Raw genomic sequence first — 72,089 nt, 5'->3', positions numbered from 1 at the left:
GGAATTGGAAATAAGGGATGTCATTTTTAAAGGAGGCGAGTAGAAGGAGGTGTAGTACAGGTAGCTGTGGGAATTGGTGGGTTTGTAGTAGATGTCTGTGGTTAGTCGGTCGCCAGAAATGGAGATGGCGAGGTCCAGAGATGAGCCGTTTTCCTCCAGGTGTCGGGTGGTTAGGGTTTGGCAATGGAGGAGGCCCAGGACCTACATGTCCTAGGTGGAGTTGGGAGGGGAGTGGAGTTAAATTGTTCAGCCATGGGGCGGTGGAGTTGGTTGGTGCAACTTGACCTGTCCATTCTCCTTCCCATCTATCTGCTCCACCCTTCTCTCCTACCTATCACCTCCTCCCTCACCTTCATCTACCCTGCATTCTCACCTTCCTTCCCATTAAATGCTAGAATGAACTTAAGGTTTACTCTTGTTCCTTGATTTTGAAAGGTGAAAATGTTTTCTCATATTGTCCAGTATATATTTATCTCCCAACCACCATCAGAAAGTTACATTACCTGACCATTAATACGTAGTTGGTTGTGAGAGCTTGCTAAGTACAACTTGGCTACTGTTCCTACATCACAACAGTGACTATACTTCAAAAGTAATGCATTTGATGATTGGGATGACCCATGATCATGAATGTTTCTATACAAATGTAAATATTATTGAAATTCTAGATGAAAATACGCATTGAAAAAATGTTTTCAAAATTCTTAGTTTCATAACTTAAATTACATATTTGGATCAGTCCCCTTTTCACCAAGCACTAAGTTTTGGTTACCTGATTTATAACATAATTGAGTAACAAACTATTCACGTCTTAAGTGATTATGTAATCTGTTGAAAATACAATGGAAGCAATAGCACTCACAATAGTCTCTTCAGATAACTATTATAAAGTGAATATGCTCAACTTGGGGCAGCACTGTGGCTCAGTGGTTAGCACTGCTGCCTCACTACGCCAGGGACACAGGTTCCATTCTCTGCCCTGGGCAACTGCTTGTGTGGAGTTTGCACATTCTCCCCATGTCTGCATGGGTTTCCTCTGGGTAGCTCGGGTTTTCTCCCACACTCCAAAGATGTGCAGGCCAGTTGAATTGGCTATGCTAAATTGCTCATAGTGTTAGGTGCATCAGTCAGAGGTAAATATAGGGTAGGGGAATGGGTCTGGGTGGGTTACTCTTCAGAGGGTTGGTGTGGACATGATAGGCCAAAGAGCCTGTTTCCATACTGTAGGGAATCTTAAAAAAGGTACAAACCCGTGTGACCACTTATTCTTTTCCCATTTATGTAATTTTTATAAGCTCCAGTCCCTTTGTTGCCACTCACCTTTGGTACTCTACTGAATAATTAACATTGCCTTTGTGGTAGATTACTGGGCTCCACTGAAGCAGATTTTTAAAATTGATGGTATGCATTTTCACATTCTGTGGTGCAGGTAGCTTTCCAAAAACTGTATTGATGATAAAAGAAAAGTTATATATATTTGTATACAATATATATTTGCAAAAAGGACTATTGTTTTGGATTGCATTTCCACCAAATTCTTCTATTGGTATGCTTCAGATCAACTGGCATGAAGTCATACATAATCATTATTTTAACCAAAGCAAGTATTTTCCTCAGTTTTTATTAACCCCACTCCATTGAGATGGAAATTAAGTTGAACTCTGGAAATAGCAGTTCGGAGGCACACACACACAAGTGTCATGTGTTTATAATTCCTCCCATGAGGAATTTCTTTGCTCCCACTCATTACCTTCTTGAGGATGGCTGGGATCAAATACACTGTGATTAATATTAAACCATTGATTAAGGTGAATGCACACTATGGGCATTTGATATTATTTCATATCTACCATCAATCTACACTTTAAAAGGCAAAATAATGTTGCCCTTTCCTCTGAACTGTTCAATTAGACTATGTCCTGAAGAGGATTTTTGAAATTTAACCTCCTGTACCATTAGTGGAAGGGATCATTGAGAGAAAGTGGCCAGTATTGGTTTTTCCCATAAAAATGAAAGCCCATATTTGATCTTCATTCATGTGATATGATATGTGATATGGAGGTTATGGTAAGTGTTTTCTGTTATTGTCTTTGGTACAAAGGATTGCCAAAAGTGTGGAAAGCAAAATTTTACATGAAGTGTACAATAATGGGTTAATAGTCTGATGGTAATGAGATTGTGATATGTATCATGTTATAGCAGGGACACTGGCAATCATGTGCAAGAGTCAGAGAAGAAAGATGCAATTGCTTCTACACGAGAGAGATTTGATTACCTAGAGTGTATAATGTACTATTATGTAAAGATAAGAGTTTTGAAGAAGGATGTCAGGATTTAATCTGAATCACTTAAATGTTGAGATAAAATTTCCAATCCAGAAGAGTCATATATTTTTCCGAAGAAAGATCCAAATATTATTCAAATTGGAACCAAACCAGAAACAGCTGCAAGCTCATACAGATCCTTTTTGGTATTTTACACACATTTAGACAAATGGATCTGCCATGATCTGTTTGAATGACACAGCAGACTCTATGGGTTTAATGACCTATGTCTGCTCTTACATCTTATGATCTTATGATGGAAAATCAGGTGAATCCAATTCAGGACATGCAATTCACCCCTGACTACAAACCTCTTCTCTTTTGTGGTATTCTTTAACCCAGAAACAGGTGTCCAGCTGCATTTCATGCTGAATTAATCCAAAGACATTCCAATTTTTGGAGCAGCTCACAATTAAAAGTGAGATGACTCAATGATATGAAACAGTCCACAAACCACCTCCTTGTTTTCTGGTTTAGGCAATAAGCTGTTTTACAACACACTTTATTTCTGTAGTTAGTGGTTGCAGATTTACCTTCAGGCCAATTTGATAGTTGCTGCAATGCAGACATTCGCTATATCAGCCTGCTCAGAGAGACTGTTACGCATACCTAGAGCAGTTGGATCCGAGAATCCAGGCTTCCTGGCTCAGGGGTAGGGACACTACCACTGGACTACAAGTTAGTCTAATGCTAAATTACAAAACTGAGTTACTGGAATTGGTGTGAAAGTGTCTTAAGAAAGTCTGCCCTTACTACTTCGACTTTACTCCAAAAATAACTTTAAGAAGAGAAAAGTAATGTTTGAAAGCTTTCTGGACTGTGTTTCAATTTTTTAACGATCCTTCAGATTTTCATTTTAAAAAGCATGGCTCTTGAAGTTATGGTGAAACTTACATAAAATTTCATTCTTTAATTTTGAGATTGACAAATATGTTTGCTTGAATCGTAAATCATCATGAGGACTAAGACAGCAGCTAATTAAACATGCAAACAGCTCAGTCACAAAGGCAATGGCAATCTCTGCTTCAGACTTATAAAGAGTCATTACTCTCAGGCGGAAAAGATCTAGCGAGGATAAGAGACCAGAGGGAGGGGTGACGTAGAGCAGGAATCCTGAAGGCAGGTGCTGTGCAGGGAGGAGTGGGACAGGGCCCAGACCACTGACCAAAGAAGTGGAGAAGACGAGGAGTTCTTATTGTGCTTGTCTCAAAATTCACGTGTTGGTTATGTAAGGAAAGGATACTGCAGATTGATTGGCCAGACAGGAGAAGGTATAAGGGGATAGTGAAAACAATGTTTCTGATATGTTTTCCTTTCCTCTTGACCAGGAATCTACCTCCACCCAAGCCCTCAACCATGCCCAATCTATTTCCCACATCTCTGCTCTAACCTCTACCCCTCCCTCCCAGAAGCATAAGAACATTCCCTTGTCCTCATCTTCTATTCCACTATCCTCTACATTCAATAGGTCATTCTCCACTTCCTCTACACTCGACCACTCCTCAGCAATCTCCAACTCTCATCTCCTGTACCAAGGCGCTTTCCCTGGTAAGCTGAGAAGATACATCACCTGTCATTTTGCTTCCCTGCTTCTCACATACAGAACCCCGCAGTTAAACAGTAATTTACTTGTACTTATTGCAATTTAACATTCTGTACCTGCTACACATGATACGGCCTCCTCTATGTTGAGGAACGCAAACACAAATGTGGGTAATTGTCTTGTGGAGCACCTTTGTTTTCTACACAAGCACAACTTTGAGTTTCCATTTCAATTCTCCATTACACTTCCACTCTGACTCCTCTGTTCTCCCACATTGTTTCACTTAATCTCTGCACAAACTCAATAGGCAACACCTCATCTATCAAATTGGCAATTTCACTGCCTTCAAGGCTTAACATACAGTTCAAAAATTGCACATCACATCTCTGCCCCTACATTTCAGACAGGAAGTCAGAGAGAAGTACAACATAGAAACAGGCCCTTTGGTCCAACTCGTCCATGCAGACCAGATATCCTAACTTAATCTAATCCCATTTGCCAGCACTTGGCCCATATCCCTCTAAATACATCCTATTCATATACCCATCCAGATGCCCCTTTTAATTGTTGCAATTGTACCAGCCTCCACCACTTCCTCTGGCAATTCATTCCATACAAGCACCACCCTCTGCATGAAAACGTTGCTCCTTAGGTCCCTTTTCTATCTTTCCTCTCTCACCCAAACCTATGTCCTCTAGTTCTGGACTCTCCTACCCCAGGGAAAATATTTTGTCTATTTATCCTATCCATGTCCCTCATGATTTTATAAACCTCTATAAGGTCACCCCTCAGCCTCTGACACTCCAAGGAAATAGACCCAGCCTGTTCAGCCTCTCCTTGTAGCTCAAATCCTCCAACCCTGGCAACATCCTTGTAAATCTTTTCTGAATCTTTTCACGTTTCGCAACATCTTTCTGATAGGAAGGAGACCAGAATTGCATGCAATATTCCAAAGTGACCATTGCTTTTCCTCTATTACAATGTACACCTCCTGTAAACCCATCTTTGTTCCCCAATTATCTCCTTTTTTAGCAGTAGGAAGTTTTTAATTTGTCAAATATTATACTATTAAATTATTACTGTACTTTCTTGGTTCTGATTAATACTATATTTGCAGATAAATTCAAAATATTAACCTTTGAATTAGTGTGCTGTTCTGACATTGAATTGAATTTACTGAATTGAATTTATTGTCACGTGTACCGAGGCACAGTGAAAAGCTTTGTCTTGCGAGCAACACAGGCAGATCACAGAGTTAAGTAGCATAGATAGTAAATAATAGGTAAACAGCAGCAAAAACAAAAACACAGATACAGGCAAATGTTAAGAGTTTGTGAGTCCATTCAATATTCTAACAACAGTCGGGTAGAAACTGTTACAAAACCTGCTGGTGCATGTGTTCAGGCCTCTGTACCTTCTCCCCGATGGTAGAGGTTGTAGAAAAACATTGCCAGGGTGGGATGGATCTTTAAGAATGCTGGCGGCCTTTTCTTGACAGCGGCCTGGTAGGATGGATTCTATCAATGGGATGTTGGCCTTTGTGATTGTCTGGGCCGAGTTCACCACGCTCTGTAACCGTCTTCTATATTGACTGGTACAGTTGCCATACCAGGTAGTGATACAGATAGAATGCTCTCGATGGCGCATCTATAAAAGTTGGCAAGGATATTCGCCATCATGCCAAATTTCCTCAACTGCCTGAGGAAGAAGAGATGTTGTTGGGCCTTTGTAACCAGTGCATCCACGTGAAGTGTCCAAGAAAGCTTGTTGTGGATGACCACTCCCAAGAGCTTGACACTCTGCACTCATTCCACCTCTGTGCTGTTAATGTGTAGGGGGGCATGAGTCAATAATGAGTTCCTTGGTTTTGCTGGCATTGAGAGCTAGGTTGTTCTCAGTGCATCATTTTCCAGGACTTCCATCTCCATTTGTGGTCTGGGTTATCGCCATCTGGGATTCGACTGATTATGGTGGTGTCATCAGTGAACTTGTAAATGGCATTAGTCTAGTATTTTGTGACGCAGTTATGGGTATATAATGAGTACAGTAGGGGGCTGAGTATGCACCCTTGGGGGGCTCCAGTGTTGAGTGTTAGTGACGATGGAATATTGTTCCCAATCTTCACTGATTGTGGCCTGTGGGTCAGGAAACTGAGGATGCATTTGCAGAGAGTGGGGCTTATTCCAAGATCACTACGTTTAGTAATCAGTCTCAAGGAGATAATCGTGTTGAAGGCTGAACTGTAGTCAGTGACTAGGATTCTTACATAGCTGTTCTTGGTGTCAAGATGTTCTACGAAGGAGTGAAGGGCAAGTGATATGGCAGCGGGCCTGGATCTGTTGATCCGATAGGCAAATTGGAGTGGGTCAAGAGTAGTGGGAAGGCTGGAGTTGATTAATGCCATGACCAGCCTTTCAAAGCACTTCATGACAACCGAAGTTAGGGCCACTGGGCAGTAGTCATTGAGACATGCTGCATGAGCCTTCTTAGGCATAGGGATGATGTTAGAACATAGGACATAGAACTAGAACAATACAGCACAGAACAGGCCCTTCGGCCCACGATGTTGTGCCGAACATCTATCCTAGATTAAGCACCCATCCATGTACCTATCCAATTGCCGCTTAAAGGTCGCCAATGATTCTGACTCTACCACTCCCACGGGCAGCGCATTCCATGCCCCCACCACTCTCTGGGTAAAGAACCCTCCCCTGACATCTCCCCTATACCTTCCACCCTTCACCTTAAATTTATGTCCCCTTGTAACACTCTGTTGTACCCGGGGAAAAAGTTTCTGACTGTCTACTCTATCTATTCCCCGATCATCTTATAAACCTCTATCAAGTCACCCCTCATCCTTCGCCGTTCCAACGAGAAAAGGCTGAGAACTCTCAACCTATCCTCGTACGACCTATTCTCCATTCCAGGCAACATCCTGGTAAATCTTCTCTGCACCCTCTCCAAAGCTTCCACATCTTTCCTAAAGTGAGGCGACCAGAACTGCACACAGTACTCCAAATGTGGCCTAACCAAAGTCCTGTACAGCTGCAACATCACTTCACGACTCTTGAATTCAATCCCTCTGCTAATGAACGCTAATACACCATAGGCCTTCTTACAAGCTCTATCCACCTGAGTGGCAACTTTCAAAGATCTATGTACATAGACCCCAAGATCCCTCTGTTCCTCCACCTGACTAAGAACCCTACCGTTAACCCTGTATTCCGCATTCTTATTTGTTCTTCCAAAATGGACAACCTCACACTTGGCAGGGTTGAACTCCATCTGCCACTCCTCAGCCCAGCTCTGCATCATATCTAAGTCCCTTTGCAGCCGACAACAGCCCTCCTCACTGTCCACAACTCCACCAACCTTCATATCATCTGCAAATTTACTGACCCACCCTTCAACTCCCTCATCCAAGTCATTAATAAAAATTACAAACAGCAGAGGACCCAGAACTGATCCCTGCGGAACTCCACTTGTAACTGGGCTCCAGGCTGAATATTTACCATCTACTACCACTCTCTGACTTCGACCGGTTAGCCAGTTTTCTATCCAATTGGCCAAATTTCCCTCTATCCCATGCCTCCTGACTTTCCGCGTAAGCCTACCATGGGGAACCTTATCAAATGCCTTACTAAAATCCATGTACACTACATCCACTGCTCTACCCTCATCCACATGCTTGGTCACCTCCTCAAAGAATTCAATAAGACTTGTAAGGCAAGACCTACCCTTCACAAATCCGTGCTGGCTGTCCCTAATCAAGCAGTGTCTTTCCAGATACTCATAAATCTTATCCCTCAGTACCCTTTCCATTACTTTGCCTACCACAGAGATAAGACTAACTGGCCTGTAATTCCCGGGGTTATCCCTATTCCCTTTTTTGAACAGGGGCACAACATTCGCTACTCTCCAGTCCCCTGGTACCACCCTCGTTGACAGTGAAGACGAAAAGATCATTGCCAACGGTACTGCAATTTCCTCTCTTGCTTCCCACATAATCCTAGGATATATGCCGTCAGGCCCGGGGGACTTGTCTTTCCTCAAGTTGTTCAAAATTTCCAACACATCTTCCTTCCTATCAAGTATCTCTTCTAGCTTACCAGTCCGTTTCACACGCTCCTCTTCAACAATACGGTCCCTCTCATTCGTAAATACAGAAGAAAAGTACTCATTCAAGACCTCTCCTATCTCTTCCGACTCAATACACAATCTCCCACTACTGTCCTTGATCGGACCTACCCTCGTTCTCGTCATCTCATGTTTCTCACATATGCATAAAATGCCTTGGGGTTATCCTTGATCCTATCCTCCAAGGATTTTTCATGCCCTCTCTTAGCTCTCCTAATCCCTTTCTTCAGGTCCCTTCTGGCTATCCTGTATCCCTCCACTGCCCTGTCTGAACCCTGTTTCCTCAACCTTATGTAAGCCTCCTTCTTCCTCTTTACTAGACATTCAACCTCCCTCGTCAACCAAGGCTCCCTCACATGACCATTTCTTTCCTGCCTGACAGGTACATACATATCTTGTTGGCCCTCTTGAAACAGGCAGGGACAGTGGCTTGCAGTAGGGAGAGGTTGAAGATATCCGAGAAGACTTCTGCCAGTTGATCTGCACATGCTGTGAGTGCACAGCCTGGTACTCCATCTGGTTCCATCACTTTCTTTGGACTTGCATGAAGGAAAACTGATCTGACCTCTGGTGCAGTAACTGTTGGGATAGGTTTGTCAGGACTTGTCGGAAAAGGTGTTACCTCTCCACCGAAATTCTGCTTAAAGCGAGCACAGAAGGCGTTGAGACAATCTGGGAGGGATATGTCATCGTCTGCTATCTTGCACTGTTTCTTTTTAGAACCTGTGATGTTATTCAGTCTTTTTAGTCGCCGGGTGTCTATTTGGGTCTCTAGTTTGGATCGATATTGGTCCTTGGCTGTCTTAATGGCTCTGAGAAGGTCATACATGGATTCCTTATATTTGAGTGGGTCTCCTGATCTGAAGGCCTCACACCTCGTTTTTAGCAGGTTCTGTATGTCCTGATTCATCCACGGTTTCCTGTTGGGGAACACCTGGATTGACTTCCTTGGTATGCAGTCCTCCACACACGCTGATAAATCTGCCAATTCCAGTCAGCACCAGAGTTCATCCTCTGCCTCCTCCGACCAGCACTGAACCTGTATCCGTGAGGGGGTCTCCTGCTGGCGCTTTTGCCTGTAAGCCAGGAGAAGAAGCATGGCATTGTGGTCAGAGTTCTGGAAATGAGGATGGGGGGTGGAGTGGTAGGCATCCTTCACAGTGGTGCAGCAGTGGTCTAAAATGTTCGGGCCCCTGGTGGGGGAGGTAATGTTCTGGTGGTACTTGGGCAACACCTTCTTACAATAGGCTTGATTGAAGTTGCCAGTCACAGCAAACAGGGCCTCAGTGTGTTCCGTCTCCAGGGTGTTACTGGTGGAGAACAGCATTATCCAGAGCTTCCTCAACCATTGCTTGTGGTGATATGTACACAGCAGTTAGTATAGCAGTGGTAAATTCCCATGGGAGATAGAAGGGGTGGCATTTGATGGTGAGGAGTTCAAGGTTTGGGGAGCAATGGCTGCCCAAGGTTGCAATGTCCATGCACCATAAGTTGTTGATTAAAAATAAACCCGTCCACCCTTTGTCTTACCCGAGAATGCTGTGCAATTCATATGATGGATTGAAAAACCATCAGCCTGAAGTGCAGTCGGGAATGGATGGGTTGAGCCAGGTTGCCGTGAAGCAGAGTGCGCAGCAGTCCATCAGTTCACGCTGGAAGCTGAGCGTGATCTGAGTGCGTCCATCTTGTTCTCCAGAGATTGTACATTTATTCGGAATAAACAACGAAGTCGGGGGGAGGGGGGGTTCTTGAAACCACGTAGCCTCAGTCTTATTAGCAGGCCGGCACGCTTACCTCGCTTCCTCACAGGTTTCTTACATTTCTGTGGTCCAGTGGCCTGGTGGAGTGGATTCTAAATGCTTCCAGTTAAGTGATCTTTCCTTGGACCCTGTGGAGCAGGTAGGCTGCAATTTGGTGTATTTTTGCAGAGGGTCTGCTTCGGACCCAGTGTAGCAGGTAATTTCCTGTGTGGTTTTTTTTACATTTTCTGGTGAGCATACCATGTGTGTTGAAGCATGATAAAGAGGTATTATTTGGACATATGTCATAAGGTTTTGAGGCTTAGGAGATTCAATTTTATACAAATGATCTTTTCATTGAGAAGGTAATTAAGAACATTGTGAAGAAATTTAAAATGTAACTGTGAAAGAGTAACACGATTAAAACTTAAAATAATTCATTATTCAGACTGCAATGTTCTGGTTATGTTTAAAAAGAAAGAGAAGTGAGAAAAGGGAAGAAAGGAGAATGACAATTAGAAAGAACAAGAGATAATTATTTTTATTCATTCATTGGATTTAGGTGTTATTGACTGGAAAAACATTTATTTCCCATGCTAGGCCATTTTAAAGGGCAGTTATAAGGAAGATCAAGTAAGCATGGCAGACTTTACCCTTTAAAGGACATGAGTGAACCAGATGAGTTTTACAATTGACAATGGTTATATGATGATAAAAGTTTTTTTTTATTTAGTGCTTATGTTGTATTTAGGATTAAATAATGGGTTAACATTGATGTGAGTGCAGTAGTGTTGGTAATAAACACCATTTAAGAATATTAATCGCCACCTGTTACCATGAAAGTCCAGCCTCTCTCCTGAGCCTCTGCCTGATGCATGATGACTGTCAGATTGAACTCACTACCCAGCAACAGTGTGAAAATACTGATATTGTTCCAAGACAGAACAGGGTGTGCATTGGTGAGGGATTTTCTGAGGCCCATGCCAAGGTCATGAGCAGGGAAGATTAGCTCAAGCCAGTGGAGAGTTTTCTTCCTGATCCCTACTGCTCCCAGTTTTATTTAGGTTCCTTAATGCCACACTTGGTCAAATGGTCACCCTCACCTCACCTCTTGAGTCTAGCTCTTTATTCTATGTTTTGGCCAAAGTTGTAATCAGGTTCCATAGTTATGTGGTTGTGGTGGAATTCAGAATGAGTATCAGTGAGCAGGACATTGCTGAATAAGTGCCACTTAACAGCAAATATCAATGACCCTCTGTGTCACTTTGCTGATGATCAAGAGGAGGCTGATGGGGTGATACAACAGAGGGGGCTTCATCTTCACAAGGACACCACTGCCATTACTTTAATGTACATGTGGGATATGGTAAATTAATGTTACTTCTGCAATTCTCAATTATAATTTCTGATACAAGGTGAATGAACTCACATCAGTGTGTAATTGTTTCAGCCAGGAGCTGAGTCAACAAGAATGGGAACTATGTGGAGGAAATACATAATTTTTTTTGTATGAGCTAAAAATGTATGCAAGAAAGAAATAGGACTGTAAGACAATGGTTAAAAAAATATAGGCTCAGTGGTAAGATGCTGTGAAGACAGGCCTGTATAAACAGTAGGTATAAACATTTGTTTCCCACTTTTACAGAAACAGAGGAACAAATCCCAATTAAAAGGGCTTAGTGATAAGATGCTGTGAAGAGCAGCACAGACGGAGGGAGTAAATAATGGTAAGGCAAGGATGTGCCCACAGCAGGATGAGGTCAAATGGCCTTGAGAACAGGAATGAGCATTTTTTTCACAGACAAGACCGGATAAGACACGAGATAAACAGGAGTAATGGGTCTTAGGGAAGTGGAGGATGTAAACTTGGAGGGGGGGGGGGGGGGGAACAATGAAATAAGAAAAAAAATGTAGGAACCAAATTATATAAATATCGAGTATTTGTTGAATTCAGTGTGTTTTGTCCCTGCCTTGTGGACATCACACCCACTTACAAGTGTGAAATAAAGGGCACTACTGAGTCAGATCTTGTCTCGGACTGAAATTATTGCAGTGAGTGAGCTTTGTTTCTCACATACAGATGCATCTACCACATGTAGATTGATAAGGACAAGGTCCAGTAGCTTTTCTCCACCAACCTCTCCCCTCTCACTCCCACTTCTGCCTGCCACTAGCCCAGGATAATCTGGGCCGTCACCTTAAATTCCTCTTTTAACCCAAATAGGTTGGTGAAGCACTTCTCTGAAGCAGTAACTCCACTTGTAAATCCGACGGGCGCCTCCCCTTCCCATGTAAAATTATACTCTCTATCCTGCAATGATCACTGATGCAATAATGGTTATGGGGAATCTGATGGTTTTATCCTTTGTACATCAGATCAGAGGCTGATCTGTAACCACAGGGTCAGAACAAAACTGGCCTTGCCCTGTTCCACCACAGTACATTTGTGTGCTGGTCTCTCTTACAGTGCTGCTCTCTTCAAGGAAGATCTTTCTGTAAGTTTTCCCAACATTTTTACAAACCATTTAGTCAGGTTCGTTGTGGATCCGATTACAAGACAGAAGGGGAAATAAACCATATGAACAGGTCACAACGTTGAATTTATGGATTTAACGCCTCCCATAGCTCCAAGAACAAAAATACATCCAACTTGGATCAAGGACAGCGATTACAAACTGAAACCATAATTCCTCGACTCTATAATTTTCCTGAATATCGACACTCACGGTTCTATCGTGAAGCCGACATAACCACGCTGTTAAAAATGTTTTAAACGATACTTTTGGTTACTAACCTGTAAATATGAAAGCTGCTGTGAGGCCGCAACGAATCAAGTTTGTGTCCACTGCCATGTCTCCCTTGAGTCACTGTGTCTCAGATTACTGGACTACTGACATCAGTGTTTCCTCATTCTTCCAATGCAGGTGCTAAAAACTGGAACAAGGGTTACAATGTTGGGCGGAGAGTTCCTGAAACAGTCACCAATGACACATCCCACAAATATGCAATCAGTGTTCACCCTTGGACCAACGTAATTGTTTACAAATTACTGGTACACGGAAAATGCAGGTATATTAACACAGAAACAGCTACGGATACACTGTGGGCGCATTATCTCCTGAACGTTCATAGCCAGAACTGATACTATTTTTCATTGAATAACGTTCTGCAGGAGGTACCACCACCTGCAGAGAAATGAGAAGGGGCCATTAATACTGGCCTCATCAACACCACCTACACCCTGTGAGCAATTTTAAAAAAATTATTTACCTGGTCCCATCATCCAGTCACTGTGCACATCCATATGCCATGGTGAAGGCCTCCAAGCCCTCAGTTCCTTCCTCTCCCACTGACCCAACCAGTACCCCTCCACCAACACACTCATTTGATTGGTGGAACTGGTCCACACCCTCGACAACTTCTCCTTCGAATCCTCTCACTTCCTCCCGGCCAAAGGGGTAGCCAGGGCACCCACATGGGCCCCAGCTATGCCAGCTTCTTCATCGGATATGTGGAACATTCCATCTTCCGCAATTACACCGGCATCACTCCTCACCTGTTCCTCTGCTACATTGATGACTGTACCGGCGCCACCTTGTGCTCCCATAAGGAGGTTAAACAGTTCATCAACTTCACTAACACCTTCCACTCTGACCATAAGTTCACCTGGACCATCTCGGACACCTCCCTCCCCTTTCTGGACCTCTCTGTATCCATCTCCTGTGACCGACTCAACACGGACATCTATTTCAAAGCCACCAACTCCCACAGCTACCTGGACTATACCTCCTCCCACTACACCACGTCCCACCACACCCCCCCCACCCCTGCAAAAATGCTATCCCTTACTCCCAATACCTCCACCTCCACCATATCTGCTCCCAAGAGGAGCAATTCCACTCCAGGACATTCCAGATGGCCTCCAATTTCAAAGACCACAACTTCTCCTCCCACATGATCAACAATGCCGTCCAGAGCACCTGCCCATGAATTCTATCCCTCCAACCACAAAAAGGATAGAACCCCCCCTCCCAGCCCAGGTCCTCACCTTCTACCCCATGAACATCTGAATACAGCACATTATCCTCTGCTATTTCCACCACTTACAATCAGACCCCACCACCAGAGATATATTTCCCTCCCACACCATCTGCGCGTCGCAGAGGCCATTCCCTCCATGACTCCCTCATTTGGTCCTCAGTGATCCTATCCAATATGTGCTCATAAGACAACCACCATTGCAGGTATTTCTCTAGTAAGCCATCTTTGAACTGTTTGCCTCACATTTACCTATTTCCTTGTTTAAGGAGACCAAAATGGTACAATGCCCTTCAGATGTTGTCTCAGTAATGGCCTGTCCAGCTGAAGCATAACCTCCCTACTCATATAAAACAAAATAAGGCAGATGCTGGAAATTTGTAACCAGAGCAAGAATTGCTGGAGGAACTCAGCAAGTCTGGCAGCACCTGTGTAGAGAAGACCGAGTTAATGTTTCAAGTCCAGTGACACTTCTTCAGAACTGATAATAGCTAGGAAACGGTGGTATATACACTGAAGATAGAGGATGGGGGAGGAGGGGTGAGGAGATAGACATATATGGAACCCAGAGAGAGAAAGAGAAAACGGCAGTTAGATAGACAAAGGGGTGGATGAATGTATGCCAGGGAGAAAGAACAGCTCATCATGGGGACTATAGGTAGATGAAAATGGTTTGGATGTGTTGAAACTAGCCATGAGATGACAGGGCTTAGTGTGTGGGGGCTGGGGTAAGGTCATGAAAGCAGATGTTCAGGCTGTAAAATTATTGAGCTCTGTATCAAGATGCTGTTCTTCCAGCTTGAACTGAACTTTGCTGGAGCACTGCACAAGCCTGAGGCAGAAATGCTGGCCAGGGAACATGGTGGTGTGTTAAAGTGATGCGTAACCAGAAGCTCGGGGTCCGAATGAGAATAGGAATGGAATTTTTACAGGAAGCAGGGCATGAGAATGTATAGTTCAAGTAACTGCAGGAGTCAGTGGGTTTATAGTGGTTATCGGTTTTGCAGAGAAAATGTACAGGTCATTCTGCTATAATGCGTATTTCATTAGTGCAAATTGGCTATAACACGATTGACGAATTATGGACGTTGTTTGGACATCACAAACATTTATTGAACATGTACAGTGATTTTCTATTAGTGATTTTCCACAAAACGATTTTCTATAGCGCAAGATTGTAGAGGAACACAATTGTCACGTTATAGCAGAATAATGTGTAGGTTTTTCGCAAAGTGATCACCCAGTCAAACGAACCTCCTATGAACTGCCGCTAAAGCAGTTCCTGCAGTGATGTTTATTCACTGGGGAATGTCATTTGCCACAGTAACTATTGTTGCCAATTAATTTTGTTGGAGAATGATGGACCCCTGGAACTGATTGTCATTCTGTACAGCAGTTGCTGACATCACATTTTTAGGCATTTTTAGTGAAGTTGCAGGCTCTGTAGTTATAAAGTCATGGAGTTGTACAACATGAAAACAGACCCATCGATCCAACCCACCCATGCCAACCAGATATCCTAAATTAATCTAGTCCCACCTGCCAGCATTTGGCTCATATCTCTCTAAACCCTTCCTATTCATATACCCATCCAGATGCCTTTTAAATGTTGCAATTGTACTAGCCTTCACCACTTCCTCTGGTAGCTCATTCCATCCGTGTACCACACTCTAGATGAAAAGGTTGCCCCTTAGGTCCCTTTTAAATCTTTCTCCTCTCAACTTAAACCTATGCCCTTGGTCTTTGGACTCCCCTACCCTGGGAAAAAGACCTTGACTATTCACTCTATCCACGTCCCTTATGGTTTCATAAACTTCTATAAGTTACCCCCTCAGCCTCCAATGCTCCAGGGAAAATAGCCCCAGCCTACTCTGCCTCACCCTATAGCTCACAAGCTCCAACCCTAACAACATCCTTGTAAATCTTTTCTGAATTCTTTCAAGTTTCTAAAAGCAGGGAGACCAAAATTGAATGTAGTAATCCAAAGGTGGTCTAACCAATGACCTATATAGCCACAATATGCTATTCATAGAAAACTCCAAAAATAGCTTTGAGTTGACTTTTAAGAAAAAGTACATTGGGATTTGACATTCCTCAGAGTTTCGAACCAGTTGCAAAAAAATGGTACAGAAAATCTCTGTGTACGATTGAGGTGACAACTGCTGTACGCAGGTTCCATTTGCAAGGTGGGATGACTCTTGTTGGAGCGTTTAATGTTTGCAGTGCGACTGGCTCACCAATGCTCAGTTCTGGTAATGATTTGTCAAAACAATATTTGGCTTTCTGCCATTTCAGTTTGACCCTGTGAGGTGATTTCCTTAAATTCCAGGAGTTTCATATGCTACTGCATTGTTTTCGAACTTTGGAAAAAAAAGTCAAACAACAGCAGTTTTAAAAAGGGAGAGGTACAGATGAAGGAAGCAGATGGTAAGGTCAGTGCAGGAGAGAGAGAGAGAGAGAGAGAGAGAAAGAAAAACTGACACCACAGTGAACCTGCACTGCTACTGCCTTTGCTGTTTGAATTCGAAGGACTTTGGAGTGCATCTGGAAAAATCAACAAACAGTGAAATTCACAACTGACCTTGGAGGAACTTTTTAGCAAAGTCACAGCACAAAAACAGATAAGTGAATAGTTTTATCCTGGAACAGTGTTTTGTAAAGGAATAAGATGATGTTATTTTCTGGGTCTGTAGATTGTGAAGGAGCAAAAATGGCCTTCAGTAGAGGGATATGCTCTTCTTGTATGTGGGAGTTTAAGGAGAGTTTATGGGTTACTGTGGATTATATCTTCAATAAATGCTGTTGATTGCGAATCCTATCAGACCGAATGGATTGGTTGGAGAGACAGTTAGAGGCAATGAGGAATTTGCAACCGCAACGGTATGTGACGGATGGCAATTATAGAAAGGGGGGAAAGTTGCAGATACAGTTACACAGATGGGTTAAATCCAGGAAAGGTAAGAGAGGTAGGCAGCTAGTGCAGGAGTCTTCTGAGGCTATCCCCATTTCAAACAGGTATGCTGTTTTGGAAAATGTAGGGGCTGATGGATTCTCATGGGAATGTAGCACGAACGCCAAGTTTCTGGTATTGAGACTGGCTCTAATGCAACAAGGGGGTATGTCGGGTTCCAAGAGATCAATTGTGTTAGGGGATTCTGTAGTCCGAGGCACAGACAGACGTTTCTGTGGCCAGTAGCGGAAAATCAGAATGGTGTGTTGCTTCCCGATCAAGGATGTCTCTGAGAGGGTGCAGAATGTTCTCAAGGGGGAGACGGGCCAGCAGGAGGTCATTGTACACATTGGAACCAATGACATAGGAAGGGAAATGTTGAGATTCTGAAGAGTGATTACAGAGAGTTAGGCAAGAATTTAAAAAGAGGTCCTCGAGAGTAGTAATATCTGGATTACTTCTGGTGCTACTAGCTAGTGAGGGCAGGAATAGAAGGAAAGAGCAGACGACTGCATGGCTGAGGAGCTGGTGTGTGGGAGAAGAATTTTGGATCATTGGAATCTCTTTTGGGGTAGAAGTGACCTGTACAAGAAGGACGGATTGCACCTAAATTGGAAGGGGACTAATATACTGGCAGGGAAATTTGCTAGAGCTGCTCAGGAGGTTTAAACTAGTAAGGTGGGGGAGATGGGACCCAGGAGATAGTGAGAAAAGAGATCAATCAAAGACTGGTACAGTTGAGAACAAAGGTGAGTCAAACAGTTAGGGCAGACAGGGACAAGGTAGGACTAATAAATTAAACTGCATTTATTTCAATGCAAGGGGCCTAACAGGGAAGGCAGATGAACTCAGGGCATGGTTAGGAACATAGGATTGGGATATCATAGCAAATACAGAAACATGGCTCAGGGATGGGCAGGACTGGCAGCTTAATGTTCCAGGATACAAATGCTCCAGGAAGAATAGAAAGGGAGGCAAGAGAGGAGGGGGAGTAGTGTTTTTGATAAGGGATAGCATCACAGCTGTGTTGAGGGAGGATATTCCTGGAAATACATCCAGGGAAGTTACTTGGGTAGAACTGAGAAATAAGAAAGAGATGATAACCTTATTGGGATTGGATTAAAGACTCCCTAATAGTCAGAGGGAAATTAAGAAACAAACTTGTAAGGAGATCTCAGCTATCTGTAAGAGTAATAGGGTAGTTATGGTAGGGGATTTTAACTTTCCAAAACATAGACTGAGACTGCCATAGTGTTAAGGGTTTAGATGGAGAGGAATTTGTTAAGTGTGTACAAGAAAATTTTCTGATTTAGCATGTGGATATACCTACTAGAGAAGGTGCAAAACTTGACCTACTTTTGGGAAATAAGGCAGGGCATGTGACCGAGGTGTCAGTATGGGAGTACTTTGGGGCCAGCGACCATAATTCTATTAGATTTAAAATAGTGATGGATAAGGATAGACCAGATCTAAAAGTTGAAGTTCTAAATTGGAGCAAGGCCAATTTCTACGGTATTAGGCAAGAACTTTCAAAAGCTGACTAGGGACAAATGTTTCCAGGTAAAGGGATGGCTGGAAAATGGGAAGGCTTCAGAAATGAGATAACAAGAATCTAGAGAAAGTATATTCCTGTTAGGATGAAAGGAAAGGCTGGTAGGTATAGGGAATGCTGGATGACTAAAGAAATTGAGGGTTTGCTTAAGAAAAAGAAGGAAGCATATGTAGGGTATAGACAGTATAGATCGAGTGAATCCTTAGAAGAGTATAAAGGCAGTAGGAGTATTCTTAAGAGGGAAATCAGGAGGGCAAAAAGGGGACATGAGCTGGCTTTGGCAAATAGAATTAAGGAAAATCCAAAGGGTTTTTACAAATACATTAAGGACAAAAGGGTAACTAGGGAGACAATAGCACCCCTCAAAGATTAGCAAGGTGACCTTTGCGTGGAGCCGCAGAAAATGGGAAAGATACTAAACAAGTATTTTGCATAAGAACTTATGATGGAAAAGGACATAGAAGATATAGAATGTAAGGAAGTAGATGGTGACATCTTGAAAAATGTCCATATTACAGAGGAGGAAGTGCTGAATGTCTTGAAACGCATGAAGGTGGATAAATCCCCAGGACCTGATCAGGTGTACCTGAGAACACTATGGGAAGCTAGAGTAGTGATTGCTGGATCTCCTGCTGAGATATTTGTATCATCGATAGTCACAGGTGAGGTGCTGGAAGACTGGAGATTGGCTAACGTGGTGCCACTGTTTAAGAAGGACGGTAAAGACAAGCCAGGGAACTATAGACCAGTGAGCCTGACCTCGGTGGTGGGCAAATTGTTGGAGGGAATCCTGAGGGACAGGATGTACATGTATTTGGAAAGGCAAGGACTGATTAGGGATCATCAACATGGCTTTGTGTGTGGGAAATCTTGTCTCACAAACTTGATTGAGTTTTTTGAGTAAGTAACAAAGAGGATTGATGAGGACAGAGCAGTAGGTGTGATCTGTATGGACTTCAGTAAGGCGTTCAACAAGGTTCCCCATGGGAGACTGGTGAGCAAGATTAGATCTCACGGAACACAGGGAGAACTAACCATTTGGATATAGAACTGGCTCAAAGGCAGAACATAGAGAGTGGTGGTGGAGGAGTGTTTTTCAGACTGGAGGCCTGTGACCAGTGGAGTGCCACAAGGATCGATGTGGGGTCCTCTACTTTTCATCATTTATATAAATGATTTAAATATGAGCATAAGAGGTATAGTTAGTAAGTTTGCAGATGACACCAAAATTGGAGGTGTAGTGGACAGCGAAGAGGGTTACGTTAGATTACAACAGGATCTTGACCAGATGCGTCAATGGACTGAGAAGTGGCAGATGGAGTTTAATTCAGATAAATGTGAGGTGCTGCATTTTGGGAAAGCAAATCTTAGCATGGCTTATACACTTAATGGTTCTGGATTAGAGTGGTGCTGGAAAAGCACGGCAGTTCAGACAGCATCCGAGGAGCAGGAAACTCCTTGGATGCTGCCTGAACTGCTGTGCTTTTCCAGCACCACTCTAATCTAGAATCTGGTTTCCAGCATCTGCAGTCCTTGTTTTCACCTTATACACTTAATGGTAAGGTCCTAGGGAGTGTGATTGAACAAAGAGACCTTGGAGTGCAGGTTCATAGCTCCTTGAAAGTGGAGTTGCAGGTAGATAGGATAGTGAAGAAGACGTTTGGTATGCTTTCCTCTATTGGTCAGAGTATTGAGTACAGGGGTTGGGTGGTCATATTGCGGCTGTACAGGACATTGGTTAGACCACTGTTGGAATATTGTGTGCAATTCTGATCTCCTTCCTATTGCAAAGATGTTGTGAAACTTGATAGGGTTCTGAAAAGATTTTAAAGATTGTTGCCAGGGTTGGAGGATTTGAGTTAAAAGGAGAGTCTGAACAGGCTGGGGTTGTTTTCCCTGGTCCGTCAGAGGCGGAGGGGTGACCTTATAGAGGTTTACAAAATTGTGAGTGGCATGGATAGGATAAATAGACAAAGTCTTTTCCCTGGGTTGGGGGAGTCCAGAACTAGAGAGCATAAGTTTAGTGTGAGAGGGTCAAGATATAAAAGAGACCTAAGGGGTAACTTTTTCACACAGATGGTGGCATGTGTATGGAATGAGCTGCCAGAGGAAGTTATAGATGCTGGTCCAATTGCAACATTTAAAAGGCATTTGGATGGGTATATGAATAGGAACAGTTCGGAGGGATATGGGCTGGATGCTGGCAGGTGGGACTAGATTGGGTTGGGGCATCTGTTCGGCATAAACGGATTGGACCCAAGAGTCTGTTTCCATGTTGTACATCTCTATGACTCTAAGTCTCTATGACTCTATGACTTGCGTCTGTGGGTCTTGGCATTTATGCTACAGTTCTGAACAAGTGTCATGTTTAACTCAAATTACAATCTCTCTCTTTCCATAGTTACTTCCAGATAGGCTGAGGATATGCAGCACTTCCGGTTTTCACTTGAAGTTCTTGTGGCTTGCATGGGGGCTTGCATGCGTATACTTCAGGAATGAAGAAGGACTCATGCCCGAACCATCGATTCTCCTGCTCCTTGGATGCTGCCTGACCTGCTGAGCTTTTCCCGCAACACATTTTCAGCTTAGTGCTGCTGTGTAACTTGAAATGGCATTGAAAGGAACCTGTGTGTATCGTCAACCTGAATACCAATGTCATGGGTATGAGTGAAAACAATATTCTGCTCAGAGAGGATGAACAGTTGGAATTAAATTGAAAAGCAGAACCACAAAAGTAATAAACTCTGGATTATTATCTGAGCCACGAGCAAATTGGCACAGGAGAAATAGCAGTAACTTGTATGTGTGGCTCATAGTTTTGGATGGGAGAAATGTGTTTCAGTTCATGGGGCATCAGTACCAGGGAATGAGGGAGTTGTACCTTTGAATGACTGGCACTTGAATTGCTCAGGGAGTTGTGATCTGACATCACAAGGTTGTAGAAAGGACTTAAAACTAAATAATATGGGGTTGTGGAGGGTTCAAAAAAGAGAAGATTTAGAAAGCTAAAGGGAAAGATCAAAATAACAATGCAGAGTATTGTTATACATAATGATTATTAAAGTGTGACACAATAGGAGAGAGAACACAATCATGACTGCACCAGAAAATAGGGTCAGAGAAGGGAAATGGTAAGGATACAGAAATAATGGCTCTTTATCTGAAGGCATGCAGTATTCATAACAAATTGAAATTATTAATAACACAAATAAAAATGAATAGTATAATAGAAAAGCCTTTACAGAAATGTGATTGCAAAGTCATCAAAGCTGGGAACTGAGTCATCAAGGTATTTTGTGGATAAGAAGAAAAGGAGTTCGGGTAATCGTGTTAATAAAGGATGAGATTGATTCAGAGGTAGAATTAGAGTGGTTGGCAATAATCAAAATAAATCATTGCTGGGAGGAGTTTTTAGGCCACTTAACAGTACTTTATTTCTTGGACAGAGTATAAATCAAGACATATGAGGGCTTGTATGAAAGGTACTGTAGTAGTCATAGAAGTGATTGTAATCTTCATATACTCGGTCACATGGGTGAATGTACCCTAAATGATAAGTTCATAAAGTGTATTCATGGTAATTTCTTGCATAACTTGTTCTGCAGTCAAACAGAAATCAGGCTTTTCATGCATTGATAATGTGTAACAAGACAGGATTAACTAGTAATCTCATTTTAGGATCTTCTAGACAAGAATAGGCATGGAATTCAACGTGAGCAAATGCGAGATATGGAATTCAATGTGAGCAAATGCAAGGTCTTGCACTTTGGAAAAAATAATAAAAGCGTAGACTACTTCCTAATTGGTGAGAAAATTCGTAAAGCCGAAGTACAAAGGGATCTGGGAGTGCTAGTCGAGGATTCTCTAAAGGTAAACATGCAGGTTGAGTCCATGATTAAGAAAGCGAATGCAATGTTGTTATTTATCTCAAAAGGGTTGGAATATTAAAGCACCGTTGTGCTACTGAGACTTTATAAAGCTCTGGTTAGGCCCCATTTGGAGTATTGTGTCCAGTTTTGGTCCCCCACACCTCAGGAAGGACATACTGGCACTGGTGCGTGTCCAGCGGAGATTCACACAGATGATCCCTGGAATGGTAGGTCTAACATACGAGGAACGGCTGAGGATCCTGGGATTGTATTCATTGGAGTTTAGAAGATTAAGGGGAGATTTAATAGAAACTTACAAGATCATACATGGCTTGGAAAGGGTGGATGCTAGGAAACTGTTTCCGTTAGGCGAGGAGACTAGGACCCGTGGACACAGCCTTAGAATTAGAGGGGGTCAATTCAGAACAGAAATGCGGAGACATTTGTTCAGCCAGAGAGTGATGGGCCTGTGGAATTCATTGCCGCAGAGTGCAGTGGAGGCCGGGGCTCTAAATGTCTTCAAGGCAGAGATTGATAAATTCTTGATGTCACAAGGAATTAAGGGCTATGGGGAGAATGCTGGTAAGTGGAGTTGAAATGCCCATCAGCCATGATTGAATGGCGGAGTGGACTCGATGGGCCGAATGGCCTTAGTTCCACTCCTATATCTTATGGTCTTAAGAATAATCAAAATATAAATCCTCTAACTTTTAAATTTCTCCTCAACTTACAATTAGCACTTACTTTGTCTTTTATCGGAGCAACCTCAGCACCTGTTCAAACTGTAGTACTTTGCTCTCATGTCACCAAGTGAGGCAAATATGTTCTCACAGGAGCGTAGTCAAGGTAGCCTAATTGGAGAATGAATGTAAGAATCTTACTCATTGACTGCAGTTTAGCCTATTATCCCCTCGAGACCGATTACTAAACTTAGTGCTCGCAGACTAAGCCTCACTCTCTGCAACTGGATTCTCAGTTTCCTGACCACAGGTCACAATCAGTGAAGACTGGGGACAATATTTCATTCTCACTAACACTCAACACTGGACCCTCCCAAGGGTGCGTACTCAGCTCCCTACTGTATTCACTGTATGTCCATGACTGCATCGCCAAATACCAGACTAATGCCATTTACAAGTTCGCTGATGACACCACCATTGTTGGTCGAATCTCAGATGGCGACGAAACAGACTACAGATGGGAGGTGGAAGACCGAGAGAAATGGTGCACTAGCTCTCAATATTGGCAAAACCAAGGAACTCATTATTGGCTTTCGGTGGGATGTTACTCATGTCCCCCACAACAATTCAACAACACAGAGGTGGAACGAGTGGAGAATGTCAAGCTCATGGGAGTGGTCATCCACAACAAGCTTTCTTGGACTCTTCATGTGGATGTACTGGTTATAAAGGCCCAACAATGTCTCTTCTTCCTCAGGCAGCTGAGGAAACTTGGCATGACAGTGAATACCCTTGCCAACCTTTATAGTGCGCCATGAAGATTCATTCTGTCTGGATGTACCACTACCTGGTATGCCAACTGTACCATTCAAGATCGCAGACGGTTACAGAGAGTGGTGAACTCAGCCTGGACAATCACAAAGGCCAATCTCCCATCAATAGAATCCATCTACCAGGCTCGCTGTAAAGGAAAGGCCAACAGCATTCTCAAAGATCCATCCCACCCTGGCAATGCTTTTCTACAACCTCTACCATTGGGGAGAAGGTACAGAAGCCTGAACACATGCACCAGCAGTTTTGAAACAGTTTCTATTCTACTGTTGTTAAAAAACTGAATGGACTCACAAACACTTAACATTTGCCTGTACCCACGCTTTGGTTTTTGCTGCTGTTTATCTGTTATTTACTTATCTCTGCTGTTTAACTCTGTGATCTGCCTGTATTGCTCGCAAGACAAAGCTTTTCACTGTACCTCGGTACACATGACAATGAATTCAATTCAATAAACTATTTGCCAGAATCACTCGGCTATCAAGGACATGTGTTTATTGCTCCATTGTTCTGTTACAGCTGCACTGATAACCGATTTAGCAAAGGAAAACAAGTGATCTTCAAGGTTAAGACAAAAGTAGAGCCTTGAGTACAAGATGAAACATTAGTTGTATGTCTATCCTAGATTAGAGTGGTGCTGGAAAAGCACTACCTGCCAATTTTCCTTCCCACCTATCTGCTCCAACCTTCTCTCTGACCTATTACCTTCATTCCCACCTCCATCCACCTATTGTACTCTTGGCTACCTTCTCCCCAGCCCCACCCTCCTCCCATTTATCTCTCCACACCGAAGACTCCCTGCCTTCATTCCTGATGCTCCTCGGATGCTGCCTGACCTGCTGTGTTTTTCCAGCACCACTCTAATCTCCAGCATCTACAGTCCTCACTTTTGCCTGTATGTCTATCCTATTCATACCTCAGGGATCTATACCAGATAGCCCTTGGCAAAGATGCCATTTGTTTCTCTGACATCAGTGGAATTGTTATCCAGCATACCATCTATGCAGTTACTTTAGCCACCACAACCTTGATCCCTTGGATCCTCTCTTCCAAGTCCCCCCACTGCAGTGTGCTGCCTATTAGCTCTAAATCTTGCTACTTTAGTCTTTGTTTTCAAAATCATTTTAAAAACATTTTTTACACTTTACATCTGCAAAAAATGTTTACATTATTTTTGACCACTAGTGTATTTTTCTTTATCAGTCTCGTACCTTTCTCACTGTAAGAAAAAAATCTTAATCAGTTAAAGTCCATGGAGATGCCTTTTTTAAACCTGAAAACTATCATAAAATTGTAGGTTCTTATTCTTTCAAGCTCCTTTCAGAGCTGTTTTTAAATACATTCAAAATCCTTCCAAATAGGTTGCTTTAGCTTTGTAGACTTGCCACCCCAAAGATGAATTGTTATTAAAAAGAATACTGCAGATACTGGAAATCTGAAATAAAACCCAAAAATACTATAATGGCAGCATCTGGTCAAACAAATATGTAGCAACATATTTTTATGGATATACTTAACATCACAAGTTAATAGCATTGGAACAGATACCGCCAGAAGCAGAGGGCCTAAATCAAGTTAAATTCAGATCTATGACCTTTCATCAGAACTGGAAAGAGATGCGGTCAATTTAATTTGTGGGCGGCCCGGTGGCACAGTGGTTAGCACTGCTGTCTCACAGCGCCTGAGACCCGGGTTCAATTCCCGACTCAGGCGACTGACTGTGTGGAGTTTGCACGTTCTCCCCGTGTCTGCGTGGGTTTCGTCCGGGTGCTCCGGTTTCCTCCCACAGTCCAAAGATGTGCAGGTCAGGTGAATTGGCCATGCTAAATTGCCCATAGTGTTAGGTAAGGAGTAAATGTAGGGGTATGGGTGGGTTGCGCTTCGGCGGGTCGGTGTGGACTTGCTGGGCCGAAGGGCCTGTTTCCACACTGTAAGTAATCTAATCTAATTAGGGTGTTGATGGGATAAAAAAAAACATATTATCAACTAAAAGAAAACTATAATTCCAAAGAAGAGTCGTACCAGAAACACAAACTTTATTTCTCTTTCCACAGTTGCTGCCAGACCTGCTGACCTTTTCCAGCACTTTGTTTTTTATGTGTGTGTTGGTGTAGGACACAGAGAAGAACGACAAGTGCGGAAATCTTTATTTATATTCCACCACCAGGAAGACAGGAAAGAACACCTGAGTGGCCAGTGACAAGCAGTGCTGTTCTCAAAACAGGGAATGCTGAGTGATCAAGAAAAGTGAAAGGGCGGGCAGAGATTAAATCAAAGTAGAGTCAGGGGGGGAAATAAAGCACTCCACACCCTGTAGTGCCCACCTCTCTCTGAAAACCTCAAATGTTTTGGTGGACACCATGTGCTCCTTCTCCAAGGACACCCAGGCCCGGACATAACTACGGAAGAGGGGCAGGTAATCGGCCATAATGACCCCCTCATGGCCACACATTCTGATTTATTTTAATATGATTAGCATATCCATTTTAGGAGGAGAATAGGGATTCCATAAATTCCTATGCTGCCTGATAAGGAGTGGGAAGTCAATTAGTTGGCAGCTAGTTTGCAAAGTGGAGTGATGTCAGCAGAATGGGTTCAATTCCTGCACCATCTGAGGTTACTACAAAGGGACTTCCTTCTCAACCTCAACCCTTGTCCTTTGCCTGCGAAGTGATGGCCCTCAGTTTGAATTCATTACCAGTTATCTATGTCATGAGAGAGCAGCCCCATGATCCTCTGAGATTATGGCGAGTTTACTTTTATTTTTTGTTGAGTGCATTTGATTATGAAATAAATTGATTTGAATTAGCTTCATTGTCTCATAATGAGTTTAATCTGAGTTTAACTTTAGGTGGTGCAGGAATTGAACCCAGGCTGGAAATAGAAAACTGAAATGAATATGATTTGAACATATTTCTTAAAATAGTGTTCAGGCACAAACAAATTACGGTAAGTTCACAATAATCTTTGCATTTGGTGTTATTTTAGGTTCATTTAGGGGATTTTCAAAAATGTACCTAAATAAATGTTGGGAAGGGGAAGCTGAAATGATGGTGATATTAATAGTTTTTCATGTTAGGCATTTAATAATCAGAGATAACAGAATAAGCCGCTGTGAAATGTATCAAAATAAAATTTGATAGCCAATATTTTAAAGGTGGGTCTCAGGATTAATTTAGGAGACATAGGGGTACGTCTATAGCTCAAAAAGCATCGTCCCTGGTGGAAGTGTCCTAGCTCAACAAGTTATTATTCTACCCTTCCATCTTAAGAAATAACATATTGTTTCTGCTCAACCCTTTTGTACCATTTGTCTTAAACATTGTTGTTTACATTTTCACTCAAACCCCTTGCAAAAACTATGGCAAGATTATGGAGCCACAGGATACATTGACTCATGTTATTGCCCTCCCCATTGCCTCTTTTTTCTACATCTGCTTAGAATTTGTTACATCTAAAACATTATCCTGCTCCAGTGAAGGGCTGCTAGACTTGGTGTTAATGCCTTTCCAGAAACATCAACACAGGTTCCTTTGACAGCATCTTCCAAACCCATGACAACTACTACCTAGAAAGAGAAGTAATGCCTGAAGACACCAGCCCCTGTAGGTTCCCTTCCAAGCTGTTGTGTTACTGTACAAACTACAGACAATACAGGACTGTACCTTTAAGACACTTACATGGTGTTACAACATGTGACATTCTGGTATAAAGGTACCCTGCTCACCTGCACTCTCTCTTTGTAATGTAGTCAGATAGCTGTAACATTCAGTAGCATAAGTACGTACAAAACAGAGACTGTAAGTCTGTGATGTTGTTACTTTGTTAATATAGTTAGCGTTGTCAATAAACTTAGTGCACCTGTTTTACAAGCACCAGAATCTTTATGGTATATATTACATGGCTAACATATATAAAATGACAATTGGCATCATGGTGGTAGCAAACGGGTACTAAATGTTCTTTAAACCAGGAAGTCAGTGGCAGTAATCAGACAGTAAATGTTGGGAAGGTGATAGCAGAGTACGCAATTGTGATAAGGCTTTTTTCCTGACTAAGAGTAAGCATAGAACCCAGATGATGTGTGCGAGTCTGCAATATTGTGCAAACATGTTTCTTAAAATAGTCTTTTGATTATTATTTTATTATTGTAATTAGCTAGTAAATAAAATTCATGAAATCGGTCTTTCAAGAACCTGACATTTGTGGCATTTGTTACAGGGGCTACCATACGCAAAAACACAAATGGCTTCAGAAGCTACACACCATCCTGACCTGAAAGTATTTCACTTTTCCCTCATTGTCACTGGGTCAAAATCCTGGAAGTCGCTTCCTAACAGGGTACACCTACACCTCAAGAACTACAGCAGTTCAAAATGGCAGCTCATCACCGTCAATTCCAGGGCAATTGGGATACCCATAAACATTGAAAGAATGCAACAAGAATTCTGAGCTCATTAGTTTTATATCAGTGTCAACAAGGTATCAGGAGAAATCATTCAGGATACACTGTATCGATAGCTATAAGGTAATGAGAAACTAGCAATCTGGTTTCTTGAGAAGAAAGTAATATCTTGTTTTCTGTTTGATAGGCTTTTCACACAGATGAGCTGAAAATGTGCTGCTGGAAAAGCGCAGTAGGGCAGGCAGCATCCAAGGAGCAGGAGAGTCGACGTTTCAGGCATGAGCCCTTCTTCAGGCTCATGCCCGAAACACATTTGCAGCTCTGATCTCCAGCATCTGCAGTCCTCACTTTCTCCTTTTCACACAGCTGAGTAATATATGTCATTAACAGTACGATGCCAAGTATGTGGGCTGTGTATCCCGAAGCTGACACTTATCAAACAGCATATCCCTTAGGCTGTTCACCACAAGCACATTACTAATCATGTCTAATTCGTCTGTGTTTGCAAAACTTCTAAAGCAAAATCTAACATGAAATGTGATTCTGCAATTGGACATTTACTGGAAATCTTGGAAGTGTGAATAGTTATGCTGATGATCAACTTAGGATTGGTAGTGAGGACTGCAGAGATCAGAGTCGAGTGTGTGGTGCTGGAAAAGCACAGCAGGTCAGGCAGCATCCAGGGAGCAGTAAAATCGATGTTTTAGGCATAAGCCCTGCATCAGGAAGGGCTTATTCCTGATGAAGGGCTTTTGTCCGAAACATCGATTCTCCTGCTCCTCAGATGCTGTCTGATCTGCTGTGCTTTTCCAGCACCACATTTCAGACTCACTGCGTGGCACACTTATATGTACTGGAAGCTACATATATTCACATTTACAGCCCTGCTCTTTGCAGATAGAAAGAACACATACACACACTTTATTTGTTTCAAAGTCCTGGGCCTCCTTCACCACCAGACGCCTGGAGGAAGAACGCCTCATCTTCCGCCTCGGAACACTTCAACCCCAGGGCATCAATGAGGACTTCAACAGCTTCCTCATTTCCCCTTCCCCCACCTCATCCTAGTTTCAAACTTCCAGCTCAGCAGTGTCCCCATGACTTGTCCTACCTACCTAGCTCCTTTTCCACCTATCCACTCCACCCTCTCCTCCCTGACCTATCACCTTCATCCCCTCCCCCACTCCCTATTGTATTCTATGCTACTCTCTCCCCACCCCCACCCACCCCTAGCTTATCTCTCCATGCTTCAGGATCACTGCCTTTATTCCTGATGAAGGGCTTTTGCCCAAAACGTCGATTTCGCTGCTCGTCAGATGCTGCCTGAACTGCTGCACTCTTCCAGCACCACTAATCCAAAACAAGTAACTACCATTTGCTGGTTTACTTCACAGAGACAGCTTCCTTGGTTTAAAATTTAACAAATTTGGCTGTGAATTGTCAATCAATATGCATTCGCCATGGCAATGCCTCTACCAATCAGAGTCTACTTGCCAAACAATTAGCACTCTCCTCTCATGCGGTGTAAATGTTGGTGTTCCCCTTAACTTTATATACTTGTAAAACTGTTTGAAACACCAGTCGAATCACAGGTGGAGAATTGTGTATAGTTCTGTGCATGCGCTTAAGGGATTATGTCGATGAACCATAAACTAAAATAACTGACTTTATTAAATGACCTCAAATAAAGAAACTACCACCAAGATTTCACTTTTTGAATTTCTACTTTAACATTTGCACTTTGGAGTTTGACTGGTAAGATTATCACTAACAAGACATGCTTTTACAAACCCTGACTCCCCTCAGTCCAAGAAGGTCCTGTTGGTCGACCTCTCGAGAAGGCCTGTGCAGTCAAATAACCAAAACAGTCAATTCCTAGTCTGGTCTTCTAGAGACTCTTAGCTTGTTTGCAGTATTTGGACATTTTTTTCAAATTCAGTCTCTTTTAACGCACTCATACATGTGCTTCCCAAAAGCTTCTGGAATTCTATTTTCATTGTTGCTCCACACAGTAAGCTAATTATTTCATGGAACGTAAGCATCACATTGAACTTAAAATGTTAATCGTGTTGCTCTCTCCCCATATGCAACCAGACTGACTGAGTTTCTCCAGTTCGTACTCTTTCATAATACTTTGCTGGCTTCTCCTCACATAAAATGCAAAGTTAAATCCAGAATTTATCATTATATTGGCATCCATGTGTCTGTGTGCTGATCAGCTTCATCCTTCAGATATCTTACTTTATCTTTTACAACAGTAACTTCTTTGCTTATCTGACTCTGGTCATATGGCTTTTTGTATCTCAATTCCCTTCCAGTTGGTACAGCTTCAATGTCAAGGGTTGTCAAATCACACGGACCAATATTCTTATTATTTCATAAAGTTACAATTTTTTATTTTCCAATTACCACAAATTCTTAAAATTCTATTGTAAGTATTCTTTAAAAAATTCCATACATTTTAACAAAATTAGAATTTTTCTACAGTCCTGCTTCAATGTCAAATATCACCACTAACTGCAATATCTTACAGAACTATAGAGCTGTAACTCAAATGGAATCAAGTTGGTTGCCTTTTTTGCTAACATTAATATTTCCTAGATCTGTAAATTCTGTTTTGTTCTATGGAGAGTATCAGACGATTGAATATTACTGAGAAAAGTTGGATTTATAGTATTTGTTTTGAGAAGTTTAAGTGTTTTTTTAAACAAATGGAGAATGCAGTTTGATATATTCTTAGTGATATTCACAAATCATGAAGAGCTATGAAATTGAAAAATCTAGCTCACTGTACATGATGATCTGATATGATAAACAATCTCCCATTCTAATTTTAAAATTCTTGACTTCTAGTTTCCTCTGTACATCTACACAAAAATGCTTTCAGAGTTGTTAGGGTCTGGAATGAAATAAAATATTGGAAATCTGAAACAGAAATCCAGCAGGTCTGGTAGCAGTTGTGGGGAGAGAAACAGAGTTAATGCTTCGAATCCACAATGTCACTTTTTCTGATCTCTTGCCCTGAAACCCCAGTTCTGAAGTCACATTAACCCTGCTTTTCTGTTTGCAGATGGATGCAGGGAATGGCATGAAGTAAAGTGCTCCTGTGGAGAGCTGGCATAGACATCGTGTTAGGAGCCAAATGATCACCCTCTGAGCAGCATCAACTCTGATTTTTATTTTTCTATACTTTTCAATGCCTGTATAAGAAATTGCACAAATAATAGTGCAAATAATTCTTCATGAAGGAAGGCCCAAATAACTTCAAAGTGTTGGGGAACACAGGGTCTAGTGAGAGGGAGCAACTGAATTAAACCAGCATTAGTAGAGAAAAAGGTGTTGGGGAAATTGATGGGATTAATGACCGATAATTCCCAGGCCTTGATAATCTACATTTCAAAGTGATCAAGGAAGTGGCCCTAACGCATTGTTGGCCATCTTTCAAGATCCTATAGACTCTGGAACAGTTCTTACGGATTGGAAAGTAGCAAATGTAACTCCACTATAAAGGGGTAGACAAAATAAACATGGAGTTATAGGCCCATTAGCCTGATATTAGTAGTGTGGAAAATGCTAAAATCCATTACAAAAAGGTTTAATAACAGAGCACTTGGAAAACAGTGATAGAATTAGTCAGTCAGCATGGATTTACAGAAGGGGGAAAAAAAAAATCACATGACCAATCTACTGGAATTTGGAGAGAATGGAACTTGGAGAATTGGTAGGAGGATGGATGTAGCTTACTTGGACTTTCTGAAGGCTTCCAATGAGGGCTCAGATAAGAGAATAGCATATAAAATTAAAATGCATGGGATTGGGAGTAGAGTACTGACATGCTTAGATCAGGTTACCAGACAGATAACAATGAGTAGGAATAAAAGGTGCCTTTTTCTGAGTGGTAAGCAGTGACTAGTGGGGTACTGCAGGAATCAGTTCTTGCACCCCAGCTATTCACAACATATCAATTTACATGATGGAACTAAGTATGATATCTCCAAGTTTGCAGATGGCAAAGCTGGGTCAGAGGATGAGCTGTGAGGAGAATTCTCAACACCGACACAGCAGCATTGTCTTCTTTTGCTTTTCTCTGAAAGCTCAAAGTTTGAGTTGAGAACTCACTGAGATCTCAACACAAGAGAAGGGTTCTCCTTAAAATAGAACTTGCCAGTGTCTCTGGAAAAAGCCAATTCAGATAGCCACTACTGAAGCAGGAGGAAATCCCAGTGCCAACAACTGGTGTGGAAAGGCACTTCAGCAGACCAGCATTTCAATCAGAGTGTAACTCTTCTCTGAATTTAAAAGTTTAAAGTTTATTTGGGAAAAGTACATTTGACAAAGTATTTTGCAGTTTTATATTTCTTCGTAGGTTGGAAAATTGTATGCATTAAGAGGAACAATATACTTGCACCATTTAACTCTTGATAATTTTTACATCTTTGGAATAAATTGCAATAACAAGTTCATTATTTGTTACTTAAGGTGCATGGCTGACATGCATCACAGTAAACAATTCCAGAAACACAAATCCCTGTTTAAATTGAAACATTGATGTGATCAGTGGAGGAATGGGAAAGGTCATCCATTCACACCTTTTACCTGCTGCAGAACCTTTTCTTAATATAAAGTGTATGGATGACATTGGCATGGACAGAAGATTGACTTGCTAACAAGCAGAATAGAAACATGGGTCTGAGATTTGGGAAAAGATTTGTAGCTCAGGTTGTGGATCACATTGTAAAATTTGTTCACTGAACTGGTAGATTTGTTCTCAGACATTGTCACCATGCTTGGTTACATCATAGTGAGCCTTGGGTGAAGCACTAGTGTTCTAGATTAGATTAGATTAGACTTACAGTGTGGAAACAGGCCCTTCGGCCCAACAAGTCCACACCGACCCGCTGAAGCGAAACCCACCCATACTCCTACCTTTACCCCTTACCTAACACTACGGGCAATTTAGCATGGCCAATTCACCTGACCTGCACATCTTTGGACTGTGGGAGGAAACCGGAGCACCCGGAGGAAACCCACGCAGACACGGGGAGAACGTGCAAACTCCACACAGTCAATTGCCTGAGGCGGGAATTGAACCCAGGTCTCTGACGCTGTGAGGCAGTAGTGCTAACCACTGTGTCACCGTGCCGCCCACGGTTCATCTAACCGAAGCATAACTGCTTCTCTAACAAGCCCATAGATTGGACCCCCTTTACCAATTTTTCAGAAACAGAACCAGAATTTATATCACCCACCACAACAACCAAGACACACGTAGCACAGTGGTTAGCACTGCTGCCTCACAGCGCCTGAGACTCGGCGTTTTGTGGAACGACAGGTACCCAATAAAGCGTAGTCCACCGATTCCTGCACAAGTCAACACGACACACCCAGAGACTCTAGCCACCCTGCCGTACATCAATGACATCTCAGAGGTGACGACCAAACTACTTGGGCCCCTTGGCAACATGGTAGCCCACACATCTACCACCACACAAACAGCTCCTGATGAATTTAAAGGACCCCGTACCAACAATCAGCAGAACAAATGTCATATACAAAATATCTTGAGGACTGCAACAAACATTACATTGGACTGTTATGACATGAGGTAAACCCTCCTGCTCAATTTAAACCAGCAACACAAGATTTATCCTGTACAGTAATCTGAAAATTCAAGAGGCAAAGTAAAAACAACTTTCTTAAAGTATAACAGAATAATTAAGCAACAACTATTTACAACTCCTTCCTCTAACCTTTTACCTTCTCTTCTATAATACTTGCCCAATAAAGCTGATTAAAATTTATCAAAAAATTCAAATTTCAAAACCAGCCAACTGTCGAATCTGCTCTTTACAGATTTGCTCGCCAGGTTGGTGCTGAGTCTCTCTGTACAAACTCCTTCTCTAGTAAAGGTACCTCAGTTCTGACTAGCAGTCTACATCCATTGATCTAGTGGCAGTTCTCTTCCAAATGTTCAATTTTCTTTGGTCTTATACCCCAAAGCATTGGATTGTTCATTAGTTTTTTTAATGAGTCAATATATTAAATTCTACCTTGATTGGCAGTTGATATTTTGGGGTATAATTTAAACCGATTGGCCAAAATTTGAATTTGGTTTTGTCTCTAAGCAACCAGCTATACTAACTGCTGGATCACATGCTACACTATAACTTGTTAAGAGAACACTTGGTGCTGTCAGGTGGTTCTGCTAGCTTTTAAACTTTCTTAAAGATAAAGTACACCCACATCTTCATAGGACAAATAGGCAGGAAACTAGCCACCAGAATACATGAGCACCAACTAGCCACCAAAAAACATGACCAACCATCACTAGTATCCACACATACAGACAAAGGAGGATGACACCAGATCAAGTGGGACAGGCTAAACAAAGACAAAGACATGCATGGGAATTCCTGGAGGCCTGGCATTCAAACCAGAACTCTTAACAAACAATTGATTTGGAGCCATTTCCCAACCTCAAAACAGAATCAGAATCACCTACCACACAATGAGGCAAATAGCAAACAGGACAGAACACCAACACTTCACTGGAGGCCCACTGATGTTACCTAGCATGGTGACAAAATGAGAGATCAAGTTTACCAGCTCAGCAAGCAAATTTACAATCCAAGGAATATGGCTTTTTTTTTACATGTTTGCAAGGTGTCATAAGGTGCACCACAAGGATCACTGCTGGAGCGTCAACTCTATAATTTATATAAAGAATTTAGATGAAGGAAGACATTGAAAATATGGTAGCTAAATTTGCTGATGACACAAAGATAGATTGGAAAGTGAGTTGAGATGACAATGGGGCCTTTTAAAAAAAGGTATATAGATGGATTAAGTGAATTAGTAAAGATCTAGAAAGTGCAGTACCAACTGGGAAAGTGAGAAATTTATAATTTGGTGCATCAAAAAAGCACATCATCTGTGTTAAAAGGTTGCAGAGAGATCTAAATGCCCTAATAGAAATTTATTGTTCATTGCAGGGGGAAATTGAACTTATGAATAGGGAGGTAGTGATGTTTTAATTATATAGGACATTGGCAAGACTGCATTTGGAGTACTGTGTACCATACTGGCCACTGTAGTAGACAAATACCAGGAATGCATTACCTTATGGAGGAAAGGCTACATAGGTTAGGCCTTTACCCTCTAGTGTTTAGAAGAGTCAGGTAACTTAACTGAATCATGCAACATCCTGAGGGGACTGGACTACTGTTGAAAGGATGTTTCGTTTTGTGAAAGAATCGAGAACAAATGGATCATTGCTTAAATGGGTAATCCTTATTTTTAAAGCAAAGATAAGGATTTCTTTTTTCCCCCCTCCAGAGTTGACAATCTTCACAAGGCAGTATTGTAGAATCTTTAATTTTTTAAAGAGGGAAATAGGTTCAAGATTATCATGGGAATGAATGATGATCAGGAATGCACAGAAACGTAGAATAGAGATTAAATTGAAATCAGACTTGATCTTATTGAATGGTGAAGGAGGCTCAAAGGACTGCATGATGGTAATGTCATTGCATTTTTCAATCAGTATAGAGAGCTTAAGTATGTCATTTATTTTGCCATTTTCAGTTTGAGCACTTTCATGTTTCTCACATAATTATAATTATTCCCATAAAAACTGCAAATCAAAATTTGCAATGGGATTAAAGATTACAATTTCCACAGAATACCCTGCATGTCCTGATAGCACCTAGTGCCATGTCATCTGCATTCTTATAATATAAAACAGTGCCAGAAGTTTTTATCTTATTGGGATAACAGCCCAAATTTGTCAAAAGCTCTACATGTCTTGTACAGCATGGACAATCCAATATGCTTCAGCTAGCTTCTTAGCAAGATGCTTATTCATTTTTCATTTTATAGCTGTAGAACTGAATGAGGCGGCATCGGTTTCAGTCCAAATTTCAGTGACAAAAATGAAACTATTTGTATTGTGACAAGAGATTGCAGGCAGTTTGACTTGATGTATGGCTTAAAAAAAAACTTTCACCCTGCTCTCGGTCCAGCTATTGACTTATTAATTGATCTTGAAGGGGAGGGAAGATACATGACAATTTTGGGAGGCAGTGAAGACAATCACTTCTAAATCTCCACCTCAGCCTGCCAATGTACAGCACACAAAGGCAAATACCACCTGAATGCTCATTTCTGAACTACTTCCCCTCAGGGCATAAGGAATAAGAGTAGCCAATGCAGCCTCTTGTACCTCCACCATTCAAAAACCATAGATGATGTTCTATCAAAGAACTATTTCCTTTATATACTTTTTTCCCCTTGAAAGAGCAGAAAAAGAAAATCTCTAGTATGCTTAACTGTGGAACATCCATAACTTTCTGGGACAGACAAGTCCAAATATTCACCAGTTGAAGAAATGTCTCCTCTTTCTTGGTCCTAAGTGATTTAACTCTAACGAGTATGCCCTACTGCTAATTTCCCAGACTGGGGAAACAACCACTCTGACTACTGTCAAACTCCTTCAGAATGATTCCTGTTTCAAAGGCTCATCTTTTATTTTTCCTAAACGCCAATGTGCACAAGCCAATTTACATTTCAGAATAATCCTATCATCCCAGAACTGGATCTAGTGAACTTTCACCTTTTGCTTCTTTTGCAAGCATACCTATCCTTCGATCTGGAGTTCGATTCCTACAATTCTCCAGGAGTAATCTCACTAAAATACAAGTATAGCACAATTTCACTACTCTTGCACTCCAAATCCATTGTTTAAAAAAAGGCCAAACATCATATCATTTGCTTTCCTATCTGCCTACTTTGCACGAGTACACCCAAGACCTTAACATCAGCGTTAAAATTGTCTCCCCTTCTGAAACGTACTGTTTAATTCTATTCTTAGGAGCAATGTGAATGACTTCATGCTTATCCACATTATATATCTTGCTAACCACTCAATTAAACAGACTATTTGTAGACTTACCGACCTCCTCACAGCTTTACAGTCCCATCCAAATTTCTTGGTCTATTTACACCTTTCTGCTAAGGCTTCAGCATGGATTCTTCCAGCACTTGAACCACAGCCTACCAGCCTGAAGTAGTCCCTTTTCTCCCCAGTTGTTACCTTGTCCTACCCTTTCATCTGTGTTAACCATTGCTCCTAACTCAATAAGCCCTCATCTTCCAATTAAGCCTTTGTGTGGCACCTTATTGAAGGCCTTTTGGAAAGCCAAGAGGTCCCTAGTCACAATCTTGGAAATGTAAGAAATTTGTCAAATGTGATCTACCTTGCATAAAAACCACACTTTTATCATATTATGATTTCTAATGTGCATTAAGGCTTCCTGAATAGATTCCAGCACTTTTCAAGTGACCAATGTCAGGTTAACTGGATTTGAAGATTTTCCTCATGCTGAGAATGATTTGAACACAATAGTGGCCCTGAGGCAGGGAAGGGGTCCACCTTGGAGGTATTTTGTGCCCCTGCATATTCAATGGAATTCAAATTCAATTGAAAGCAGTTTACAAATTCTAAAAAGTAAAATTGCATAAGACTTTACATAAGCTGTTCTCTAAAAATAAGAGCACATAAAAAGTACAATAAACTTTGATATAACCACATACAAAGATTCAATCTTTAAGCCACACCACATCCATCTACCAACTGCAGTAAACAGTGAAGACTTGGTTATTTATAATAAAGGAGCCATTACTTGAGGTAATTAGAATGTAGCTACATTTTCAGCAGGAAACAAATGAACAGACAGCAAAAGCTCACTGACTTTTCCTTAGCCCACTATGGATATTGCCAGATTTTGTGATTAGATTACTTAGTGTGGAAACAGACCCTTCGGCCCAACAAGTCCACACTGACCCGCCACCCACCCATACCCCTACATTTACCCTTAACACTACGGACAATTTAGCACAGCCAATTCACCTAACCTGTACATCTTTGGACTGTGGGAGGAAACCAGAGCACTTGGAGGAAACCCACGCAGACACAGGGAGAACGTGCAAACTCCACACAGTCAGTCAGTCAGTCACCTGAGGTGGGAATTGAACTCGGGTCTCTGGCACTGTGAGGCAGCAGTGCTAACCACTGTGCCACCATGTCGCAAGCTTAGAAACATGCTTGGAGATGAAGATAAACTATGCTTAGCCAGTAATATTCCAAGATGGAATAGCCGGTACCAGTGTGAAGAAATTCGTGATTTTTAAAACCAACTTTCTGAAAAAGGATCATGCATCTTTGTATTTTGGGAGAAACAAGTCAAAGTGAAAACTTTTCAAAATGACCAAAAATGCAATTTAAAAATATTATGGATTACCACAAATAAAGACAAAATAGAGCAAGATAGGGGTGCGAAAGACCATTCAGCTCAATTACAATTGCATTTTCATGCATTGCAAGTGTCACTTTGTATCACTTGATTATTCTCATTTTAGGGAACACTCATTTCCTTTCCTCACCTTCACCAAGGTTTGTTTTTCATATTTCAGGATGACAATTGGTGAAGGGTATACCAATTTGTGGCAGCCAGCTCCATCGCACTCATTACGCCAGCTAGTACTGTTAATCATAAGAAATGGTCTTCTCTTGTATCCATCTCATCAATACTTTTCAGTACTTTGCAGCATTACTTACCTGAAGAATTTCTTTCCATGTCTAACAAGTTACTTATAACCTTTTCTCTCTGACCAAGTTTTAGCAGATTAACTGAAATCAGACAGCAGGATAAAATATGCTAGCAGCAAGCTGAAACTGAAATAGTAATCAAATATTCAATGGGGTTGCTGAAACAAACTCAATAATTGTTTGTTTCGCAAAGCTTAATTATATATTACAAATCCTTACAGCAGCTTATTGTGCTCCAGGCAGTTACATTAAGATCCAAAAGGGAAGTTCCATCAGCCGAACCTTTTCGGGTGAAGACATCGAAAATGCTAAGCAGCAATGTTAGTCATTCCAAGCTCAGGATATTCTAAACAGTTTTGCAAAATTAATCACATCTCACGCAAAAGTTTACATCAACGTTGCATATCAGCATGCAAAGCCCAGGGAAGTGATGAACTATTTGGTATAAAAAGAGACACTGGGTTTTTCATATTCATAAACTACAGTATTTTCAGAAACCTTAGGCAGCAAGTCATTTGAATCCTGTTGCATAATATCAAATTCATCTGGCTTCGGATCACACAAACTTTCTTTGGAGCAATCTTCAAAGCAGTCTAGGTCTTGAATATGGATAGACCACAATGGGACGTCAGAAATGTTATTGGTTGCAGAGGTTGAACTGTTCCTTCTGCTGTGCGTTGCTTGCATCATAGACTCAGCATGTGGGCATTCAGTTTGCATTGTAGCTGGTGTAGTCATTTGACACTCATCGAAATGAGAGAGAATATGTTCAGGTACTGAATCACACCATTGATCATCACATAATTTAGTGTCAGAGTCATCGGTTTCTAGTTTAGAAGACGCACTGGAATGCTGAGTACAGTGCAAAGGCATATTCAGTGCATTGCTTTCATAGCCAGCTTCCCCACTGTAATTCACTAGCTCGTCTTCACTGTCATCTTCAATGTTTTCAATTTTCTTCACATTAAAACATCCTTGTTCCAAAGTACTGAGCTTTTCTTGCACATTATCACAAGTGCAAACAGGATGGAGGTGCTTCAAATTATTCTAAGACAGACCAAATAAGACATTCAATTTTCATATTCAAATGACATTAAAATTCTTAGTTTTCAGTTACTTATCAAATCTGATCCAATCCTGTCTAACATACAAAAGTTTGCTGAAAATAAATACATTTGCACAGAAACTGGAATGTTAGATTCTTACTCTTAGTCCTAATATTACTCTAATTGATGTACCATTTGGCACATCAGGTCAAGTACAACACAAATGAGGAAAGGTCAATGTTGGTCCCCTTCTGCTTGTGATAACAGGGCACACCACTTGGTACATTTATCCACTAAAGGAAGTATTCCAAGATTATAAAGAGTGTGGCCTGGAGATATTGAACATCTACATTTAAGTTTGTGTCACCAGTCTTTTCAGACCATAAGTTTTAACAAATCATTAAACTAAACTACTGCCATTCTGGTGCAATCTAAAAATAGCATGAACAAAATAGGATATTTAAAGAGTCATGACATTCAACAGCTTTACCTCTATGCAAAGATCAATCCCATTTTGATATATAGCTTTATTCTCATTTGCTATGAACAACACACTTTTAGAACAAAGAACAGTACAGTACAGTACAGGCCCTTCAGCCGATGTGCTGGTTTTCTATCCTAAGATCAGACTAACCTACATATCCTTCATTATACTAACTTCCATGTCCTCAATGTATTGACCCTACCACCACTGCTGGCGGCAGAGCATTCCACACACCCACCACTCAGTAAAGAACCTACCTCTGACATCTCCCCATAACCTTCCTCCAATCATAATTATGCCTGCTCGTGACAGAATTCCACCATGGGAAAAAGTCTCTGGCTATCCACTCTACCTATACTAGATGTTGAGAGGCATACTTCTATCAAGTCACTGCTCATCCTTCTTCACTCCAAGCCCTAGCTCCCTCTATGTTTCTTCATAAGACATGCCCTCCAGTCCAGGCAGCATCCTGGTATATCTCCTCTGCACTCCTAAAGCTTCCACATCTTTCCTATAGTGAGGTGACCAGAACGGAGGACAATATTTCAAGTGTGGTCTAACTAGGGCTCTTGAACTGCAGCATAACCTTGCAGCTCTTAAACTTAATCACCTTGCTAGTGAAAGTCAACACCATACAGCTGCTTAAACACCTATCAACCTGGGTGGCAACTTCAAGGGATCTGTGGACAAGGACCCCAAGGTCTCTCGGTTCCTCCACACTGCCAAGAATCCTGCGTTTAACCCTACATTCAAATTCAACCTTCTAAAAGTGAATCACTTCATACTTTTCCACAGTGAACTCCACCTGCCACTCAGCACAGTTCTACACACTGTCAATGTCTCACTGTAACTTACAACAGTCCTCCACACTATCAACAACTCCACCAGTCTTTGCGTCATTGGCAAACTTACTAACCCCACCTTCCACTTCCTCATCCTAATCCAAGGCATTTATAAAAATCAGAGTAGAGGTCCCAGACCAGATCCCTGCGGAACAGCACATGGTCACCAAGCTCCAGGCTAAATATTTTCCATCCACCAACACCCTCTTGTGTTCTATGGGCTAGCTAATTCTGTATATACAGACAGGTTTCCCTGTATCCCATGCCTCCTTACTTTCTGAATGGGCCTACCATGGGGAACATTATTAAATGCCTTGCTAAAATCCATGTCCACCACATCCACTACTCTACCTTCAATGTGTTTTGTCACATCCTCAAAGAATTCAATAAGGTTTGTGAGGCATTACCTGCCTCAAAACCATGCTGACTGACTATCTCTAATCAAACTATGATTTTCAAAGTACTCAAATCCTATCTCTCAGAATCCTCTCCAATATGTCGCACACCACAGACATAAGACTGACTGGTCTGTAATCCCCATTATCCCCATTCCTTTTTTGATGAAGGAAATAACATTTCGCACCCTCCCATCTGACTACTCTAGTGGACAGCGAGGATGCATAGGTTATCGCCAAAGATGCAGCAATGTCTTCCCTTGCTTCCGAGAGTAATCGAGTGGACATGCCATCGGGCCCAGTGGGATCTCTGTCCTTACATTTTTCAAAATTTTCAGAATATACTCATTCCTAACAACCTGTTCTAGCATATCAGTCTGTTTAACGCTGTCCTCAGAAAACATGTCAGTATTGAAAACGGAAACAAATTTATTAAGGACCTCAACCACTTCCTCCAACTCCAGGTGCAAGCTCCCTCCACTATCCCTGATCGGCCCTAGCCTCATCTTGGCTGTCTTCTGTTGCTCACATAAATGAGGAACACCTTAGGGTTTTTCTTAATCCTATCCACTAAAATGTTGTCATGCCCCTTTCTAACTCTCGTAAGTCCATTCTTCAGTTCCTTCCTGGCTACTTTGTAATCTTCTAGAGCCCTGTCTGATCCTTGTCTCTTCAACCTTCAGTAAGCTTCCTTCTTCCTCTTGAAGAGATGTTCTACATCCCTTATCACCCAAGGGTCTGTCAACCTACCATCCCTTGGTGGGACAAATCTGTCCAGCACTGGAGGTTGTTTTAGGAAACATCTGTTACATTTCTGTCGTGCATTTCCTGGAGAACATCTGTTCCCAATTTAGGTGCCACTATTCCTGCTTAAAAGCATTGAAATTCACCCTCCCCCAATTAAGTACTTTCCCATACAGTCTCTCTCCATGAGTATAGTAAAAGTCATGGAGTAGTGATCACCATCACTAAAATGCTCGAGAGGTCTGATACCTGCCATGGTCCATTGCCAAGCACCGAATCTAACATGGCCTCCCCTCTAGTCAGCCAACCTACATATTGCATCAGGAACGCTTCCTGGATATACCTGACAAAAACTGCTCCATCCAAACTATTCAAATTAAGTAGGGTCCAGTCAATATTAGGGAAGTTAAAGTCACCCATGACAACAATCCTGTTACTGCTACACATTTCCAAATCCTGCCTCCCAATCTGCTCCTCCATTTCTTTGTTGCTATGGGGGGGGGGGGGGGGGGGGGGGCTGCAGAAAACTCAATAACTTGACTGCCCCTTTCCTGTTTCTGACTTCCACCTATACTTACTCTAGACAAATCATCCTCAATGAGCTCCCTTTCTACAGCTGTAATACTATCCCTGATTAGCAATGCCATTCCTCCATTATTTCACATTCACCCCCATTCCTTTAGAAACATCTAAACCTTGGAATACCCAAATCATGCCTGCCCCAGTGATATCCAAGTCTCCATAATGGCCACATCACAGTTCCAAGCACTGATCTACACTGAGTTGTCACCCTTATTCCTGATACTTCTTGCATTAAAATAGACACTTCAACCCATCACACTGACTGCACCTTTCCCCTATGAAGGGCCTATCCTTCCTCTCAGGCTCTCTGCATACTGACTTCACTACCTATTCTATCATCTGATCTGTAGGTCAGGTTCCCAACTGGCTAACCAGACTGTAAATGGAGCCATAGATAAAGCATCTTTTGTAAGCTACATGATCTCTCGTTTTTAACCGGTCTCTCTCATGCACGGCATTACTTGCCATTTATTAGTGATTTCATAAATTTAGCTGGTATAACATCTGTAACTGTCGTCTTGTTTAACACACGTATCAATGAGAATTAGCGAGTGCATCAGGAAATAGAAACTAGGCATCTTGAAGACAAAGTTAAAAGTTTAAAATTATCCGTAGAAGAGAGGAATGCTACTCTTTCCAGGGCAAAGAGAAGGACCGAACTTCTGCTAAAACTGTACATTGCACACAACTTCTAAAGATGCTAACTTTAACAGAAAGATCTTGGAGATCCCATAACTTTAACTGAGCACTGAAAACAATAGTTTGATAATTTGAGTGAAAATTTACATACCAGAGCTTGTGGACCATATTTATTCAACAAACCAAGAAAACCTCCTCTGTATAGTACAATGCTGATAATGGCCAAGCCAAACACCAAGATGGTTATAAGTGCTATCAGAATCTGAGGTACTGCAAAAGAATAGGATACATCAGAAGCATTCCTGTGTGCCAGTTTGCCCCCCATTCTAGGGATTACCCAAATCAAATCAGTAAGAAGCCTCACTTCTAGATTTACACCCAGCAAAAATAATCTTTACTTAAGTTAAATTTAGTATGATTTCTTTCTAAAAATTTGTTTAGTCCACACTAATATTTGCATCTGAATATTACACCACATTACATTGGATACAGATGACAAACAGGCCATACAAATGCAGAAATAGCTGGAAGTCTGACTATAATAGTTAATGTTTCAGAACATCTACTGAAATGGTCAAACTGAAACTTAACTCTCTCTCAAAAGATGCTACCTGACTTGAGGTTTTTCCAGCTTTGATTACTCTTAGTACAGAAACGGCTCCTTGGTCCAACCTGCCCTTGCTGGTGCTCATGATCCACTCAAGCCACCTCCTAGTTCTCATCTAAAATCTATCACAATTATTTATTCCATTCTTTCATATGTTTATCTAACTTCCCCTTAATAGTATTTATAAAATTTGCTTCAATTATTTCTGGACAGTAGAGAATTTCATATATTAGCACTCATTAGGTAAAGGAATCTTTTTCCCCTGAATTGCTTGTTTATAAGATTAACATTTTATATTACACTTTAATAAAAGTTAAGGATCAAACATAGGAATATCATTATTGGTGACTAAGTCATATGAGAACTTGGCCAAATGTTGTTTTAGCATACCAGCCTATTCATACCAATTACTTGGCTGTCTTTTTTGGGAAATCTGTTTTTATGCAAACTTAAAAATTGTGACAACTTAAATTGCACTGCCAGGAATAGGAGTTTCTTTCAAGACAGACATTTACACGGGTTGAAAAAGCATCTGGCTAAACTAATGGGATTTCTGCTTAACAGTTTTGATACTGTAATTGGTCAAGCATACTTGCAAACACCTCCACAAAAGGAGATGAACCCAGTCTTTGAGAACCTGAGGTTGGGGCAAGTACAATCATAAGCTTTGTGAACCCTTGAGCAATACAGATTAGAAAAGTATTAGAATAGGACCAGTAGAGCTAAGCAAGTGCTGTTTCAAATGAGGGTAAAAAAAATGAGGTCTGCAGATGCTGGAGATCTCAGCTAAAAATGTGTTGCTGGTTAAAGCACAGCAGGTCAGGCAGCATCCAAGGAATAGGAAATTCGACATTTTGGGCATAAGCCATTCATCAGGAATGAGGAGAGTGTGCCAAGCAGGCGAAGATAAAGGGTAGGGAGGAGGGACTTGGGGGAGGGGCATTAGAGATGTGATAGGTGGAAGGAGGTCAAGGTGAGGGTGATAGGCCGGAGTGGGGTGGGGGCGGAGAGGTCAGGAAGAAGATTGTAGGTTAGGAGGGCGGTGCTGAGTTGAGGGAACCGACTGAGACAAGGTGGGGGGAGGGGAAATGAGGAAACTAGAGAAATCTGAGTTCATTCCTTTCGCCGCCTTCGCCTCCGTGCCTACTTTCACAACCAAGACTCCCGCCCACCCTCTGACGACCCCTTCTCCCGCCTCCAACGCACCCCATCCACCTGGACACCCCGTGCTGGCCTCTTACCCGCCCTCAATCTATTTATAGCCAACTGCCGCCGCGACATTAACCGACTCAACCTGTCCACCCCTCTCACCCACTCCAACCTCTCACCCTCAGAACGTGCAGCCCTCCACTCCAACCCCAACCTCACCATCAAACCGGCAGACAAGGGAGGCGCGGTAGTAGTTTGGCGCACCGACCTTTATACCGCTGAGGCCAAACGCCAGCTCGCGGACGCCTCCTCTTATCGCCCCCTTGACCACGACCCCACCTCCCACCACCGAACAATCATCTCCCAGACCATCCATAACCTCATCACCTCAGGGGATCTCCCATCCACCGCCTCTAACCTCAGTCCCACAACCCCGCACCGCCCGTTTCTACCTCCTGCCCAAAATCCACAAACCTGACTGCCCCGGCCGACCCATTGTCTCATTCGGTGGCCTGCTCCTGCCCCACCGAACTCATCTCCGTATACCTCGACACGGTTCTGTCCCTTTTAGTCCAAGAACTCCCCACCTACGTTCGGGACACCACCCACGCCCTCCACCTCCTCCAGGATTTGCGCTTCTCCGGTCCCCATAGCCTTATTTTCACGATGGACATCCAGTCCCTGTACACCTCCATCCCCCATCACGAAGGACTCAAAGCCCTCCGCTTCTTCCTTTCCCGCCGTACCAACCAGTATCCTTCCACTGACACCCTCCTTCGACTGACTGAACTGGTCCTCACCCTGAATAACTTCTCTTTTCAATCCTCCCACTTCCTCCAAACTAAAGGAGTTGCCATGGGGCCCATGCGGGTGCCCAGCTATGCCTGTCTCTTCGTAGGATATGTGGAACAGTCCATCTTCCGCAACTACACTGGCACCACCCCCCACCTTTTCCTCCGCTACATCGATGACTGTATCGGCGCTGCCTCATGCTCCCACGAAGAGGTTGAACAGTTCATCAACTTTACTAACACCTTCCATCCTGACCTCAAATTCACCTGGACTGTCTCAGACTCCTCCCTCCCCTTCCTAGACCTCTCCATTTCTATCTCAGGCGACCGACTCAACACAGACATCTACTATAAACTGACTGACTCCCACAGCTACCTGGACTACACCGCACCCCCCACCACCCTGCCCCCTGTAAAAACTCCATCCCATATTCCCAATTCCTTCATCTCCGCCGCATCTCCTCCACTTCCCGCTCCTCCGCCCTTGAGCCCCGCTCCTCCAACCGCCACCAAGACAGAACTCCACTGGTTCTCGCCAACCACCCCACCAACCTCCGTATACAACGTATCATCCGCTGTCATTTCCGCCACCTCCAAACGGACCCCACCACCAGGGATATATTTCTCTCCCCTATCAGCGTTCCGCAAAGACCACTCCCTTCGTGACTCTCTCATCAGGTCCACACCCACCAACCCAACCTCCACTCCTGGCACCTTCCCCTGCAACCACAGGAAATGTAAAACTTGCGCCCACGCCTCCTCCCTCACTTCCCTCCAAGGCCCCAAGGGATCCTTCCATATCCGCCACAAGTTCACCTGTACCTCCACACACATCATCTATTGCATCCGCTGCACCCGATGTGGCCTCCTCTATATTGGGGAGACGGGCCGCTTACTTGCGGAACGCTTCAGAGAACACCTCTGGGACGCCCGGACCAACCAACCCAACCACCCCGTGGCTCAACACCAACTCTCCCTCCCACTCCACCGAGGACATGCAGGTCCTTGGACTCTTCCACCGACAGCCTCATCTTCCGCCTGGGAACCCTCCAACCACAAAGGGGTGAATTCAGATTTCTCCAGTTTCCTCATTTCCCCTCCCCCCACCTTGTCAGTCGGTTCCCTCCACTCAGCACCGCCCTCCTAACCTGCAATCTTCTTCCTGACCTCTCCAGCCTATCACCCTCACCTTGACCTCCTTCCACTTATCACATCTCTAACACCCCTCCCCCAAGTCCCTCCTCCCTACCCTTTATCTTAGCCTGCTTGGCACACACTCCTCATTCCTGATGAAGGGCTTATGCCCGAAACGTCAAATTTCCTATTCCTTGGATGCTGCCTGACCTGCTGTGCTTTAACCAGCAACACATTTTTAGCTGTTTCAAATGATACAAGATTCCCGTTTGTCATTGCCCACAGTCATTTGACACCAGTGGTGAGAAAATTACAAGAAACTGGATTCAGGGATAAAATATTTACTTGGAGAAGGATTAGTAAGATTATAGCTAGCACAGATTTAGTAGAAAAAAGCCAGACTAATTAATTTGAGATCTTCAATGAGGAGAAAATTAAAGCTAGTGCACTGCCATAGCATATACAGACTTTAAAGGATTTAGTTGGACAGAGGAATATCATGAAACCTATCAAGGTCAGTTTTAGGACAATTGCACCTGTGCAAAGGGATTACAATTTTGAAGTTGTGGACCAAACAATGACTGCAATAGGTGAAATAAGTGGGCAAAAAAAAAGTTACCAAATGGAGTTTAATGTGGGAAAAGGTGAACTGTTCATTTTGGAACGAGAACAGCGCTTTATTTAAAAAAATGGAGAAAAAAAACTGTAGAAACCTACAGCATAAAGCAATTTCAGTGGACTTGTACAGAAAACACAAAGCTATATAAAAGGTGCAGCAAGTAATTAGGAAGATTCATGGAATGTTGGGCCTTACTTCAAGGCTGTTCAAGTAGGAGTGGGTCCCCTTCTCATTGTATTCAGTTCAGAGAAAGCTCACTAGGATGATCCCAGTATGGAGGAATTGTCTTATAAAGAAGATTAAGAGGTTGGGGCTCTACTCATTGGAATTTAGAATGACAGATGATCACATTTCAATGTGAAAGATTCTTAAGGAGTTTGACAGGGTAAATGCTGAGAGTACGTTTCCCCTCATGGGAGAGTCTAGGACCAGAGGGCATTGTCTCAAGATAAAGGGATGTCAATTTGAGACTAAGATGAGGAGGAATTGCTTTAGATGGAGTCTGTTTTGAACTCCATGAAACAGATCTGTTGGGACAGAGTTCTTGTATATATTTAAGGCTGAGATAGATAGATTGTTGATCAGGAGGGGAATGAAGGGTTATAGAAAAATGACAAGAAAGTGGACTTGGAGAGTAAGATCAGGCATGGACCAGTGGAGGAGCAAGCTTGAGGAGCATAATGGCTTTCACCTGTTCCTATTATGGAAACAGTAGCCTCTCATGGGCATAAGCTGGTGAAATGGGGGGGGGGAAGAAAAAGAAAAAAGAGAAGGAATTAGTGGATATTTTAGTCACTAATCATTCCTCAAGCAACACCAAAAAAAAATTCTGATCAGTATACAACTGATTTGCAAGACTTTTGTGCTGTAGTAGTAACCTCACCTCTGAGCCAAGAGGACTGGGTTCAAGTCCTACCTAGTCCAGATGTGTCATAATATCCCTGAACAAACTGACTTGAAGAAAACTCTATAGCTACTTGTGGGAGCTTTTGGGATGATGGCTACTGCATTTCCTATGTTCTAATTTATATATAAAAAAAAAATCATTTGAGGTGTGAGCATTGCCAGTGTTTAATGACCTATCTTGAGCAGCTTTCTTGAACCATTGCAGTCCTTGGGGTGTAAATGCATTCCAATGCCATCACAGAAGGAGTTCCAGGAATTTTAGTCAAAGACCCTCAAGGTTGGAGGTATTTTAGGTGTTAGAGAAGATGTCCTCAAATGCACGGACTGAACGACCTACACTGCTAAGTGATTTAGCAGTGAACCTGCACGATTACTGCCTTTGCTGTTTGAATTCATGCATTGCTGGACATTGGAGAGAGTGTCTAGGAAAACAGTGAAATTCACAACTGATCTTGGAGGATTTTGTTTGGAATAGGTCACAGAAACACAAATTCTTTATTGAGATATGCCTCTGAACTCAAGTATTAAGTTAGCCTGAAGCAGTGTTTTGTGGAGGAATAAGACTGCTATTTTCTGGGTCTGTAGATTGGAACAAACAAAAATGGCCTTTAGCAGAGCGATATGCTCTTGTAGAATTTGATAGTTTAGGGAGAGTTTACATGTTACTGAGGATTATATCTACGACAAATACAGCTTGTTGCAAATCCTATCAGATCGAATGTATCGGTTGGAGCCACAGTTAGAGACAAATGAGGAATTTACAAGAGCAAGGAAGTGTGATGGGTGGCAGTTATGAGGGAAGAAAAGCTGCAGATAGTCACATAGATGAGTTAACTCCAGGAAAGGTAAGAGAGATAGGCAGGTAGTGCAAGAGTCTTCTGTAGCTATCTCCATTTCAAACAAATATACTGTTTTGAAGAATGCAAGGGATGATGGATTCTCAGGGGAATGTAGCACGAATGGCCACATTGCTGATATCAAGACTGGCTCTAATTAAATGAGGGGTACATCAGGTTCCAAGTGACCTATTGTGTTTGGGGACTCTAGTCAGAGGCACAGACAGGCGTTTCTGTAGCCAGCAGGGAAAAGTCAGAATGGTGTATTGTCTCCCTGGTGGCAGGATCGAGGTGGTCTCGGAGAGGGTGCAAAATGTTCTCAAAAGGAAAAAGAGGGACCAGCAGGAGGTCACTGTACATATTGGACCCAATGACAGAAGAAGGGAAAAAGATGAGATTGTGAAGGGAGAATAGGAAGTTAGGCAGGAATGTAAAATGGAGATCCTCGAAAGTAGTAATATCTGGATTACTCCCGGTGCTGCAAGCTAGTGAGGAATAGGAGGATAGAGCAGAAGTATGCTTGCTGAAGAGCCGGTATATGGGAGAATAATTCACATTTTTAGATCGTTGGAATCTCTGCTGGGGGTGAAAGTGATCCCTACAAGGGTGGATTGCACCCGAGTTGGAAGGGAACTAATATACTGGCAGGGAGATTTGCTAGAGCTGCTCAGGAGGATTTAATTAAGGAGGGGTGGGGGGTGGTGGTGGGGAACCCAGAGAGACACTGAGGAAAGAGATCAATCGGAGACTAGTACAGTTCAGAAAAGTAGTGAGTCAAGCAAGGACAAAGCTGAGAATGATGTAGGACTAATAAGTTAAACTATTTATTTCAATGCAAGGGCCCTAACAGAGAAGGCAGATTAACTCAGGGCATGGTTAGGAACATGGGACTGGGATATCACAGCAATTACAGAAACTGGCTCAGGGATGGACAGGACTGGCAGCTTAACGTTCCAGAATTCAAATGCTATAGGAAGGAGAGAGAGAGAGAGAGGGAGGCAAGGAAGGAGGGGGAGTGGAGTTTTTGATAAGGGGTAGCATTATAGCTGTACTGGGGGAGGATAACTTCCCTGGATGTATGTCTGGGAGTATTTGGTGGAACTGAGAAATAAAAAAGGAATGGTCACCTTACTGGAATTGTATTATAGACTCCCTAGTCAGCAGGAAATTGAGAAACAAATTTGTAAGGAGATTTCAGTGATCTGTAATGAATAATAGGGTGTTTATGGAAGGGAAATTTAAACTTTCCAAACAGACTGGGACTGCCATAGTGTTCAGGTTTAGATGGAAACAAATTTGTTAAGTGTGCACAAGAAAAAACTTGAGCCAGTATGTGGATGTACCTACTAAAGACGATGCAAAACTTGACCTTATTTTGAGAAATAAGCAGGGCAGGTGACTGAGGTGTCAGCGGGGATGCACTTAGGGGCCAGCGACCATAATTCTATGTGTTTTCAAATAGTGATGGAGAAGGACAGACTAGATTTAAAAAGTTGAAGTTCTAAATTGGAGGAGGGCTAACTTTGATGGTATTAGACAAGAACTTTCAAAAGCTAATTGGGTGCAGATGTTCGCAGGTAAAGGGACGGCTGAAAAATGGGAAGCCTTCAGAAATGAGTTGAGAATCCAGAGACAGTATATTCCTGTTAGGGTGAAAGAGAAAAAAAAGGCTAGATGGAGGGAATGCTGGATGACTAGAGAAATTGAGAGTTTGGTTAAGAAAACAAAAAGGAAGCATATGTCAGGTATAGACAAGATAGATCGAGTGAATCCTTAGAAGAGTATAAAGGCAGGAGGAGTATACTTAAGAGGGAAATCAGGAGGGCAAAAAGCAGATATGAGATAGCTTTGGCAAAAGGGGTTAAGGAGAATCCAAAGGGTTCTTACAAAATACATTTAAGGACAAAATGGTAACTAGGAAGAGAATAGGCCCTTCAAAGATCAGCAATGTGGCCTTTGTGTGGAGTCACAGGAGATGGAGATATTAAATGTGTATTTTGCATCGATGTTTACTGTTGAGGACATGGAAGATATATAATATATATAGAATGCGACGTCTTGAAAAATGTCCATATTACAGAGGAGGAAGTTCTGGATGTCTTGAAACACAAAAAATGGATAAATCCTCAGGACCTGATCAGGTGTACCCTAGAACTCTGTAGGAAGAGAAGTGATTGCTGGGCCTTTTGCTGTGATATTTGTATCATCGACAGTCACAGGTGAAGTGCTGGAAGACTGGAGGTTGGCTAACATGGTGCCACTATTTAAGAAAGGTGGTAAGGAAAAGCCAGGGAACTATAGACCTGTGATCTTGACATTAGTGGGCAGGTGGTTGGAAGGAATCCTGAGGGACAGGATTTGGAAAGGCAAGGACTGATCAAGAATAGTCAACATTGCTTTGTACATGGGAATTCTTGCCTCACGAACTTGAGTTTTTTTTGAAGTAATAACAGTGGATTTATGAGGGCAGAGCAGTCGATGTGATCTATACAGACTTCAGTAAGGCTTTCAACAAGGTTCTCCACAGGAGACTGGTTAGCAAGGTTAGATCTCATTGAATACAAGGAGAAATAGTCATTTGGATACAGAGCTGGCTTGAAGGTAGAAAACAGGGTGGTGATGGATGGTTTGATTTTCAGACTGTAAGTCTGTGACCAGTGGAGTGCCACAATGACCAGTGCTGCGTCCACTACTTTTCATCATTTATATGAACAATTTGGATGTGAACATAGCAGGTATATTGAGTAAGTTTGCAGTTAACAACAAAATTGGAGGTGTAGTGGACAGCGAAGGTGGTTACCTCACAGTATAGCAGGACCTTGATCAGATGGGTCAATGGGCTGGATCGTCTCAGATGGAGTTTAATTTAGATAAATGTGAGATGGTGCATTTTAGGAAAGCAAATCAGAACAGGACTTATACGCTTAAAGATCAGAGGGAGTGTTGCTGAACAAGAGACCTTGGAGTGCAAGTTCATAGCTCCTTGAAAGTGGAGTCGCAGGTGGTTAGGATAGTGAAGGCAGCATTCAGTATTAGATTAGGTTCCCTACAGTGTGGAAATGGGCCCTTTGACCCAACTAGTCCACACCAACCCTCCGAAGCGTAACCCACCCAGACCCATTTCCCTCTGACTGATGCACCTAACACTATGGACAGTTTGGCATGGCCAATTCACCTGACCTGCACATCTTTGGATTGTGGGAGGAAACCGGAGTACCCAAAGGAAACCCACGCAGACACGGGGAGAATGTACCGACTCCACACAGGCAGTCACCCGAGGCTGGAATCGAACCTGGGACGTTGGTGCTGAGGTGCTGCAGAGTTAACCATTGAGCCACTGTGCCACCCCAGATGCAGTCTTTTATTGGTCAGAGTATAAGGAGTTGGGAGGTCATATTGTGGCTATACAGAATATTGGATAGGCCACTTTTGGAATATCGCATGCAATTCTGGACTCCTTATCAGAAGGATGTTGTGAAACTTGAAAAAGGTTCAGAGAAGATTTACAAGGATGTTGCCAGGGCTGGAGAATTTCAGAGGTTAAATAGGCTGGGGCTGTTTTCTCTGAAATAAGGAGTGACATTATAAAGGTTTATAAAATCATGAAGGGCATGGATAGGTTAAGTAAACAAGGTCTTTTCCCTGGGGTGGGGGGTTGGGGTGGGAAGAGTCCAGAATTAAATGGCATAGGTTTAGGGTGATAAGGGAAAGATATAAAAGAGACCTAAGGGGCAACATTTTCATGCAGAGAGGGTGGTACATGTATGGAATGAACTGCTAGAGGAAAATGGAGGCGGCTTGTACAATTACAACTTAAAAGGCATTTGGATAGGTATACGAATAGGAAGGGTTTGGAGGGACATGGTCTGGGTGCTGGCAAGTAGGACTAGATTAGGTTGTGATATCTGGTGGGCATGGACGAGTTGGACCAAAGGATCTGTTTCCATGCGGTACATCTCTATGACTGGCAATATATTTACAAGTTGAGAGCATGTGCTAGAGAAGCACAGCAGGTCAGGCAGCATCCAAGGAGCAGAAGAATCAATGTTTTGGGCAACAGCCCTTCATCAGGAATCAGCTCTTGCCCGAAATGTCGACTCGCACCATCACTCGATTCCGATCTCCAGCATCTGCAATCACTTTCTCCGAATATATTTCCAAGTCAGGATGGTGAGCAACCTGGAGAGGAACCTGATGGTTTTCACCATGTATTTGTTTCCCTAGAGGCAGTGGTAGGAGTTATGGGTTTGGAAGGATCTCTCTAAGCAACTGTACTGAATTTCTGCAGTGTCTGCTTTGGGATGTCTTGGGAATGTGAAAACTGCCTTACAAATGCAAGAGACAAGACGGATTAGGTTCATAGTTATTACAAATTCTCCAAATGCTGATTTATACTTATTAAATCAAAGTTAATTGAGAGCAATATTAAACTGGGTATGAAACTGGCATTCCATTAAATTTCAGTTTCTAGTCAGGAATGCAAGACTAAAATTACTCCTAAATTTCAGTCACCTTACATCAACTTTAATCCACTCAAATTGCATGAAATCACAAAAAACATAGCAAAAATGGAAAACGTCTTCAATTTAACAAAAGGGCTGGGGCCATCATCCTCACCTTTGCTTTTCTTCACATGCTGAGAGAGTACACATTTTGTTTCCACGGGGTCAGAGTGATCTTCTTCAGAAGAAAACACTTTTATTGAGACACAGTATCGTGTGTTAGGTTGTAAATGGTCAATCTGTTCTTTAACAGAAATGTCCCTTGTACTACCAAATACTTCTCTATTCTGTTAGAAAGAAACAAATCAGAGTTACAATCAAATCAACAGGATGACAAATCACAGAAGATTTAAGTTTATAAAAGTTAAAATATTGCATTCAAATGTCTGAACACCAGTTTTTAAGCGTGCAGTCAGTTTAATTCTGTACAGTTATCAGCAGCACTGATTCATTGTAGTTTTAGAAATTTTCTCATCTCCATTCAAGCTTAAGCTGACAGGAGGTAGAAAACTTATTTTGAAAACCCAACATCAGCTCCTTGAATCACCTCATTTACCTTTCCTTTACAAAGAAAGGAAAGCACTATCAGAAAAGGTGCACTGTACGTGACAAACTAAGGAGGTATCAAAACCACTTGCATATAGAAGGCATTGGCAGCAGATGCATGGTAATACCATCACCTCTGGGCTCCCCTCCAGGCCACATATCAATAGAAATATATTACCATTCCTTCAGTGTTGTTAGGTTAGAATCCTGTATTGTGTAAAAACAATGACTACAGATGCTATAAACCAGATTCTGGATTAGTGTGGTGCTGGAAAAGCACATCAGTTCAGGCTGAATCTGAGGAGCAGGGGAAAAAGAAGAAAAAAAAAAGAGACATTTCGGGCAAAAGCCCTTCATCAGGAATACAGGCAGAGTGCCTGAAGGGTCTCTCCAACCTTCAGGAAGGTACTTATTTGAGTATAGGAGTTAGGAGGACATATTGCAGCTGTACAGGACATTGACTAGGCCACTTGAAATATTGCATGCAATTCTGGTCTCCCTCCTATCAGAAGGAGGTGGTTATGAAACTTGAAAGGGTTCAGAAGAGATTTACAAGGATGTTGCCAGAGTTGGAGGATCGGAGCTACAGGGAGAGGTTGAATAGACTGAGGCTGCTTTCCCTGGAGCGGAGTTTGAGAGGTGACCTTAGAGAGGTTTATAAAATCATGACGGGCATGGACAGGATAAATAGACAAAGTCTTTTCCCAGGGGTGGGGAGTCCAGAGCTAGAGGGCATAGGTTTAGGGTGGGGGGGGGGGGGGGGGGAAAAGGAGGAGAAATATATAAAAGGGATCTAAGGGACAGCTTTTTGATGTAGAGTGGTAGGTGTATGGAATACACTGCCAAAGGAAGGGGTGGAGGTTGGTACAATTCCAGCATTTAAAAAGGCATCTGATGGTTATATGAATAGGGAGGTTTAGAAGGATAATGGGCCAAAGTGCTCACAAATGGGACTAGATTAGGATAACTGGTTGACATGGACGAGTTGGACCAAAAAGGGTCTGCTTCCGTGCTGTACATCTCTGACTCTAAGGCACACAATGCTACAACAATGCAGCATGTTTGAATTTCCAAACAACATTCAATAAAAGAGGGTCATAAAAAAGAATTACTATACAAGATAAAGTTAATGGCATTACAATTGGTTGGGAGTAAGGCTATGAACACGGACAGAGATCTGACTAATAGGAAAGAGATTTTTCGGGATGGCAAATTACAATTCAGTGTTGAAACCTCAAACATTTCCAATCTACTATTAATGATGTGAATGAAGGGACTGAGTGCATTGTAGCCAAGCTTGCTAATGATACAAAAACAGGTCAGAACACAAGTTGCGTGGAGGCTACAAAGAGTCTGCAAAAGGGTGCAAGTGGTTAGATTTGGCAGGTGGAGTCGAAAGGTGGGTGAACACGATTGCCTTTTTGACAAAAAGAACAAAGGCAGAGTATTGTTTACATGGAAAGACTGCAAAATGCAGTGGTGCAGGGGATATAGGGGTCCTTGAAATCTTGCCACAAACTCAACCTCTACATTTTTGCACATTTACAAAAGCAGGCCATTTGCAAACCTGGTGTTTTGTTCAAAGAGTGGGGCTACAATTTTCACATTTTATACAGCATCAAGATCATTCATTCTTCATTTTGTATTTAATAATAATTTGATTCTTTCTCAATGTCCTCATCCTTAAATAGAACCATGAATACCTTACATCTCTTGAAAGGGCAGACTTTATTTAATATCAGATGAGATTATACTCCATCAAAACACACATCCACCAGCCTAATTATATTGTTGAGTGTCTGGAAGTACAACAGACAAGGCATCAGGACTTTAGATCAGAGTGGTGCTGGAAAAGCACAGCAGGTCGGGCAGCATCCGAAGAGCAGGAAAAGAGTCGTTTTGGGCAAAAACCCTTCAAGGCATCAAGGCTACCTAGTCAAGTACAGCACATATCTGTAGATTAAAGCTTTCTAATCTACTCAATCTGGCAGTGAAATCACCACCCATGGTACTGACAATAAGAAATCCAAAGTTAAATGAACCTTACTCATACAATTATGGTACTGTATGTCATTGACTGGAGCCGCATTAGTAGACCATATAGATATTCAAGTGACAGTTCTGCATCCTGAACTGCACTGGAGGACTACGGAGTAATCACCAAAGCAATTCATGATTTGTTGCCCTCTGGCACATGCCTCACAACCTCACCATTAAGGGATAGCACTTCTAACTAGTGTACAGCCACTGCTGGAGGGAGGAAGAAAAGAAGACAACCAAAATATAGTTCTCCGCTAGTCAGGCTGTGGTTGACTGGCTCATCTAACAGCAATACTATTGAATGCTAATTCCCCACTCACCAACAGCACCATAACTTATCCTAACAGTACTTACTGTTCATCACCTGGGACAATACAAAAACAAAAAATTGTACAAAACTGACATTTTAAACTAACTTTGTCAATTAACCTAGCCTGGTTCAATACCTTCATGATAGTTAAGGACCTTACAAGTCAACTTCAAGCACGTCTGTTTGGATAGCTCTACTTCAGCAAAGCAGCAACAGTCTGGGCTGGGTGGCAGGGAGTGTCAGTGGCACAGGGAGGAAAGATATTTCAATCCCAAGAAAGGACAGGTTTATTCACCATGGAACCACTGCCACTTCACTTGTGGTGGTATTTCGGCAATTCAACTCGTTAAAAGAACAGGTTGTAGTTACAACCTGGAATCGAACATCTCACAATGAATTCTAAATCCGTGTGCAGTGGTGAGTAAACAAACTTTTGACCAAGAACAGAAATGAAGGATGACATGTTTAAATAGCACAATCTATAAATTTAGATATTGTGAGTTTTTAAATTTTAACTTGAAGCCATCTCACAGGAAAGCCAGTAGCACAGATCAAATTATTTAAAAAGTAAAAGGGTCAATTGATGACAGTTCAAAATGGACTCTTTACAATGACATTAAGTTTTCTATGATTCCCATGATTGCATGGAAAGGTTTCCCCAGAGATCAAGGTAGCACTTATAACTGGAACAGATAAGTGAAAAAAAAAATCTATCATCCAGTTACCCAACATAGTACTGGACATAATTTCTGAGAAATTGTCTTGGTCGAAAACATGTTATTCAATCTTTTCAAACCATACCTTTTCCAACTTTCCATTTTTAAGCACTGAAATGTGATACTGCAATGTTGCATGTAGATCTAGGACAGATATTAATCCTAAATTATAAATACAGGCAGGAGTTGCAGGAGTATCAAAATTAATTTTGAGGACTCCAAGAGGGTTTTCAAAGATTTGAATATTAACTGGTCTTATTTTTGCTGTAGAAGAAAGATAAAACTGAATTAAAGGAGGTAAAAATATTGACAAATAAACAACATTAGACTATTAAAAGAAACTAATACTTTAAACTGGAAGAAACTTTGAATTTATTAGGTTAAAAAAGAAGCATTTTGTTCTGTTGAAATTAATAGACCTGAAATCATTGTAGTCAACTTTTGAAACCAAATTTTATTTTAATTGAGCTAAAATCTAAATCAAACAAGTTAGAATTTGGCTTAGTTTTAGGGGTTACATTCACCTTCACTATGAGCAACAAGAAACGGGAACAACAAAAAGTAGTAAAATTTAATTTACACTCAAATTAGCTTGCACATTTATTTGATATGTACATCTGAATAATATTTCCCCACTGTAGATTCTACAAGTCTAGAAAGAGTACAAGCCACAAAATTAGAAATGAGTCAGAAATCAGAATTTGTGTAAGACAAAACAGAAGTTGTTACACTTTAAAATAATTGCACATAGTGTGACAAAAAAAAGAGCAAACCATAAATCATGCAAGTATTGGTTCAAGAAATATTGTACCAATCTAAGATAGATAGTAAGCTTACTGTCTCGAAAGGGTTGGAATTCCATTGAATAAGACCAATCAGATTCTTCCATTTCTGTGACTGCTTTAACTCGGGTAAAATAAGCATCGTATACATCAGTGAAGAGATTGGTTAGATCACATGTTTGATTCAAGATCAATGAACAGTTTTCTGCAACAAGCCACAAATCACTTGGATCATCTGTTTGGTTCATGGTCGGTGATTCGTTTTCTGCACCAATTTTGCTGTTTAAAATTTAAACAAATTTTGAATAAGAGCATCATATCAAAACAGTATTTTGCAGATGTTCTTTCCTATTATGTCTCAAATAACTACACAAGTAAAATCATACTATTACTATTTTAGTGAAAAGGATTAAATAAGCCAATTTATACTAGAGCACATCAATAATATTAAGGGTATGGGGCAATGGCCATTTGACCCATCCAATCCATGCTGTGATATGTTTCACTTGAGTCCTAACCATCTTTCTTTATCTGAATCTATCACTGTAACCCTGTATTCCTTGTACCTCATCTTGCTGCCCTTAAATAAATCTGAGCTATTCATTTCAATACTACTTGCAGCATCAAATTCAACATTTTTACTATTCTTTGAGCAAAGCGGTTTCTTCTAAATTTCCCTGATGCATTTTTGGTAAGTACCTTCCATTGAGTAATGCTGTTTTCATAAGAGGAAATATTCATTCAACATCCACTCTAATGAATCCTTTCGTAGTGGTGAAAAGGTTTTTCAGCCAAACACTCCGCATTCTTTCTTCAAGAAAGAAACCCAGCCTGTCAAACCTTTCCTGATATGTATACCTGTGCATTTCGGGCATTATCCTCACAAACCTATCACTTACTCTCTCCAGCACCTTGTTCTAATAATACGGTGGCCAGACTACATTTAAGAGTTTGTAACCAAGGTTCAATAAATGTTTAATGTAACCTCCATTCTATTCAAATCTGTCAAGGCAAGACTAGAGCTTAACTTGCTTTTTTGTTAAGTTCTCACTAACTGTGGCACATCATTTAGCAAGTGGTATATTTGTCCTACATGCTCAATTACTTTCTGTATTCACTTCAAAAGGAATCAGCAAATTCTCTTCTTCCGACTTTGCATTTACCAGAGTTGAAATTCATTTGCAGACTGTCCTTCTGAAACTTTACTATTTCCCTATGATTTGTTACAGTCCTCTTCAGTACTGACTATCCCCATCAAGTTAGCGTCATAGGGAAATTTAATAAATCCTACTTGTATACTTCCAAAACAAAAAATAAAAATTTGTACCATTAGTCCCTATTTGATGTTTTTTTTTAAAAAAAGTAGTATTTCTTTTAAGTAGTAGGATTTAGATTTATTACAAAACAACAGCACCATTATTACACTGTTCATTCTCCATCTAGCAAGAGTTAGAGAGAGCTTGGTTACAAATTCATCTTCAGTTGAGTTTCCAATGTCCTTTTCGTACCAAACTAACGTTACACCTGTTCTCCACCATAACATTGCTGGATTTTGTTGCTAAAAATCAGCTCATTTGCCATTGAAACCCTCATCTAGGCATTTACTTCTAGAACCAATTATTTCAACACACTCCTGGCTGTGTCACACATTGGACCCCCTGCAAACTATCATTTAATTCACAGCATGTTCCATTGCTCTATCCTCCTTGCTTTGCCCCCTGATTTTCATCAAAATCCTGGTCATGAAGTGTCTGTGCAAATTCTTATTCACAAATTCCTTAATTGCTTTTCCTTCCAACTTCACAACCTTCCAAGTTACCTGTGCTCCTGCAATTACAGACTTTTATGTATTCTTTTACGACCCTAGCAGAGACCCCAAACTTTGCCTTAAGCCCACACGAGATCCCCGTATTTTATTCTGATCCAGCTGGGGACCAGTAGTTTTGGTTGTGGATAAAATTTGAAGTCTTAAAGTAAAACTACAAGCTTCCAGTTTTAAACAAACAGAAGATATTTTACTATAGAAGAGTCACTAAGTCAAATAGTTAACATTATCTCAATACTCTGTCAGTCAGAATTAACAAAGTAAATATGAATGAACAGATGAACAGTGGTCAAACATAAGTGACAATCTGCACATCAAGTAACAGAAGCAACCAAGACCAATCCATGAATTTCTTGGAAACCAATACACAGAGGTCAGTGATCACGTAAATACTTCTAAACATTTGTCATTCTAACAGGGGATGTCATCTCTTATTTTGAGGATGTAGCCTCTGATTTGACTCACTCAGTCACTCCAACTCAGACTGCCCCATGATATCTTGCCTCCTAGTCAGGCAAAAAAAAAGACAGCAAACTACATATGAAAATATTAAGAGGGTGACCAAAGACTTGGACAAAAGAGAATTAACTTGAAACATGAGTTAGGTTTCTTCATCTTGAGCCAAGTTGTCAAAGCTACAGAGTATGCTTAGCATTTTCTGTTTATTATGACATGTTATTTGCATAATTAGGGGGATTTCAATGTTGTGAAAAATAAAGACATGACTGGCAAATCTTAAACATGGAATTACAGCAAAGTGGATTTGGTAGACAGAAAAATGCTCTGAGGAGAGAGGGTACAAGGTTGGAAATGTAGAGGTAGTTTGCAAGCTAAGGATGCTGAGGAAGTCAAATCTGAAAGGAAGAGTGGGAAGGGATTGCTTTGTTCCTTTACATTGATCATTGAGGCATTAATGAAAATATTTAAAGCAGTTTTATTTCCTGGTCTTGAACGTACATTTTCCATTCCTCGTCATTTTGAAGGCTGCTCCACTCTAGTCTCCATCCAAATACACAATTCGACTTGCACAGGATAAATTGAAACAATTATGAAAATTATAACAGCCTTGTGAAAACAGAGACCAGAGACCATTTGTATACAAACCTTACAGCAATGTATTCCACTGTATAGCGTGTAGGGAATGGCATGTCCGCCCCCGATTCCCACATTAAGACAGGATGAAAGTTTTCTGATGTATATGATAGATTGTGAGGTGGAAGCAGTACAGCAATAACTGAAATATTTAAACAATGTATAAGCATCAAATTACATTTGAAAAACAAATAAAATCAGTTATGCATAAAAATCTCAAATTCCCCTACACTTTTACTAGCAACTGATCAGATAATAAATGCTGAGAATCCATGTGTCTTTTAATTAGTTAAAATTGATGGAATGAATAATCTATTTCAAGGGTTCAGAAGAGATTTACAAAGACATTGTCAGGGTTGAAAGATTTGAGCTAAAGGGAGAGGGGCTGTTTGCTCTGGAGCGTCGGAGGCTGAGGGGTGACCTTACATAGGTTTACAAAATCATGAGAGGCATGGATAAGATAAATAGACAAAGTCTTTTTCCTGGAGTCAGGGAGACCAGAACTAGATGGCATAGGTTTAGGGTGAGAGGGGAAAGATATAAAAGAGACCCAAGGGACAACCTCTTCACAGAGACAGTGATATGCTTATGGAATGAGCTGCCAGAGGAAGTGGTAGTCGCTAGTACAATTGCAACATTTTAAGAGGCATCTGGATAGGTATATGAATAGGAAGAAAGGGTTGGGAAGGTGCTGGCAAGTAAGACTAAATTAGGTTGGGATATCTGGTCGGCATGGACAAGTTGGACCTGCTTCCGTGCTGTACATCTGACTAATTGCAAAGCATACAGGTATTCACAGCACAGAATAAAGCAATTCAGTCCCCCCCAGATCATACTCTCAAGCTTCATCCAAGTCTATCAACACATGGTTCTATTGCATCTCAAAAATGCATCTACGCTGCATTACCTTGTGGTAAGGAGTTCCACGTTCGCTCTATTCTCATGGACAGAAAGGTTACTCCTGAGCTGCCTATTGGATTTATTTGTGACCATCTGACATTAGTGGTCCCTAATTTTGGGATTCATTTTTATTTTTAACTGAAGTTCTATTGAAATTAGCAATACTTCATTGCATTTCAGTGTTATTCCCCAGGAATGAATGGTTCCGCCTTTTTTTAAAGTTACGAAAAAAAAATCCTTATTAACCCACATCACTAATTTTAATGCTTTCTGCATCAATGGGCGAAATTCAAGCAGATTAGCAAATGCATTACCCAGAGTTGAAAAGTGAGGCACGGGAAAAAGCACAGCAGATCAGGTAGCCTCAGAGGAGCATGTGAATCCAAGGGCATAAGCCCTTCATCAGGAATGTGGAGAAGGAAGTGGGCTGAGAGATAAATAGAGGGGGTGGGGGTGGGTGAGGGGTGTGGAAAGTAGATGGGATAGTGATAGGAAAAAGGTACAACCGTCCTGCTCCACTGTACTTTTTCCAGTGCGACACATTTCAACTGACTCTCCAGAATCTGCAGTCCTCACTTTTTCCTACAAACATTACTCAGCTATCAGCTGACTGCAGAATACTGTAGGCTAGAAATACACGCCAACCTATCCCACCAGATTCATCTTGAGATTAGATAGCAGGAGATGCATTGCAAACTCCCAGCAGCAAAGTACTTGAAGTACAATCAAAATGAGAACTGAAAGGAAAGATGTTGCCCATGGTCTTGCAAGGTGGCAAAAAAAATCTTAAACAAGCACACTGTCTTTCAAACTAGTTGAAATATTAAGTTGCTACATATAATTAGCACATGCACTTTATATGCTATGACTGCAGTTCCATCACAATATTTTGTTGCAGAGAGAAAAAAAAAGACATTGGTGTCTTGTCAAAATGCTGATGGAATGCTTGGGGTAAACTGATGAATCAACTTCAAACACCTAGTGGGGAAATCAGTATAATCATTTTTAAAAATGATATCATGGAAATAAAATGCTCCAAGTATAGACTTTACTGTTACTTAAGCAAACCAAATAAATAAAATGTGAGAAAGCTAGATCCTATAAGTTACAAATAGAAAAAAAACAAAATTAAGTAAATGGTAGTAAAAGCAAAATATTTCATTTTCAGCATCTGCAGTAACAGAAAATATTGGAGGTACTCAGTAGGTTGGCAACCCACTAAGAAGAGATAAACAGATAAGAGATGGGGAAATATGGACATAAGAATGGGTGCAGGCTCTTCAGTCCTCAAGCTCATTCAACTATTCAACGAGATCATGGTTCCATATTCCTGTCTTTGGCTCATATCCTTTAATAACTTAGATAATTTTAAATCCAAGATTGCTTAACAACAACTGATCCAGCATCCACTGCTGAAATGAACCTGTCAAAGAAGTCACGTCGGACTTGAAACGTTAACTGTTTATCTCTTCAGACGTCTGCTGAAATTCTCCAGCATTTTCTAAAATTTGTTAATTTATGCAAGATTAAAAATAAAATGGCCATCTAAATTGGTAGCAGTGTCCAAATTTAATGTCTCAGGTGAAAGACAGCATTTCTGAGAATACAGTGTACCATTAGGACTGAAGGTTAAGTGCTAGAATCGAAGAGTTGGGCTTAAAGCTATGATTTTAGGGTTAGTTGGCATCAGTAGTGTCACCTGAGATTTAGCTCAATACAAAAGGGTGAAACTGAAGCTGGAATATGGATCGAGGAAAGGTCCACTATAAAAGGTGAAGGTACAGCAATGCATCAAAAGATATTATCTAAAACATTAATAGCTGCTATTTTCTGTTTCTCCACAGGATGGAACTGCTAGCTTTAGAAATATTTCAACAACTTCTCAGCTCAAGAGCATACCATTTCCTTCAGCTCAGCATGAGTAATGCCTGGAAATTGAACAGTGTTCATAATTTAAGCAAAAGATAGAGCTTAAGCAAAAGCAATTTAATGGAGGCATTTCTTACAACTGTGCTGTTGCATGATTCAGAGTAGCTCTTTTAAAGCTGGGGTGGTAAAATGGCAAGAGGAGCTTGCATCTTTCCCATATTTGTCATAATATTAGGAAAATCAGTCACCACAACATTACAGCATGCCAAAATGCCTGTCAACTAGAAGACATTGAAGTGCAGTCACTGCTGTAATCTAGTGTAAGACAGTAATCAGGATCACTGCAAGGCATAAAATTAATGATCAGATAATCTAATTTGGCGACATTGGGTAAGGTACAAAATTGGAAGAATTCCTCGATACTTTCTTGGTCACTTCTATTTTATCTTTCATGCACACTTGAGGGCAGATGAAGCTCATGGTTCAAAGTTACATCTAAAAAGTAGTACCCCTTGACAATGCAGCACCAAAAGATATTCATTGAGATCTCAAATCCTTAGAAAGAATTTGAAGCTTCATCTCTCCCAGAGGCAGGAGCATTATAACTAAGCCAACAGTAACACCCAAAGTAGCAATATTTCAAGATCAAAATAACGCACTAACTTTCCCCACAATTCTCAGAAGCACAAATTGAGCTTTCAAACCAAGTTTGAAAGATTTGAATTCTGGAAGCTAAATATGGAATATATTAACTTCAATAAAAATCACACTTTTCAGGAGAAAAAGAATAAATCTTTGAATAAATATTAGGCTGGTAAATTACACAGTAGAGACGATATCTACAAAACAAAAATATCAGTTCTGATTTTACAATGAAAAATTGCATATTTACCAGTGTTCAGAAATTGATGAAAACATAATAGGCCCAATATTATAAACATTATTGTGCCTGATTAAAATGTTAGCTCTCCTCTTCATTCATCCTGTGATAAAAGTGATTAAAAAAAAGTGTAATTCATTACATCATATAATTAAAAGGTGAGAGTTCAAGAGCAGAGACAAATTCAAACAAATTAACCAGCTTTTTGAAGTAGAAATCAAATAGCAAGACTTATTTTCTACCCAGACTATTCTTTCCTGATTAAAATTGGTTAACCAACCTGCCACATGAGATGACTTCATCAGGAACAAAAAGTTAATATATAGCACAGCTTTCTCGTGATAACATGCCCTCAAATAACACTCAAGATTTCCCTCACATTGACAAAGCTCTACACCTTCTGAAACAAGTTATAAGGTGCCGATAAATAAGCCTTTATAAATTCTGTAATACCTGAATTATTACTTTTCCTTGCTGTTTCTTGATATATTTCCTTCGACTTTGGTCTACATTGTATTTACTGCTCCAAGTAGAATATGGTGACCATGTTTACCACAGCTGCTACTGCAGATGAGAGAGTTAATTTGTTAGATATAAGAGACTTGGCAGAAAGTATCTTGAATAATGACAAATCATAAGTGAGAAGAAGTTTGATTGCAGAACTGTAAGATTATATGCAGAACAAGTTGGTTAGTCTCTTTATAATTTTTAGTTCTCAAATTTGCTTTCCTAGTAGACCTATTGGTATATTGCTGGACTGTTCAGCCAGAGACCCAAGTAATGTTCTGGAGACCCAGCTTTGAATCTTGCCACAGCAAATGATGGCATTTGAATTCAATAAAACTCTGGAATTAAGAAGTTAAATGACGACACTGAATCCTTTTCCAATTATCAGAAAAACCCACCTGATTCAATGTCCTTTAGGAAAGGAAGCTGATATTTGGCTTGTGTGTGACTCCAGACCCACAGGAATGTGGCCGACACTTAACTACGCTCCGGGCAATTAGGGATCAGCAATAAATGCTGGTCTGAACAGGGACCCCCTCATCCCATGAGGGAATTAAAACAAAACCTGAAATTTATGTAGTCAGTCAATCTCTCATGATGGTAACATTAATGGAAATATGAATGTAACAATTTGATAAATAACTGCAATTCAGTCCCATGATAAACCAGAAGAATTCATGCACTATATTGGATCATAATTAATTTCAGCTGCTCATTTTTGGATAAAGCATACACCTTGCTCTGCAGAACAAGAAACTGGCCACAACTACAGAACATTTTGTGCTTGCCAGAACTCATTTCCTATTGTGGTCTTTTATAATAACTTGGCATCGGAATAGTTCACCTATTTCCAGATGGGGTTAACAGAAAGGCTCCAAATATTTGATTTAAGCTTTCACAAATACCTGGGAACATTAAATACATCAGAGTAACGGTGATGCTAACTAGTCACTGCTAATGACTAGTTAGCACTTGACACTGCTAATGAATCTTGCCTCGAACAATGTCCCTAACTTTGATTATGTTTTTTTCATACCTCTAGAACAGGTGGGACTTGAGTCTGCACCATATGAGACCTTTCCCTATCTTTTGCCACGCCACACTTGTTAAAAGATAGTTACTTGCCAGCTGCACAGTATGTTACTCCCTTTTGGAACCTCTAAAATCAACATCTTCCTGTTATGTAGAATCAAAGATCCACTTCGATAGAGATGCCTTATTTCTCTTCACTGTGTTCAACATTTACCTACTAGTCTCCATTCTGAAAGTGACCAATTTGATATAAGATGACAAAGTTCAAAAGCTTGACCATATTTTATATCAGCATATATATGGTGAAAATTTTTTCTCTTCAAAATTAAACCGCACTGAGTTTAGAAATTTGAACTTCAGATAAAATCCTCAACACATTATCATTGCAGTGCCAAGAGGCTATTTGGCACATGGAGTCTGCAGCAGCACTACAAACAAACAATTCACTTATTGCCATTCTCCCATCTCTACGCATTCTTCCTTTTATGTCAGAGATATACAATACAGAAACAGACCCTTTAGTTCAACTCATCCATGCTAACCAGATATCCTAACCTAATCTTCTCCCATTTGGGAGCACTTGGCCCATATCCCTCTGAACTCTTCCTATTCATATACAGTATTTAAATGGCATCTGGATGGGTATTTGTACCAGCCTCCACCACTTCCTCTGGCAGCTCATTCCATACACTCACCACCCTCTGCATGAAAACATTGCTCCAAAAGGTCTCTTTTATATCGTTCCCCTCTTATCCTAAACCCAGGCCCTCAGTTTTGGACTCCCCCACTCTGGGAAAACACCTTGTCTATTTACACTATCCATGCCCCTCGTGATTTTATAAATCTCTAGAAAGTTACTCCTCAGCCTCTGACACTCTAGGAAAACAGCCCCAGCCTATTCAGCATCTCCCAATATCTCAAACCTTCCAATCCTGACAACATCCTTGTAAATATTTTCTGAACTCTTTCACATTTCAAAACATTCTTCCGATAGTAGAGACACCAGAATTGCAAGCAATATTCCACAAGTGGCCTAACCAATATCCTCTGCAGCCGCAACATGACCTCCCAACTCCTATATTCAATGGTCTGACCAATAAAAGGAAAGCATAACAAATGCCACCTTCACCATCCTATCTACCCACGACTCCATTTTCAAGGAGCTATGAACCTGCACTCCAAGGTCTCTTTGTTCAGCAACACTCCCCCGGACCTTACCATTAAGTGTATAAGTCCTGTTAAGATTTGCTTTCCCAAAATGCAGCACCTCTCATTTATCTAAATTAAACTCCATCTGACACTCCTCAGCCCAATGGCCCATCTGATAAAGATCTCACTGCGTCTCCAATTTTGGTGTAATCTTACTAACTATACCTCCTATATTCACATCCAAATAATTTATATAAAAATGAGGAAAAACAATGGACCGAGCACCGATCTGTGGCATACAACTGGTCACAGGCCTCCAGTATGAAAAGCAACCATCCACCACCCTTTGTCTTCTACCTTCGAGTCAGTTCTGTATCCAAATGGCTAATTCTCACTACATTCCATGAGATCTAACCTTGCTAACCAGTCTCCTCTGAGAAACCTCATCAAATGCTTTACTGAAGTCCATACAGATCATATTTATTGCTCTGCCCTCCTCAATCCTCTGTTACTTCTCAACAAATGAATCCATTTCAAATGCTTCAACTGAAGCAGTCTCCATCACACCCAGGCAGTGTACTATAGACTTTAAGTGCTCACAGAAAAAAAATCCTCATTACTTTTGCTTCATTTGCTATTTATTTTTAATGTTTGTGGCTTGTTTTTCCTCTAATCTTTTCATGAGCAGAGGATTCTTCCCACTTATTTGGAGACTCTCTTATGCCATGGAAACGAGAAAGAAAAAGAGCAAGTGAGAAAGCCCTTACGTGAGTGGGTGAGGTGGAGAGGATGGAACCACAGTGACCAATGCAATGCAGGAATTAAAACTCCATTGTTGGCAATGTTGCAAAGCAGTCATCATGCCAACTAAGCAAACAGACACCATGGTCTGAATATACCCGACATTGCTGTCACAAAGGGAGTTTCAGGATTTTGACCCAGTAGTATTGAGGAAATTGCCATATAGTCCGAAGACAAGATTATGTTTGGCTTGGAGGAGAACATGCAGGTGAAGTTCCCATCTCTGTGGCATGGTCAAAATAATCCCCTCAACGCTTTCTTTCATAGAGAAAGGAACAGCAAATGCAAGACAAAACTAGCCCATGATTGGATGGGCAGCTCCTCACTAATTGTGTCAGTCTTTGATTCATCCCCCGTAATTGTAGCTTTCCCAGGAATTTTAGAGAAAATTTGTTTACCCACCCCCATTTTGTTTCAGCATTGATCTGCTGCCCATGTTGTTTGACGAAACAACAAGCTTGACGAAAATTCATTGTTGCTGGAACATGGTGGTTAATTAACATGCTGGTCAGAGTGATATATGGCTTGATTAGAAGTGAGGACAGTTAAACAAGATAATTGTGAACAGGCCTGAACATAAATAAAAAAGGTAAGTCAGCAAAGGAGTCTGAGAAGTAGTTGCAAGGCATGGTACAGGATGGAATAATGGAACGTTACAAATTTTTGTACAAAAATGAAACAAAGCTATATTTTCAAGAAACTCTTCACACAGCAGAGTCAAGGATTTAACCAAATTAATTTATATAAACATTTTAAATTTGAAGTTAGTTTCAATACTTTTTTTTAAAAAAGTCACGAGTAGGTCACAAATAATCTAAATGAATTCTGTGTCTAACAAAAGACACATCTTTAAAGAACCAAGACATCCCTAACCTATTTAATCTCATCTGCTAACTGCATACCTTTTAGTGCTGATATGCCATGGTTAATCCATTGGAAATTCAACTAAACTGATCGTACATAGTATCAAGCTGTCAGCAAGCAGGGCTGCAATGCAAATCTGGCAATAATTAATTCAACGCTAGAATGCTCTTTCAGTCACTTTGAGAAAAATAACTGTAGCTTTCTTAAAATTATTCACACTGCACAATTTCATACCTTTTAATCGCCATGTCCTTCTTTTACACTCATTTTAACTCCATCACTTGTATCTTCCCAATTGCAACTTCAATTCATCTTTCAGTGGCTTCAAATTCCTACAGCTTGGCCATCATTCATATTCTGTGCAGACCTTTAATACAGACATTAGATGAAATACAAGTTACTGAAGCTTTTCTACAATCACTATCATCAGGGAGAAGGTACAGAAGCCTGAACACATGCACCAGCTGGTTTCAAGATAGTCCATGCAGTATTCTAGCAATAGGGTAGAAACTCCCAAACTCTCAGCATTTGCTTGTACCTATGTGGTTTTTGCCACTGTTTACCTATTATTTAGGTACCTATGCTATTTAACAATGTGATCTGCCTGTATTGTTCGCAAGACAGAGCTTTTCACTACGGCTTGAACATTACAGTGAAACAGAAACAAGAACACGCCGTAGAAAAAGCTCCAAACGCAAAAGAAAATTGTCAACTCTAACACTCACTTGAAGATGTGTTCGTGGCCCTGACTGGCTTCATACGAGCTGATAGATTGACAATATGAACACTTCGTTCTGGACCATTTAGCCTAAGGTCAGAAATCTAACGACACCGGGTCGTTTTCAGACCTTGTCCACCTGCGGCATTGCCACATCTTGTAACCCAAGGGCCGCCGGCAGAAATAACAATTAACACGGATCCCCTTCCCTTTGGGGGCCTGAAACTGAGATATACACAAGCTCTTTTTTATTTGCACACCTTTGCGGGAGGTTCAAACAGGGAAGTTTTAAGAGGTGACCTGTGCACTAGAATAAAACGTTACACCATTTCAGACGGTCAGAACAAACCTCAGCCTGAACCCCCGACCCCACTAACATTGCACTTCCTCGTCACCCTCCGACAATATTATTATTATAATCTCTCTCCTTTTCGGGACCTTACCTGATGTCGGTGAGAGGAAAATAAAAATCCGCTAGTTACGTGGGAGAGAAACGACCTTTAATGCGTCTCCCCCTCCCCCAGCCCCGCCCCGCCCCGCCCCACACAGATTTAAACGTCTTTCTCCACAAACATCAGAGCAACAGCATCGAGGCGAAAGCTTCCTCTTCCAGTTTCCCGTCAGGCTCCACGAACGTCGGTCTCCCTTGCCTCGGTTCGGTATCGTTGGCAGGCCGTAGTGAGTGGGCTATGCCCCCGAGACCTGTCTATCACACCCGTTTTCCCCGCCCACAGATTGTGAGGTCACAAAGCCCACAGCTGTCAGCCTTTACTGACAATCACGTGACTCAGGGCTGGGTTTGCCAATGGAAGCACAAGGGAGGGAGGCAACTATTACTCATGGCTAGAAATATCAACACAGATACTGTGGAATACTGCAATCCCCTCTGCTTGCTACACATACAAGTATCTGTAAAGAACACATGGTCGTCAGCCCCATAGTTATTAACTTTACATTGAACTTTTAACACAAAACACTCCCTACTGGCCTGGATGGGTATGACTGAAACAAGACTTGACACCACCCAGGACAAAGCAACCTGCTTGAATGGCATCACGCCCACTCCCTTCACCCCTGGCTTTCAGTGGCAGCAGTTTCCTCAGACAGCACTTTCCGAAGGAGAAAGTGAGGAATGCAAATGCTGGAGATCAGTCAAAAAACGTGGAAAAGCACAGCAGGTCAGGCAGCATCTGAGGAGCAGGAGAGTCGACTAAGCTTTTAATCAGGAATGGACGGGGGGGGGAGGCAAGGGATTGATAGATAAATGGGAAGGGGTGCGGGGCTGGGGGGAAGGTAGCTGGGAATGCGATAGGTGGGTGATGTTGGGGGGTGATGGTGATGGTCAGAGTGGAGGGTGGAGCAGATAGGTGAGAAGGGAGATGGACAGATAGGAAGGTGCTGAGTTAGAGGGTTCGATCTGGGATAAGGTGGGGGCAAGGAAGATGAGGAAACTGGTGAAATGAACATTGATTCTGTGTGGTTGGAGGGTCCCAAGGTGAAAGGTGAGTTCATAGAGTCATGGAGATGCACAGCACGGAAGCAGACCCTTTGTTCCAACTCATCCATGCGAACCAGATATCCCAACCCAATCTAGTCCACCTGCCAGAACCTGTCTATTTATCCTATCCATGCTCCTCATGACTTTACTCCAGGGAAAACAGCCCCAGCCTATTCAACCTCTCCCTATAGCTCAAATCCTCCAACCCTGGCAACTTTCTTGTAAATCTTTTCTGAACCCTTTCAAGTTTCACAACATCTTTCCGATAGGAAGGAGACTAGAATTGCATGCAATATTCCAACAGTGGTCTAACCAATGCCCTGTACAGCCGCCACATGACCTCTCAGCTTCTGTACTCAATACTCTGACCAATAAAGGAAAGCATACCAAATGCCTTCTTCAACATCCTATTTATCTGCGACTCCACTTTCAAGGAACAATGATCCTGCACTCCAAGGTCTCTTTGTCCAGCAACACTCCCTAGGACCTTACCATTAAGTGTATAAGTCCTGATAAGGTTTGCTTTCTCAAAATGCAACACCTCACATTTATCTAAATTAAACTCTATCTACCACTTCTTAGCTCATTGGCCCATCTGATCAAGATCCTA

At 41.5% G+C, this 72,089-nt stretch overlaps 2 protein-coding genes across 2 annotated transcripts in view; both read right to left on the bottom strand.

The window, feature by feature from the left end:
* LOC132820844 (interleukin-10 receptor subunit beta-like) overlaps positions 1-12,643 on the bottom strand; it is a 24,954-nt gene extending 12,311 nt beyond the window's left edge. The window contains exons 1-2 of the mRNA XM_060833192.1: positions 12,538-12,643; positions 1,321-1,444 (exon numbers count right to left, since the gene is read on the bottom strand). Coding sequence (XP_060689175.1) covers positions 1,321-1,444; positions 12,538-12,595 — 182 coding nt within the window. The 5' untranslated portion in view covers positions 12,596-12,643. The remainder of the gene's footprint in view (positions 1-1,320; positions 1,445-12,537) is intronic.
* An 18,163-nt stretch (positions 12,644-30,806) lies between these two features.
* On the bottom strand, positions 30,807-70,501 carry LOC132821146 (interferon alpha/beta receptor 2-like). The gene is made up of 10 exons (XM_060833738.1): positions 70,425-70,501; positions 69,498-69,630; positions 65,364-65,474; positions 64,923-65,013; positions 61,274-61,403; positions 58,400-58,623; positions 57,648-57,826; positions 54,066-54,237; positions 43,558-43,676; positions 30,807-39,721 (listed from the first exon to the last, which is right to left on the bottom strand). Exons 4-10 carry the CDS (start codon positions 64,969-64,971, stop codon positions 39,110-39,112), a joined length of 1,485 nt encoding a protein of 494 aa, XP_060689721.1. The 5' UTR covers positions 64,972-65,013; positions 65,364-65,474; positions 69,498-69,630; positions 70,425-70,501; the 3' UTR covers positions 30,807-39,109.
* Positions 70,502-72,089: the final 1,588 nt, after the last annotated feature.

The sequence above is a fragment of the Hemiscyllium ocellatum genome, chromosome 12 (assembly GCF_020745735.1).
Source record: "Hemiscyllium ocellatum isolate sHemOce1 chromosome 12, sHemOce1.pat.X.cur, whole genome shotgun sequence".
In the NCBI taxonomy this organism is placed as follows: domain Eukaryota; kingdom Metazoa; phylum Chordata; class Chondrichthyes; order Orectolobiformes; family Hemiscylliidae; genus Hemiscyllium; species Hemiscyllium ocellatum.
Note: the sequence above shows the minus strand (reverse complement) of the source record. Positions and strands in the feature narration are given on the sequence as shown.

What these genes read in the sequence shown, in the direction of transcription:
- LOC132821146 (XM_060833738.1), bottom strand. Translation starts at nt 64,971, where the DNA reads ATGTTTATAATATTGGGCCTATTATGTTTTCATCAATTTCTGAACACT. An exon ending in GCATGTGAAGAAAAGCAAAG is followed by an intron (nt 43,677 to 54,065) that starts GTGAGGATGATG and finishes ATTCTTTTGCAG; the next exon opens with TACCTCAGATTCTGATAGCA. An exon ending in AATATGGTCCACAAGCTCTG is followed by an intron (nt 39,722 to 43,557) that starts GTATGTAAATTT and finishes GGTCTGTCTTAG; the next exon opens with AATAATTTGAAGCACCTCCA.